The 60862-nt window shown below is 42.1% G+C and overlaps 4 protein-coding genes and 1 pseudogene across 4 annotated transcripts; 4 read left to right on the top strand and 1 right to left on the bottom strand.

Annotated features, from left to right (window-relative positions):
- The first annotated feature begins 16547 nt into the window (after positions 1 to 16547).
- Positions 16548 to 19457, top strand: LOC146577529 (protein NLRC3-like). The gene is made up of 3 exons (XM_085268304.1): positions 16548 to 16755; positions 16897 to 18688; positions 19262 to 19457. The coding sequence occupies exons 1-3, from the start codon at positions 16548 to 16550 to the stop codon at positions 19455 to 19457; spliced, it is 2196 nt and encodes a 731-aa protein (XP_085124430.1).
- A 7459-nt stretch (positions 19458 to 26916) lies between these two features.
- On the top strand, positions 26917 to 28470 carry LOC146577528 (stonustoxin subunit beta-like). Its single transcript, XM_085268395.1, has one exon. The coding sequence runs from the start codon at positions 27859 to 27861 to the stop codon at positions 28468 to 28470; it is 612 nt and encodes a 203-aa protein (XP_085124521.1). The 5' UTR covers positions 26917 to 27858.
- A 6991-nt stretch (positions 28471 to 35461) lies between these two features.
- Positions 35462 to 36864, bottom strand: LOC146577527 (neuroligin-4, X-linked-like). The gene is made up of 2 exons (XM_085268409.1): positions 36596 to 36864; positions 35462 to 36290 (listed from the first exon to the last, which is right to left on the bottom strand). Exons 1-2 carry the CDS (start codon positions 36694 to 36696, stop codon positions 35462 to 35464), a joined length of 930 nt encoding a protein of 309 aa, XP_085124535.1. The 5' UTR covers positions 36697 to 36864.
- A 2517-nt stretch (positions 36865 to 39381) lies between these two features.
- On the top strand, positions 39382 to 40519 carry LOC146577526 (uncharacterized; annotated as a pseudogene).
- Positions 40520 to 52741: 12222 nt separating this feature from the next.
- LOC146577525 (protein NLRC3-like) lies at positions 52742 to 59239 on the top strand. The gene is made up of 4 exons (XM_085268293.1): positions 52742 to 52753; positions 53153 to 53381; positions 53523 to 55314; positions 59044 to 59239. Exons 1-4 carry the CDS (start codon positions 52751 to 52753, stop codon positions 59237 to 59239), a joined length of 2220 nt encoding a protein of 739 aa, XP_085124419.1. The 5' UTR covers positions 52742 to 52750.
- The last annotated feature ends 1623 nt before the right edge of the window (positions 59240 to 60862 follow it).

Raw genomic sequence — 60862 nt, 5'->3', positions numbered from 1 at the left:
TTAGGGCGGCATTAGGAAATAGCCCCCCTCCAAAGAATGAATCAATGAATGATGATAATAATAAAATGATTCAAAAGCAGAGCTCAGAGTGGTAGAATGGTCAAACATGGATCCACGGGTGGTTCAACTGCATTTGGTGACGTGACTAAAGCAAATCTTTCAAATAATCCCACCATCAACGGGATGTTGTCTCCTTTACTACGGTTACTTTACTTGGTCACCGTGTGAATTTCTTTGAAATGAACCAAATTCTTTTATTTGTCGGTTGTTGCATATTTAACCTCTACAGTCAGGAAAGGAGGAGATGAGGCCTCAACAATGTTGGGTTGTAGCTGTGGTTCAGGTTAGAGTGAGTGTCCATGGAATAAATGTAAGTCAGTGAACTGGAAACATGACTGTGTTCAAACTTTGTTTCCTTTTTATAATGAGTCTAATCAAAGGTGGACAGAAGTATCTCCACTGTGACTTTTCTGTGTCACCATCAGAGCTTCTGCACAGTGTTTCTGCGGCAGATAACATTGCAGCATTATGGAGACATTATGGAGACAAAAAGAAAAGCGTCTGGATTTCTTTAAGTTAAACTTAAAGAAATCCAGACGCTTTTCTTGGACTGTTGGTTTCAGTGTTTAGTCTCATTCACACACTCCCTCAGACTCTTCACACACACTGATTTGCTGACATAAACACACTCCTGTGTGCTTCACACACACACTGAGGACCATCTACAGACTGTGAGCTCCGTCTTCTTTGTCTTTGGAGCCGAACTCTGACAAAGTTAGGAATAAAACTTTCTCCAGCGTGTGAACTTTCCTCCTAGACTCAGTCTGAGCAGTCAGACCACATATTTCTAAAGCAGCACATGAAGGTGTGGCTCACACACACACAGGTGAAGGAAACAGCTGCAGTATTTAAAACTGCTTCACTGTCTACAAATATATGAACTGAATGTTTCTTTCAGGCTGTAAAAACCTTATTTATCCTCCATTACAGTCCTGCATTCAGAGCATTACTTCTGTTATATTAGTACATGTATTTTATTCTGATGAACACATGAAACTCTGAGCTGGATTGAATCCATTGAATCAGAGTCCAGGACTCAGACTAAACACACTGAATGTGTCCTGAGCTCGGCCGCTGTTCCACAGTAACTGCTGTCAGAGTCACTGTTACTGAGTTAGCTTAGCTAGCAGAGCAGCTAGCAGTTAGAGTATGAGCTCTGTAAGCAGTCAGCTCGGTCCTGGACATGGTTACTGACATAAAGCTGCTCTCTGCAGCCATGTTTGACCTGCTGCTTTGTAGGACTACAGTAATGGAGGATTTGGAGGCTGAACTGGGCTCTGTGACACTTTTTGTAGTGAACTGATGAAAGCTGTGTCTCAGATGGATGTTAGTCCAACACATCAGACACGACCTCTGCAGCTCTCAGTTGATGTGCACATGAATGATTTGTGTTTCCTCTGCAGGTGAAGGTAGAAAGTGTGTGTGAGCTGATGTGAATTGAGCAGCATGGATCAGTGTGAGGACAGAGAGGAGGGAGTCCCTCCCTCTAAAAGCACTCTGTGTGGGGAACATGAGAGCCAGACCAAAGCTCAGAGGTGAGATGACCATCTCTAACTGTCCATGACTCTTCTCCATGTCACAGCTCAGCACTCACATCACTGCTCCATCATTATTCACACTCATACCTCTGTGTGTGTTGTTTTAAAGCCCAGAGCTGTGGGGCGTACCAGGCTCAGCTGGACATAACCCTGAAACTAATCCAGAACCTGGACCTGAACCCAGCTGTGTTTCCTTAAAGAGCAACAGGTCGAAGGATGCTGGTGTTCACTTTAAAGGCTGTTCTTCTCCTGCTGAGAGGTAATGTGTGTCTAGATGTTGTTCCTGACTCTGTATTTTTGAATAAATCCTCATGTTTAATATCAGCTCAGCTCTTTTTCACACATTTCTATGTTGGTGTGTGAAGCGGTGTGTGTTGGAGTGTTTCCACAAACACAGCAGTCAGAGTGGAAAGAGTGGATGTTGTAGGAGGTGTTTGTGTAGTGAAGAGGCTGAGTGTCTGTAGGACTCCAGCTGCTCCAGCAGGTGTCTCCTTTGTGCTTTGCTTCAAACACAGTGTAGGGAGGAGCTTCCACTCAGGTGTTTCAGGTGTTGCTGGATGGAGGAGGACAAATAGTTTTTCCCTTCAGTGACACTTCAGCAGCTCAATGTTCTGGGAGATGTTTGTCTTTATGAAGGTTTATGGATTCTTGTTCTTACTTTGGTGAAACTGAGCAATACATTTTCCATCTAACATTTAAAGTAAATTTCCAGGTGAATAAAAGATCTGCAGCTGCAGCCTCTGTGATGTTTCACAGCCTGAAAGTAACAAATTCAACCAGAGTTCAAACAAAGGCTTAATATACGTGTGTGTTTGATATAATGCCAACAAGTACAAACAGGTGTTCTTACAGGTCTTAATCACAGAGGTCTGATAAGTCTGGTGACTTTCACACTCAGCAATTTTGCTGCCTTTTATTTTATATTGGCCTTTTTAAAGCCCTTCAAAGTCTCCCACATTCATACAGAGCTTTTAACACCAAACTCCTTTACAGTCCTTCTCCTCTCACACACGATCACACGACTGATTTGTCTGCAGCAGCTGTGTTACTGCTAGTATTTTATTATGTGTGTAATCTCCTCATATTGTTCCTGTGGTTTAGTTTGACTTCCTTCTGCAAACTCAGCTGCTCTGTTGCTGATACACGTCTCCATGAATATGATTGATCAGATGCTGCCATGTTTCATGTGAGCGCTCAGCTGAAACCCTGGGTTGACTTATCGAGTTAATAACAAGCTTCACGTGACTGTGAATGCTAAAGTGAATCAGATAAAGGAAAGAGACCCTGCTAATGTTGGACTCACTTCTTAGTGTAGATCCCAGGAGGAAGTTCAACATAGCCATTCTTTGTGCTAGCTCGACCAAACCTGAGAGCACAGTGCAGGATAATGATCATCATCTGTCTCTGTCAAGGACATTTAAAATCCACAAATAACAAACATAATTATATTTGATCATTAAAAATGATGATTAAACAAAGTGTCAAACATACTTAAGTAGAAGGACTGATGTTTGTGTTAAAATACCCTCTTAAAGCTGAAATAATGATTCAACTTCTTTACTCAAGTAAAGGTAAAAGAGTACAGGCTCTGAAATGTACTCACAGTATTAAAGTAAAAACGCCATCTTTGAAGGAAATTTCTGCCAGTTTTTGTGCAAAGTTACCTGAATTTCTACCTCCAACATTAATATGAGAAAATTATCTGAACTTTTATTCTAATGAATTTAATCAGCTTGAACATTTTGTAGCACAAAAGTAGAAAAAACCCAAAGGGAATCAAAAATAGCTCCGTTTGCTGTTGCCTGCATTGTAGATGGGCGGCTTTGCCTCAACACCTAAACAGGAAAATGAGTTTAGTCAAGTATTAAAGTGGGATTGAAGAGGTGAGGAAACCAGAGATCAGGTGTTGTGGTGCAGCATTAAGATAAGATGGGGCCTGATTATTTAAGACCTTGTATGCAGTGTTGGGTAAGTTACTTTAAAATAGTAACTTAATTACATTACTAGTTACTTCTCTCAAAAGTAACTCAGTTACTTCAAGTTACTCGTTATTTTCAAAGTAACTAGTTACTAGGGAAAGTAACTATGATTTTACTCAGAATTCTCTTGTTAATGTGTTTCTTCCATAACTTTGCCAGTCTTCTAGCTTGCTTACTTGCCACAGTGCACTGTGCCACCTACCAATAGAAAGGAAAAGATAATGTGCACATTTCCACGAGAGAAATCCCACGCCTGGACCGTCATTGACTGCTGCCATGATTCTAGCCTACGTCACAGCGTCATGTGCGCCTTTTACATCCAACACAAAAACTGCAGTCGTGGTGCTTTGATTGTACTCAGAACTTGGAAATTCTGCCTTCTGAATAGGAAGATGTAGGTAACACCAGACTGCAGATGAGCTGCATACAGGGCTGGACTGGGACAGAAAATTGGTCCGGGCATTTTGACTAGAGACCGGCCCACCATTATAGGAAAAACATAAAGCCTTTGAATGAAAACAAACGCTGTTGTGACAGTGATGTACACTGTTTTGATGGTATATATGCATCAATCTATCAATCGTTTGTTGTAAGATTCAGATAATTATTTTTTAAAAGCTAGACATTTTAAATGAGAATAAGAAAGAAAAGTATTTCCTTGTGCCCACCTCTCCCTGTTAATGCCCTACATGCCCCCCTGGCAACACTTTGCTAGATCCGCACCTGCACAGTTACCAGCTGTCAGCTACCTAAAAAAGGATCCTGGTGTTATTTGTCTCTCAGAAACAGTTCATAACTTCCCTTCAACTCATTCATGTCACCTAAAAGGTAAACCTGTTTCTCCATCACCTGTTCAGCTCTGATGATCCAGTAAGGACGTCTCCTGGTTTCATCTTCATGTTTCCCTCTCACCAGATAACCAAACCATATCATGACCAGCAGCTTTACAGCTGTGGCTCCATCAAACATCAGCTGATACTAGAAATTAATATTAAATAAATTCTAACAACAGCTGATCAAGCTTAAAAGTGCTGCTGTTGTTTACCGCGACATCCGCTGGTTTCCTCTTTCTGGCGCAAAGTGAGCGATAAACAAACAAGAGAGCCGATCAGCTGATCATTGATCAGTTTTCATGATTGAAGTAGAAACGGGAGAGGGAGGGGGGAGAATGAGAGAAGAAGAGGCAGCTGTGCAGCAAAGACACAGAATAACTCCAGCTTTGTGTCTTTTTCATTGTAGCTGAATTACGGGACAAACTGATCCTTTTCACCTCAATAAGAAACGCGTAATATTTTCTCTGAATACCAGACGGGACGGTTGGCAACTCTAATAACTTATGAACAAAATAAAGTTCAACATTATTAACTTCATAGCTAGGGATGGGTATTGATAAGATTTTAACGATTCCGATTCCATTTTCGATTCTGTTTAATGATTCAATTCTTTATCGATTCTCTTATCGATTCTTTTTTTTTTTTTTAAAAAAGGAGAACACTAAGGTCGATTAGCTCAGAGCTTTGTTTTATATCTTCTCTTTGAACAAGATAGAAATTTAGGAGTAACATGGCCTTACAAACCCAACAGTGAGATCTTGAGAGATCCAGCCTACGGCTCTTCAATGGGGTGTCACAGGGTCCCCAGGAAAAAAAATTGTAAATGTAAAATAATAAAATAAATATTCTTGTGAGACATATCACATATTGACGGGGTCGGGTTATGTTAAAAAGTATAAATTGTTATACTTTGTTCATTGGTTCAAAGGTACCCCACACTTCTTTTTTTGTTTGCTTGTTTGTTCTGGTGTATTTTTCATTTGAACTGTTACTCTGCCAGAGTACTCATATTTACAAGATGGCATTGAACGCCCCATTGGTGTATCAGGAAAACTATTTTGTACGTATGTTCCTTGAAGGGGATTGAAGTCGTTCTTTTTTCCACCGCAGCGAAGGGCTAGGAGTAGGAGAGGAGCTGCTGTATGTTTTTGTTATCGAATCGATCTGATTGTGAAATAAAGCATATGCAGTGAGAAAGCAACTCCAGGAGTCATCCCTGCCTTAAAGCTGCAACATTCTCCTGTAGCAATAACAAAGTATAACATAAATTGTTCTGTGGCAATTACACAAGAATATCCAGTAATGTCCCTGCCCACAATTAAACACATTCACTTACCAAAAATCGGGGGCATCTGCTGTGGCAAATGGGTGCAAGCCTTTGACCACAAACTTAGACACTGCTCTGTGACATTAGTCTATCCTGGCCTGAAAGGAGACGCTACCGGTAGACTGCAGCGAGAACTACCAGCATCTGAGCCAGACTCTGTCTGTCTCTCTCATCATGGTCACCTACATGTACAGTAATGGCAGGTCTTGTAATAAGGCAGATTGCGCTAACATAATATGCACTGTTAGTTGATTATTTACCTGCCGCATTAACGGGAGAGGACGTGCAAACGTTAGCGCTGCTGCTGGGTTGAGAGTCACGAGTCCGGAGCGGAATTAAAAACGCGTGTCATCGCGTGTTTTGTGAGCAAATGCTTTTGCATATTCGTAGTGTTTCCTCCCTTAAATGAAATATCTACTTTGCAAGTTGCCCTGTTGTCATCGGTTCTCATAAAGTATAATCAAACTTTTGAGCGTTTGAGCCGCTTAGGCGCTGTGTTTCCTGCCAGGTAAATGACGCTCCGCAACGTGGTGACGTCATTCGGGGCGACTGGAATCGATAAGGGAATCGTTTGCAAAAATGGCAAACGATTCCAAGGAATTGAAACAGTGGGAACCAGTTCTCAACAAGAACCGGTTTTCGATACCCATCCCTATTCATAGCACCACCCAGCTGTATAGAAACTCCGTCATGCTAGCTAGCACGCAGTACGGAAAAAGTCAGAATAACGAAAATAAACTCCACCTAAACTTGGTTCATATCTGACCCAGAGAGACTGCAGGTCATAACTTCTTACCTGAAGTTCAGTTCACACTTGGACCGGCGGCAGCCGCCTCGGGTCTCTTTTCCTTCTGCGTCCCCTTTCCTTCATCCACCTGCTGGCCTCCACCACTTGCTAATGTTACTGAATCTGTGGAAGCTCCGCGATAGCCACCACACGAAGTAACGAGTAACGACCCTATCTAAATCTCAGTAACGACTAACGCGTTCCTGATTTTGGCATAATAACTAGTTACCGTGCTCGTTACCACAATAATAACGTAGTTACTGTAACGCGTTACTTAACTCATTCACTGCCAGCCATTGGCAGTGAATGAGTTAAACCCATTGACTCATGCACTGCAATTGACGGCTATAGATGTCAATGGCAGTGAATGAGTTAATAACGCGTTAGTCCCAACACTGCTTGTATGTGAGGAGCAGGATTTTGAATTCTGGATTTAACAGGAAGTCAATGAAGGGAAGCCAAAACAGGAGAAATCTGCTCTCTCTTTCTAGTCCCTGTCAGGACTCTTGCTGCAGCATTTTGGATCAGCTGAAGGCTTTTCAGGGAGTTTTTAGGACATCCTGATAATAATGAATTACAGTCGTCCAGCCTGGAAGTAATAAATGCATGAACTAGTTTTTCAGCGTCACTCTTTTTAGCGTTTTTTAACAACAAGCTTCTATCTATTAGGGCTCTTGTCTCGCCGACTGCTGCCTCAGATCAGAGTCTTTCTCCTGTGTGCTCAGCTGTCTTAGAGCAGTTTGATCCCGTCTCCCTTAATGACTTGACTGCAGTAGTTTGTAACCTAAGATCATCACACTGCCCCTCTGATTGTCTCCCCCCAACTACTCTTTCAAGGATTGTCAGGTTGGAGATCGGCCTATAATTAGCTAAGACAGCTGGGTCTAGGGATGCTTTTTAAGTAAAGGTTTAACTACAGCCAGCTAGCGATGGGTACCGTTTAGATTTGAAAACCTGCTAAATCAGAATCAGTTGCTGATGACGGCTTTTTTCTTTTACATTAATCACGTATAATCTTAACTCAAAGTGAACATAGACTTGATTGAAGTAACTCAGATCAGCCAATTCAAAATGCTAATTCAATCAACTCTGAGTTCATGGCTAGACTCAGTTTGTTGGCCCTGCACCTTAAAACTATTCCCTGTTTGTCCCTCATGTTTTTTGGATATTGTTTTCACATCTTATGTCACGGCTAGCGGGGCGAGCCATGTTGAATTTAATAAAGGACCCAAGATGCCAACACTGCTGTGAAGTGAGTGAGCTTTATTGAAACGGTGAAGTGCAGTGGAGATGGCCTGTGCAGAAGCTAAGATAACCTCTACTGAAAAACTAAAAAACTAACCTGAAACCTTAAACGGAGACACGGGGAGACAACACAGACGAACCAGCAACAAGCAGGAGAAAACAAAGGGCTCATATACACAAAAGAGCCATCAGGGAATGAGAAAAGGGAGACAGCAGGATTCATTGGACATAACCAGACAAGGGGAAGCAAAAGTAGACACACTAACATAGGACATGGCACTGTCAAAATAAAACAGGAAGTGAACAGAGACACAATACTAACACAGTACAGAGGGAACACAGAAACCAAAACCTCAGAACTAGAAAATCTTAATCAGAATGAAATTGTAACAAAAGACAATAACAATCAAAACAAAACTACTGAGTCCACAGACTCGGGACATACATCGGCTCAAACTGTGGTCATAAATATTTTGTACTTGTAAATCTGACTGTGGAGTTGTGAACTGAGTTTTGTAACATTGTGAAACAAAATATCTGGAAAGTTCATGTTTTTGCGTTCATTGATTTGTGTGTGTAAAAATGTAAAAATGTAATTGTTGGCGACTTTCAAGCCTTTGAGTCGCCGAGCAGCTGAATAGGGGAATAATGTTGACGCGCCCGCTGTTTAAAACGTTAGTCAAAGTTCCAAGTTAAAACTCCTTTATTTGTTATCAAATCCTTAAAATCCGTAGAAAAACAGTGATCAAAAACATTCCAAGCTTGAGCGGTCAGCAAAAGTCGACTTCCCCCATCACCCACTCATTCACAAAATTTCCCTCGGGCCGTGAACAGGTGATATAGCAATCACTATTACAGACACCACGTGACCCAAAGCTACGCCTATCGATAACATTCCGGCCCCTAATTATTACATTTTTACAGTAATAATTACACATCGAACACCACAACTCACAACACACACTTCATCATATCACAGACACCCAGTGAGACAACATAACATACTCAAAAAGTCCACCAAAGTTATTTTCTCATGTCTTCTCTTCTGTCTGCACATGGTCAGTCAGTCATAGGCCAGAGGTTACCAGCACTTAGCCTAAATATAGTCAGTCTGTAATGTACATCTCATAACATTAAAGTCAATTCAAAGTTAGTTATGTCACACTGTGTCAAAATGTCATAATCATGGGTCAGAAGTCTCCTGAAGAAGGCATATCTTTGTGATGGGTCTGCACACATGGCTGGTTGGGGTCTTAATCCAGACCTGACGCACAAGCCCCTTTTCATCTGGTGCAGCTCCGGTGACTCTCCCAATGATCCAGGAACCACGAGGTGCAGAATCATCCACTATAAGGACCACATCTCCAGGAACGAAGTTGCGTTTAATCCTTCCCCATTTCTGGCGCTGCTGAAGTTGTGGCAAGTACTCTTTAGTCCATCTTTTCCAAAACAGATCAGACATATACTGAACTTGCCTCCATCGTTTACGTGCGTAGAGATCGTCCCTCCGGAACAGGCTAGGTGGTAAAGACGGGTTTGACTTGAGAAGAAGGAGATGGTTTGGTGTTAAGGCTTCCAAATCATTTGGATCGGTGGATTCCAGCGTAATGGGTCTACTGTTGAGGATTGACTCCACTTCACAAAGAGCAGTTTGGAGCCCTTCCTCGTCCAAATGCTGTGTTTGGAGAGTGGAATTAAGGACCTTTCTGACAGAACGAATCAACTGCTCCCATGCTCCGCCATGATGCGATCCAGTTGGAGGATTAAAGATCCATTTCACTCCCTTCAAAGACACAGCATCAGAAATCTTTTCCTGATTCCACTGTTCCATAGCTCGTCTCAGCTCGCGCTCTGCGCCCACAAAGTTAGTCCCGTTGTCTGAGCGCAGTTCTTGTACCTGACCTCGTCTTGCAATGAAACGTCGTAAGGCGTTAATGAAAGAGTCAGTGTCAAGGGATGAGGCAACCTCAATATGTACTGCTCTAATTGCCAAACAAGTAAAAATAACACCATACCGCTTCACAAGACTTCTCCCGCGCTTCACTTCAAATGGACCAAAATAGTCCACTCCAACAAAGCTAAATGGGGGTTTCTCAGGGGTCACTCTGCTTTCAGGTAACTCAGCCATCTGCTGCTGGCCTGCAGCTCCATGAAATCTTCTGCAGGTCACACACCTCGACATGATGCTTCGAATCAAAGTACCAGCACCGGGAATCCAGTATTTTTGATGCAGCTTTGAGAGTATGTGGTTCCTTCCACCATGACCCACCTCTTTATGAATATGCTGTAAAATGAGATTAGAAATGTGAAGCTCTTTAGCAATTATGACAGGACGCTTGGAATCTTCTGACATGACAGCTCTACTGAGACGTCCGCCAACCCGCAGCACATCATCCTCCAAAACAGGATTCAACTTATATATGTGGCTGCTTCGTTTCACAGACTCTCCACTTTGGAGACGAGAAATTTCTTCGGCATATCTTTTCCTCTGACAGAACTTAATTATTTGCATCTCAGCATCCTCAATCTCTCCCAACGAAAGAAAGCCATGCCGGAAATCAACCTTATGTTGGGCATCTTCAGACTGAATTGCATCAGATGCAGACTGGAAATGTTTCTTCTTGCGATGCAAAAGCAATGTCTTGAACCTCAAAATCCAACCCATCACCCTGATGAGACGAGTCCAGGATGAGGCACGATGGATTAAAAGGGTCAGAGGATGATCATCATCGTGTGCTTGTAAGACCTCGATGGCAGCAGACACCTTAACTTCAGGATCTTCATGTGGAAGTTCTTGCAAGTTTCCTGGGTTCACAGGCCAATTGTTCTCTGGCTGTGTAAGAAATGCAGGACCAGATATCCATTCAGTGTCACGTAAAAAGGTCTCTGCCTTCATACCTCTGGAGGCAAGGTCCGCAGGGTTATGTGTGGTGTTCACATACCTCCATTGGGAGGCACTAGAAGCCTTGAGGATTTCTGACACTCTGTTCGCCACAAAAACACGGAACCTGGAAGTCTCATTGTTTATATATTTCAACACTGCGGTGCTGTCCGTCCAAAAGACAGAGTTTAGGAGAGGTAGTCTCAGCTCCCTCCTCCACATTCTATCCATGCGAACCGCTACCACTGCTGCCGTCAATTCCATGCGAGGGATTGTGACTGGTTTTAAAGGTGCCACTCTGGATTTTCCCATTATAAAGGAACTGTGCGTCTGTGAGCGACCGTTGTGCAGCAACAGGTAGGTAACAGCCCCATAGCCCTTCTCACTCGCATCTGCAAAACGATGCAACTGAGCGGTGGTCGTCTGTCCAAAGTCAGAAGGCTTTAAACATCGTCTGATGCTGATGTTGTTCAACAGATGCAATTCTTCTACCCAGCTTTTCCACTCTTGAGCAACTGCTGATGGTATAGCATCATCCCATCCTATCCCCCTCTGGCACAGATCTTGAAGGATTCTCTTGGCTGTGAAGATAACAGGAGCAAGGAACCCCAGAGGGTCATAGAAGGAGCTTACTGTGGATAGGATTGCTCTCCGAGTCAATGGTCTGTTTGGGATAGATATGCAGAACTTAAATGCATCTGACTGCAGGCACCACTTCACTCCCAATGCCCGCTCAACAGGTAAAAGGTCACAATCCAGGTCTAGCTCCTTAACTTCATTTGCTCTTTCCTCCTCAGGTATAACTGCCAAAACACTGCGGCTATTGCTGATCCACTTTGTTAAGTGGAAACCACCTTTGGCGCAAATGTCTCTGAGGTCTGAGTAAAGATTGATGGCTTCTTCTTCAGAGCATATTGAAGCAAGGCAGTCATCGACATAAAAACTATACAGAATGGTGTCGATCACCTGCTGGCTGAAGTATGCTTTGTTATCCTCTGCGCATTTCCGCAGGGCGTAGTTAGCACAGCTCGGAGAGGACGTTGCCCCAAACAAATGAACACCCATCCTGTACTCCTGCATGCGCTGATTGATGTCACCACCGGGCCACCAAAGAAACCTCAAAAGGTCAGCATCTTCCTCTGGCACATGCACCTGATGAAACATAGCCTCGATGTCAGACATCAAAACAATGGGCTCTTTTCTGAACCTCGTCAGTACGCCAACCAAACTGTTTGTTAAGTCAGGACCACTCAGGAGCTGCGCATTAAGAGAGACACCCTGGAATGATGCTGCACAGTCAAAGACGACGCGCATCTTCCTCTTGGTAGGATGGTAAACCCCATGGTGAGGGATATACCAAAGCTTCCCATCACTGCGCTCTAATTCTGTGACTGGGACTCTCTTTGCATATCCTCTAGATATAAGATCTGTCATGAAGGCAGTATAGTCTTTATGAAAGTCTTTATCTCTGATGAACCTTTTCTTCAAACCTAAGGCTCGTTGCTCAACAATTGCACGGTTGTCAGGCATTCTTATGTCTCGGTCTTTCAGTGGCAGGGCAATGCTGTAGTGCCCATCCCCCAAAGTCACCGTCTTGCTGGCCAATTCCAGGAACTTCAAGTCTTCCTTTGACAGCCCCATCTGTTCATCATCGCTGCTCTCGGGAAAGTCCATCTTGAACTGCTGTTTCCATAGCTTGTCCAGTGTGACAGCAGAAACTCTGTTGACAGTAACTGTTGCCAAACATCCTGGCCTTCCACAGCATTCTCGATTAAGTGGCCCATTCACAGTCCAGCCGAGCACAGTCCTAATGGCAAAAGGACCATCGCCAACACTCCGGATGACCTCCAAAGGTTCTAGAGCTCTGGGCATATTCATGCCAATCAAAAGCTCAACATTGGCCTTAATTTCTGGCAAATGAACATGCTTCAAATGTGGCCAGTCATCCAGGTCCTGTTGATTTGGGATGTTACCAATATCTACAGGCATTTTATGCTGAGTGAAGAGGTTAGGCATATCACAGTACATGTCACTGTCCAATCCAGCAACTTCAAGTTCAGGTACAATGAAACTGTCCACCACTTTCTCCTGTCCCATGGTGCGCAGGAGAATCTTTGTCCTCCTCCCAGCAATATTCAGCTTGTCCATAAGACCCACTGTACAAAAGGATGCTGAACTCCCTTGGTCCAGAAAGGCATACGTTTCCACTATTCTTTGACCTCTCTTTGATTTTACTTTAACTGGCACAATGGCAAGCTTACAGTCCTGTTCACCGGCCCCAGTAAGACCACTAGTCTGGATCGTAACAGGAATGTTATCTGCCTCATTATTAGGTTTGACTTCATTCTTCTCTTTGTGGTGAATATGGAGTATACTTGCATGTCGGAGGCCACAGATTTTACATGAAAGGCGTTTTCTGCATTCTTTGCTTATGTGCCCAGTACACAAACAGCCAAAACAAATGCGGTTCTTTTTAAGAAAAGAAATCTTCTCATCATGAGGTTTCTTATCAAGCAGAGCGCATGACTCCAGTGTGTGTCCGCCTTTGCAGAAAAAACAAGCCTTCACAGTGCTGTGACGATCTTGAGCCTCTATCTGATTCTGTCTCTCGACGTCAGAGACTGTTGTGGCGAAGCTACTTCCTTTAGCTTTTAGATGTGGAGAACATTTCCCTCCATTGCTGCCCTTGGCTGCTAGATGTGTTGCTGGAACGTCACATAGATTTCCAAAGATGGGATCTGTTGCGATTTTAACTTGACGCTCAAGGAAGGAAAGAATGTCAATGAATGCGGCTCTGCGATGTTGCCTCTCCTGAATGTCACATGCTACTGTTCGCCATTTGTCTTTTAACTTATATGGCAGTCTTCTAATCACAGCAAGCATATTGGCAGGTGTATTTAATTCAGAGAGATCATCAATCTCTTCCATTGCATTGCAGCATCCACGTAAGAACAAACAATATGCCTGAAGAGCTTTTCCATCTTCCGATCTAATCAGTGGCCATGAGTGAACTTTGTTCAAATAGGCAGATGCAATCACATGTCCATTCCCAAAGTGCTCATACAGCAGAGTCTTTGCCTTTACATATCCAGCACTTCCAGACATATGTTGGCAGCTTTTAACAAGTTCATTGGGCTGCCCCTTGGTGTACTGTGCAAGATAATGCAGGCAGTCACCAGCATCGCCAGTCTTTGCTTCTATGACCTGTTCAAACGAGCGCATAAAGGCCTGAAAATGTAAAGGGTCACCATCAAAGGTTTGAATCTCCCTTTTGGGCAGTGAAGAAAGACTTTGCTGATGGACCAAAATACAAGTTAATTCATTTTGTTTTTCCATAATGGACAACAGATTTTCATTGGCTACTGGAAGAGCAGCTTGTGGCTTAGGCAAAGGTGGAATTGATCCAAAAGCGTCAGAAGGCCCCATAAAAGCTGGTGCAGGCCTTTCCCTTTTCATATTCTGTTGCACTGTTTTTACTTGAAGCTCTGCATTCCCAGTGATTGCATTTCCTTCTGTAAGCATCTGAGGAACAAAAGTCTCTGCATCAGCATTAAGAATTTCAAGGCTGTTTCCCTTTGTTTTAAAATATGATTCCATTCCATTAGATTTCCGTGAAGCGACGCTCCGCTTAGTGGATCCAGTTCTCAGCACGTTCACCTTTGCAACAGTTGCAGCTATATCTGCTTCAAGCTGAAGTTGTTCTTTCTTTCTCCTCAATTGTTCCTCTTGTTCTTCAAGAGAGTGTTTTTCTTTCAGCATATGTTGACGTGCAAGCAAGGCGGCCATTTCAGCTTCTGCCCTGAGACGTGCAGATGAAGTAGATGATACTCTTGAGCTTGACCTACTGCCTTGATTTGACACACTGTCGGATGGCAACACGTCATCATTAACATCATTCTGAGGATTAAGAGATAATTGAGGTTCTTTTCCAGTGTGCTCTCGCACCTCCATTTCTCCTCTCAGGGAAGTTTCCTGTGACTGCGCTTTGTCAGATGATGGCCTCCCCGAATGTTTATCAGTTTCAGAAAGCCATATCTTAACATCCTCCATAAACCCTTTATTGTATTTAGAGATGCTTGAGAACCATGTATTTTGTTTAGCTTTCTCATCAAATGAGATTAGAGAAAGTAAAGATTCATGCAATGCACTGGCATCCTTAAACAGGTGTGTTAACTCATCAAACTGTTTTTTGACTTGTGAATGATTTTTATCATCTTTCATTAGCTCTTTAAGAGACATAATAACACTTTTCATTTTGTTTACATGCCTTTTCCGATCTGTTTGGATGGTTTCAATTTTGTTTGCAAGAGCTTTCTCAGTGAGAGAAATTAATCTTTTATCCTGTTCAGTTTTTCCAACAACAGATGCAGCCTTTGATCCACTCATTTTAAGCATTCAACATAAGCAGCATGTCAAAATCCAAAACAAAGGCAACAGCAATTCCTTCAAACTCAGGTGAACGCCTGCAGAGCCACAGCACACACACACACCAAACCGAATAGCAAACGTAGCGGTGGGCGTGTCACAAAAACATCTTCGTATGGTCAGAATCCAAACTGCGTTCAAACAAACAATACGCAGCACAAAAACACAGTTTACATACCACCGTCGTCTTCTCCTTATCTGTCGGTCTAGCCGCTTTTACGGGTGTAGTGGCGGCGGTGTGTGGGCTCGCATCGGCGTTTATTCAGCGCTGATTGCGGGACGGTCCATTGCCGTCGCACTTTTTGCTGACAAATGTTGGCGACTTTCAAGCCTTTGAGTCGCCGAGCAGCTGAATAGGGGAATAATGTTGACGCGCCCGCTGTTTAAAACGTTAGTCAAAGTTCCAAGTTAAAACTCCTTTATTTGTTATCAAATCCTTAAAATCCGTAGAAAAACAGTGATCAAAAACATTCCAAGCTTGAGCGGTCAGCAAAAGTCGACTTCCCCCATCACCCACTCATTCACAAAATTTCCCTCGGGCCGTGAACAGGTGATATAGCAATCACTATTACAGACACCACGTGACCCAAAGCTACGCCTATCCATAACAGTAATAAATGTAAGAAACATTAGAACTACTTTTGCTGACACAAAGTTTGGCGAGCACTGCAAGTTGGCACTTTAAACCAGTCGCTGATATAAAGAGAGCACCTTGTTCCAGGGCATCTGAGCATGGAGGGAAAGCTTTATGCAGGAGATGGTAAGAGCTGTTGGGACTAAAGAAACTGAGCAGAAAACTACAGACATCTGGAAACTGAGTTGTTAATTCTCAGTGGGATCAGCAGGACTAGCAAAGCTTCACCATGACAGTCATTTGATTGACTGAACCCATCCAAACATCACTTCATGGACCTTTAGCTTGTGTCTGTGTGTGGACAGACATAACATGAGCTAATTATACATTACTCCTCCACAGAGTGGACCAGCAGAGAGCAGAGGTTTCCACTGGTCAGTCTGCACAGCAGCATCAAACACACCTGGACTCTGTGGTTATGGTTTGTAGTACTACGTTTACATTTGTTCTTTTCAGTCACCTCTATGCTGCACTTTGTGGACCAGAGGATTGTCATTGTGTCCAACATAAATCAGAGTTTGGGCTCCATGATTTCAGTCAGATTGGGGTGACTGTAGCTCAGGAGGGGAGCAGGTCAGCTACTAGTTAGGTTTGTGAATCAAACCCTGGCTGGCAAATGTACTGGGTAACGTACTAAACCCAAGCTGCCCTCTGATGCATCCATCAGAGTGTGAAAGAAAGTATTTAAGCATAGAACAATGTGCTTGGTTGAATGAGGCATGTTGTATAAATGCTTTGTGTGCACAGAGTATCAAAGAGAGCTATATAAGAACCAGTCCATTTACCACTGGGTAATTCATATAGTCTTCTTTTCCAGCGGCTGGAGGACAACATCACCATGTTTGTGAAGAACGAGCTGAAGAAGATCCAGAAGCTTCTGAGTCCAGATCACCCAGAAACTTTAAAGAGCCAGATGGAGGATGAGGAGATGTTTGAAGGAGAGGATGAAGATGAAAGAAAGAGCTGCAGAGAAGCATTTCTGAAGATCACACTCCACTTCTTGAGGAGACTTAAGCAGCATGAGATGGCTGACCATCTGCAGAGCAGTAAGAGAATTTCTCTAAAGACTGAATATTGATCTTTCCTAATAGCTCAAGAAATGGACCAATAGACATTCATCCTTTCAGGGTACTGAAAGGCTATGATATTTATTATATAATATTTGTTTCTGAATTTCTTACCTTCAGAAATATTTGCTCCACTCTGTAAACGAGAACTTAAAGCCCAACTGAAGAAGAAGTTCCAGTGTGTGTTTGAGGGCATCGCTAAAGCAGGAAGCCCAACCCTCCTGAATCAGATCTACACAGAGCTCTACATCACAGAGGGAGGGACTGCAGAGGTCAATGAGGAACATGAGGTCAGACAGATTGAAACAGCATCCAGGAAACCAGACAGACCAGAAACAACAATCAGACAAGAAGACATCTTTAAAGCCTCACCAGGAAGAGACGAACCAATCAGAACAGTGCTGACAAAGGGAGTGGCTGGCATTGGGAAAACAGTCTTAACACAGAAATACAGCCTGGACTGGGCTGAAGACAAAGCCAACCAGGACATCCAGTTCATATTTCCATTCACTTTCAGAGAGCTGAATGTGCTCAAAGAGGAAAAGTTCAGCTTGGTGGAGCTTGTTCATCACTTCTTTAATCAAACTAACGAATCAGGAATCTGCAGGCTTGAAGACTTCCAGGTTGTGTTCATACTTGATGGTCTGGATGAGTGTCGACTTAATTTGGACTTCAACAAAACTAAACTCCTGACTGAAACAAGAAAGTCCACCTCATTGGATGAGCTGCTGACAAACCTCATCAGAGGGAACCTGCTCCCTTCTGCTCGCCTTTGGATAACAACACGACCTGCAGCAGCCAATCAGATCCCTCCTCAGTGTGTCGACATGGTGACAGAGGTCAGAGGATTCACTGACCCACAGAAGGAGGAGTACTTCAGGAAGAGATTCAGAGATGAGGAGCAGGCCAGCAGGATCATCTCCCACATCAAGAAAGCTCGAAGCCTCCACATCATGTGTCACATCCCAGTCTTCTGCTGGATCACTGCTACAGTTCTGGAGGATGTGCTGGAAACCAGAGAGGGAGGAGAGCTGCCCAACACCCTGACTGAGATGTACATCCACTTCCTGGTGGTTCAGGCCAAAGTCAAGAGTATCAAATATGATGGAGGAGCTGAGACAGATCCACACTGGAGTCCAGAGAGCAGGAAGATGATTGAGTCACTGGGAAAACTGGCTTTTGATCAGCTGCAGAAAGGAAACCTGATCTTCTATGAACCAGACCTGACAGAGTGTGGCATCGATATCAGAGCAGCCTCAGTGTACTCAGGAGTGTTCACACAGATCTTTAAAGAGGAGAAACAACTGTACCAGAACAAGGTGTTCTGCTTTGTTCATCTCAGTGTTCAGGAGTTTCTGGCTGCTCTTCATGTCCACCTGACCTTCATCAACTCTGGACTCAATCTGCTGGAAGAGCAAGAAACAACTTGGAAGGTGTTTCAAACAAGAAAATCTTCAAAGAAATACTTCTACCAGTGTGCTGTGGACAAGGCCTTACAGAGCCCCAATGGACACCTGGACTTGTTCCTTCGTTTTCTCTTGGGTCTGAAGACTAATCAAACTCGTTTGCAAGGCCTCATGACACAGACAGGAAGTAGCTCAAAGACCAATCAAGAAGCAGTTCAGTACATCAAGGAGAAGCTCAGTGAGAATCTGTCTGCAGAGAAAAGCATCAATCTGTTTCACTGTCTGAATGAACTGAATGATCGTTCTCTAGTGGAGGAGATCCAACAGTCCCTGAGATCAGGACGTCTCTCCACAGATAAACTGTCTCCTGCTCAGTGGTCAGCTCTGGTCTTCATCTTACTGTCATCAGAAAAAGATCTGGATGTGTTTGACCTGCAGAAATACTTTGCTTCAGAGGAGGCTCTCGTGAGGCTGCTGCCAGTGGTCAAAGCCTCTAAAAAAGCTCTGTAAGTTATAAAGTTTTTATTATTTAATTTGGTTGGTATGTTATGGAAAAACACACTGCCATCAACTTCTGTTTTGTTTTTGTCAAAATCACTGTAATATAATCACTGTACCTTTATATACACGTGACTTGTATTAATGCTGCTGCCCTCTTGTGGCTAAAGTGTAATTATGTTATTGTTATTAGGGAGGATTTGAGAGTAACATGCCAAGTGAGTCAGCACCTTCACTTTAGCTTAAAAAAATCCAAATTCTTACGTCATCAGTTATAGTTGCATGTATTCATTATCATAATTTAACCTTTAATATTGATGTCTTAAATTTATTTTTGAGTAAACTAGCAATAATTTTATGGTTTATTAAATAAATATATCACTAATGAATCATTTATTTTAGTAATTAATTAAAAACATATATTGATAATTAATTATCGGTTGGCTTCAGCTGTTTGGAGTTTCCATTTTCTAAACTTCTACATTCTGAACCTTCTTCAGCTCTGAACAGATGATGAAACACTGAATGATTTCAAGCTCACACTTTGTCTAATAAACTTACATCTTTCATTCTTTATACAGATTGAGGGACTGTGGTTTGTCAGAGATCAGCTGTGATTATCTGGCAGCAGCACTGAAGTCCAACCCCTCCCATCTGAGACAGCTGGACCTGAGCTACAACAACAAGCTGCAGGATTCAGGAGTGAAGCATCTGTGTGGTTTCCTGGAGAGTCCAGGATGTGGACTTGAAACTCTGGGGTCAGTCAGCATGTTTTAGTTGTGCTGAGATGAATATGATGTGAAAGTTGTGCTGACACTAAACTGCAGACATCAGGCTGATATTATACTGATCCACACTGAGGATCTTCATGGTAAAGTCTGTTTTCTTCTTCTCTGGTTTAGTCCATTGACTGCAGCAGAACAATGTTCACATTTCAAACCTTCAAAGAAGAAGAAAAATCCTCCACTGGATAATTCACTGTGAAACTCTCCAACTCTTCATTCCACCTTTGATTGATTGATTGAATCTTTATTTTGAACATGTTGAAAAAGTATATAAAAAAAATAGAATTAAAAGAGACAAATGAACAAAGCAAACAAAAGGAAAACGAGCAACCACAACTCCAAATAACGTCCATGTTCAAAAAGGAGCAGGAAGAAGCATAAGCTTATTTAATCCCACCCCTTTTCCACTATCTAGTATCAATAGACTACAGAAATTTGTAGTTTTTTTTTTTTTCTAAACTTCTACATTCTGAACCTTCTTCAGCTCTGAACAGATGATGAAACACTGAATGATTTCAAGCACTTTGTCTAATAAACTTACATCTTTCATTCTTTATGCAGATTGGGGGACTGTGGTTTGTCAAAGATCAGCTGTGATTATCTGGCAGCAGCACTGAAGTCCAACCCCTCCCATCTGAGACAGCTGAACCTGTGGGGAAACAACCTGAAGCATCCAGATGTGAAGCAGCTGTCTGATCTTCAGCAGAGTCCAGACTACAGACTGGAGACTCTGCTGTAAGTAGAGTGATGGAGTGAGTGGGTGGTGCTGTCAGCAGTATTGTACTAAACACAGTCAGTATGAAGCAAAGATCCAGTGTTTCCTGTAAAGCTGCAGCTTCTCAGTGAAGCTGTGAGAGGAGAATGGTGACAGGCTTCAGGATTGGACACAAACACTTCCTATTTCTGACCTTTATGGTCACCATAGTAACGGCTGACACGCTCTGATCAAACACTGTCAACAGCCAATCAGCTCTCTGAACAAAGCAGCACGCAGACCAATGACTGCATTCATTTCCAAGTTTAAAGCAGTGAAGAACACAGTCTGTAGGTGAGGAAGAATTTAGTGAGAGCAGATGTTTGGATGGAATTCCTCCAGTGAACAGCTGGAACCGTCCATCTGGATTGTTGGGCTTGTTGTTGGGGTTCCTACAGAGCTCAGAGTGGACACACCAAGGTTCTTCTAATGAATGAAAGTCCAAACTCAAACTAGGAGGGAAAAACATTTTCATCAACTTCAATAAAAATCCAAAGATTAGAAAAAGTGAAGCAACAATGAGTCCTAGTACAGTCCCAGCACTGAAGTCCCTGCTGCTCTTTATACTGGATGTGCTGCATCACTGACTGACAGCTGATGAAGAGTCTCTGGAAACACTCGTTTATCTCCTCTGCTCTTCCTTCTTCTCTCTGCAGGTGGAGGCCATGATGGTAAACAGGACGGTGTGTGTGCTGAGAGAGGAGGAGCTGTGTCCTGATGATCCAGAGAGGTTGAAGCAGCAGCAGCTTGTGTGTAGAGACGCTCTGACTGGGCCATGTTACTGGGAGGTGGAGAGGAGAGCTTCATCCAGCAGTGACTGACAGAGGAATGAGAAGAAGTGCAGATGACTGTCAGTGCTGCAGAGTGAACTGCTCTGAGAACAGCTCCACTGTCAGACACAATGTAGAGTCCAGCATCATCCCTGTGTGTCCCTCTGGATCTGACAGAGGATCATCAGTGTATCTGGACTGCTCTGCTGCTGCTCTGTCCTTCTACAGTCTCTGCACAGTCTCTGTCTGACTCTGGCTTCAGACCCTCCTGGATCAAACTCACCTGGAAAGACTTTCAAACATCACTCAATAGATTTGAATACAGAATATATTTGATATATACTGTAGATGTACTGTAGAGTTGCAGTTTGTCACTTGTAAATACAGTCTGTGAGCAGCTGTGAGCTGAAAGATCTTTCTAGAAACACGAAATGTTTTCACTCTTCTGTTGCTTTTTCATATATTTCCACAACATTAATATTGATCCCACCTGTCTCACCTGTTTCATGCTTTTATACATAATAACAGGACACGTGTGATCTGAGCGCTGCTGTGGTTGCTGTGCTGCACGTCTTCATTTAGATAACAGAGACATCTAGTGGTTCAGAGGGAGAACTGCAGGAGGTGGAGCTGTGTTTTAGCATGGAAAACTTTTTATCTTTTAGGCGCAGATACAAATATGACAAGTATCAGTGTGAGATACAAAAGGTCACATCAGTCAGCAGAGGGAACAGTGATCACACAGCAATGTAAGAATAGAAACATAACAGTGAATCTGGACATGTATACAGATGGAAGCAAACAAACAGGATGTAACACTACATTAAAGCCACAAATGGGAAGAAAACAAAGCCAAAGGAAAATATATTTGATCTCAGGAATCCAAATCAGATGCTTTAGAGCAGGGGTCGGCAACCCTGGGCACGCGTGTCACAGCTGCCACGTGAAGGGTTAACTGATGGCACGACCATAGCTGGACTGGCCATCGGGCATACTGATGGTGATTTTTCATTTTTATGGGCCGATGATGTTTTTTTATTTTTTCTAACGGTATAAACGATGGAAGGTGGCGGATTGTCCGGATGCTGGTCGATATGTAAAAATAAGTCAGTTGTTTGGTGGTGGCTATGGCGGAGCTTCCACAGAGGCAGCAGGTGGATGAGGGAAAGGGGAGGCAGGAGGAGCAGAGACCCGAGGCGGCCGCCGGTCCGAGTGTCAGGTGAACTGAACTTCAGGTAAGAAGTTATGACCTGCAGTCTGTCTGGGTCAGATATAAACCAAGTTTAGGTGGAGTTTATTTTCCTTGTGCTGACTTTTTACAGTCAGTTACAATAACTCATACTGTGTACTAGCTAGCATGACGGAGTTTCTATACAGCTGGGTGGTGCTATGATGTTACTGATAGTGAACTTTACAGTGGCTTGCAAAAGTATTCGGCCCCCTTGAACTTTCCCACATTTTGTCACATTACAGCACAAACATGAATCAGTTTTATTGGAATTCCACGTGAAAGACCAACACAAAGTGGAACGGAAATCATACATGATTCCAAACATTTTTTACAAATAAATAACTGCAAAGTGGGGTGTGCGTAATTATTCTGTCATGGAAAAACACACTGCCATCAACTGTTTTGTTTTTGTCAAAATCACTGTAATATAATCACTGTACCTTTATATACACGTGACTTATATTAATGCTGCTGCCCTCTTGTGGCTAAAGTGTAATTATGTTCTTGTTATTAGGGAAAACATTTGAGAGTAACATGAAAAATGAGTCAGCACTTTGGCTTCAGCTTAAGAAATCCTCATTTTTATGTCATCAGTTATAGTTGCATGTATTCATTATCATAATTTAACCTTTAATATTGATGTCTTACATTTATTTTGAGTAAATTAGCAATTTTATGGTATTTATATGGTTGTATTAAATTAATACATCACTAATGAATTAATTATTTCAGTAATTAATTTAAAAATGTACATAATCAATTAAATAAATATATTAATAATAGATTATCCATTAATTTCATTTAAAATGTTTCATTATTTGTTCATGTACAATTCAAATTAGTTAATTACATATTTAATCAATTATTGGTTTGTTTTCTATTTTAATTATTTTACTGACACATTTAATGAATTATTTAATGATGTATTTATTTAATTCACGTTGCTACTCCTGGCCCTGCATCGCTGTTCATAAATACATTTTATTTGTCAGCTTCACCCATCAAAGTCAGGGGGCGGGGTTAATGCTGATCAAGTCAAAACCATTGCTTTGGTCTGGTGGGCGTTCTTTTAGTGGGCTTTTCTGTCACGGCCTGCGTGGCAGACTATGATGAGGGGAAGGACGACCCAAATGCTGGACTCTTTGATGAGGTCAGTGCGTTTATTTACAGTGATACAAAATAATCCAAACAACAATAAATCCCCAGTGCGTTCCCGACTCTGACATGTCCTCTTGCCAGTGTTAGTGTTCTTTGTCTCCACTCCTCAGTGTCTGAGCACCCCGTGCTCGCTGCCCTCTCGTCTCCACACTCCTCCTGGGGAATAACAAAGAGGCAGCCGTCAGCAACGCCACAATGCGGCAGACTAACCTTAACTAACTCGCCAAGAGACTAACGTGAAGTTACGCAATGATCCAGCATCGGAGACAGCTCCACCACACTCCTAAGTAGCTCCTCTGACGAGGCTTGATCAGCTGCAGGTGTGAGTAATTCTCCTCCGCAGGTGTGGCCAGGCTCCTGGCTGACACACACACACACACACACCTAGATACACAAACATGGAAACAGGAGACAGCAGCACCAAAAACACACATGTCCATAACTTCTTACAGGCCCTGGGTCACCCAGACCCCGGTCCCATGACAATTCCTCAAAACTAAGTAGGCCTACACACCAGGGTTTGGACATGTGTGGACCCAAACTATACTTAAACTTTACCCTTTTGTGTGTCACCAAATACACTTTAATATCTTCTAGACAAGAATGTAGTGGCACAATCTTTAACCTCCTAAGACCCAAACTCCTCCGTGGCATTCATTTTTAATTTCTCTTTGATATTTGGGCTGATTGGGACCTGATGAATGTAAAAACAAAGAATTACCACATTTTTTGTTTCTGAGAGAAATGAGAGCCACATATGAGGATATTGGTCTAAAATTTTGATAGCACAGTGGCAGTGTAACATCCTCGTAAGTGGATATCAGGCCCTTGTAGAGCAAAATGTCGTATTTTGGTCTAAACAACCCAAATTGTGATGTCCACATATGTGGACGCCAGGTCCTAGGAGGTTAAATATCTGCTCACTTTGTCAAAATGAACCTAATCATCTCTGATGAGTTCAGTGATGTCTGCCAGCTCACCTTGCAAGTGGTCGAGCTTATACCGCCGACAACGCGGCCACAACTTGTAAACCCCTGCTGACTATCAGCTCTGGAGTTATTTATTTATGTTAGTTTCAACTGTTCCTGCAGAAAGTAAGCACGTGTTACTGATAAAAAGTCCAATAGAAGCAAAGTCTAAACTTTGAAAACAGAAACCTGTCTGATTAAGATCTGATCTTTGGGGGGTTTCAATAAGCAGTGTGACCCGTGTATATGCATCAGGGGTGGTTTTGATTATCGATTTATCGATTAAAATCGATTCTGGCTTGGATAACGTGATATCGATTCATTAAAATCCTGAATCGATTTTTAATATAAATTTATTTTGGCCAAAACGCCAGAATCTCAGGTTAAACCTCCCAAAGTTTCAACAACCACCAAACAGCTAAAACAGTAAATGAGAGCAGGAACACGGATTCTGCACAAAGACGTAAACACAAAGCGCGGAGCCGCCGACGCATCAGAATCAGTGAGATGTGACTTTCTCACCTGACTGCACGGACACGAGCTGAAAGCCGACAGCTCGCTGATTCTGATGTTTCGGCGGCTCCGCGCTTTGTGTTTACGCCCTTTTTGAGCTGATTCTGCAGGTTTGATGTCTCTCCAAACAATATTGAGTAAACCAGCAGCAAAAGAAGCTCCAAACTACGCTTCACATAAACATCGTCATGAATTCCCTCTGATTGTTTTGCTGCCACCAGGATAAAATCACACTTCATGCACAGCTCTCTCTCTCTCTCTCTCTCTCTCTCTCTCTGTACTTCTAGAACAGTTTCCTGTTTTCTGCATTATTCGCTTGCTTGTTATGCACAAGTCTACCGTTCTTACAGCCTGTCGGCCGCTGTTTTTTTTTCTTTTACTTACTTCTGAAAACAAAGCCTCGTTTCTGCCGTTCAACACTGAACAAATTTAAACTTTTTAAAATGATGCAAAATTGCAAAATGCTCAGCTGTGTCTGCAATCAAACCTCTGTAACTTTGCTCTGCTTCACGTCAGCAGCATCAGGTAATGTTCATATGTTCATTAATGGTTTTCTTTTGTTTTTGATGTACTGCAGAATATTTGTATAAAATCCCAGGCCAGGAAAACCTTCATGTTTTTCTGTTTGATCCTCAGCTACTTTGACACAAAGGCATCTGCTGTGATGCTCACACCTTTGATAAAGTCTGGCAAGTGTCAGATTTCTTTTTATAGATATAAAAATATAGAAATGTACTGATGCATGTAGTAACTGTTAGCTTTAACTGTACAAGGCTTGTTAGACATAATGAAACACATCGTGCAGATTTCTGGATGTTAGACTATAATTTTTATAATGATTATTAATCTTGAGTCTAAAAAGTCAGTCAAGTATATCCAGGATATCTTTCTGTTAACTGGATTCACTGACCCTAACACTGGGACCAGGATAAGCGGTCGCATGAAGCTGGTTACCAGCTGACAATCTTATGATTTAATTAATTTAATTAAGTTATTTAATTTTTCTAATTTTTCCTCTACATTTCCCCTGAAATGAAGGGATTGTGTTGAACATGCTTTAGTTCCTCACATTCTTCTGCATCTCTTTGTTCAACCCCCTGAATTAAAGCTGAAAGTCTGCACTTCAAACACATCTGAGTTGTTGCATTTAAAATTGATTTTAGTGTATGTACAGAACCAAAATCAGAAACTAAGTTCTCTCTGTCCAGATATTTATGGACCTAACTGTATAATCTATACAGCACGTAAAAAATGCTGTAAATAAAGAAGTCTGTGAAAATGTGGCGCTTAAGGTCAATTTAAACTGAAGTGATATAATCTTCTCCCCACAGTTTGAGTTTGTATTGTCTCAGCTGCAGACAGACTATGATATTAATATTATTAGTTATTAATATTATTAGTTATAAAGGACACCTTCCTGCCTTTAGTCTTATTCATGATGATTATTAGTCGTCTTCTAATGTCCACAAGTCTGTATGATGTGTTTCATAGGTTCTAACAAGCCTTTTAAACTTAAGTTACTGCATTGCTGAAACACCAACATCTGCTTATTGAACAAAACAAAAACAACCAAAAGACCACACATCTGATTTTATTTTTATTTTAATAGACTTCCAAAGATTATACCAGATAACTGGCCTCAGAATATAATTGAATAAACATGTTTAAAAACAATAACCTAATCCTGTCTTGACAGGCTGAGCTCTTCAGTATCCACCAACAGCATCGTCATGCTGAGTCAGACGTTTCTGCTCCTGCTGGAAATACTCTTCCTCTTTCCACATTGTACCAAATGTTTTTAAATGTTAGTTTCAATTTAAAATGAAAGATTAAAAAAGTGTAACACATATAAACATCAGATAATTAAGACAAGCGAATGGTTCAGTTCCACATGTGCTCCGCTGACACATTAAACTTCAGTAAAATGATGCAGTTATGAAACAACTTTAATCTAAAACAAACTGATTTGCTCAGGAGCAAAAACAGTGAAGTCAGTGACTGTAAGTGAGCTGTGCTGGTGACTGGATATCAGATTTCCAGTCATTAGAGCAGATAAGTGGCAGAACTATATTACTGATTTAATTTAAATGCAAATAGCCCAAATCCTGATTAAAGCATCAGGTTCACTTATAAAGTATTCTGTAGTTATCTTAGTGTCCATCGCCCTTCCCAACATGGGAATAAAGCAGCTGTGAGAGAATTAAACATGAATGAATCAATGGTACGGAAGTGGAGGAAGCAAGAAGAATGAGCTGAGTAAAGTTTGACTCATGCGACATTTTTGTTTCGCTTAATGCGCCTTATAATCCAGTGAGCCTCATGGTCTGTAAAATATGGTGCATTTGCAAATTATGTGCACAATATTGGAACTAAACTATTTTATATTGACAAACAGCGGCCCGCATTAAACTGTGACTGTCACCAGGTAATGTGGGCGTGTTTGCTGAATAAGCAGCAGGTGTTAAACAGCTGACAGGTGAACAGGATGCATGCAGGTAAACTCGAGGGCCCTTCGAGCTGATCGGTGGTGTCGTGAGGAGAATTTCAGCTCATTATTCATGTTACAGAAACACAGAGGTACGAGACCAGGCAGAAGACTTTCTGATTATTTGTTTTTAGTTAAAATAATTCCATTGTTGTCTAGTGATGGTGTGGTAAAGCTCTGTGAATGTGTCCAATTTTTCCGGCTTTGTTGCTTCACCCAAAGGCAGATCACACAAAGTTTAACTGCTTATTATGAAGAACTGACATCTGCTGGTCATTTAATGTTCAGCAGCACTGCTGTGAGAATACCTGTAGGACACATACCAGTGGATATGTGAGCACATGCACAGCTGCAGGGCTAGAAGGGCCCAAATGAATTAAATAAATAGATTCTTAAATAATTAATTAAATGTGTTATTAATTGATTAATTACATTTATTTAAAAATCATTAAATTTTTAATTAATTTATTGTAAATGTTGGAAATGAAATTATTTGGCATTAAATCAATGATGTATGTATTTAATAAGTATTTTGAACTTAGATTCCTGTCAACTCACAATCGACACAAACACAGTGAACACAAAGCTCCAACTGTCTGACAACAACAGGAAGGTGACACATGTGGAGGAGCTTCAGTCACATCCTGATCATCCAGACAGATTTGATGTTTGTGAACAGCTGCTGTGTAGAGATGGTCTGACTGGTCGCTGTTACTGGGAGGTCGAGTGGACGAGGAGGGCTCGGATATCAGTGAGTTACAGAGGAATCAAAAGGAAAGGAAGGAGTGATGAGTGTGTGTTTGGTGGAAATGATCAGTCCTGGAGTCTTTGCTGCTCTGATCATTATTCCTCTGTGTGGCACAATAACAAAGAAACACCCATCTCCTCCTCCTCCTCCTCCTCCTCTGTCTCTAACAGAGTAGCAGTGTGTGTGGACTGTCCTGCTGGCACTCTGTCCTTCTACAGAGTCTCCTCTGACTCTCTGATCCACCTCCACACCTTCCACACCACATTCACTGAACCTCTTTATCCTGGATTTGGGTTCTGGGATCCATCGACTGGTTTCATGAAGGGTATTTCAGACTTTTTTGGCACACTTAGGTATGAATTGACTCTTTGTAGTTAGTCTTACCTGTTAGAGAAACAGTTCAGTCTGTTCATGTCTGTGTCTTTCACTCAGAAACACATGATGAGATTCATGGATTCAGTCAGTTGATGTTTTAAACTAAATGATTCACAAATTATTATTCAGCACAAGTTTGGTGAGCAGCAGGGCTCATCCTGCTTTTTGTTTTTGTGCATTATAATGATGAAATAACTTTGTCATGTCTGTGGTGGCCTTTGGAGAATTAAACCATCCTGTAGAAACTAGATATAAATGTCATATTTTCCAACATTGATATTTTTCTGTGTTTCAGACGACAATGAAAAGATAAAGAACAGTCTGTAAATCACAAGTTATCAATTCAAATGATTATTAAAGCCACAAGAGAAGCTTCCTGTTATTTGTACCACTCACCTGGTCATGTGATCCAGCTGTGCAGCCAATCATAACTGCCATCACTTTCTACTTTGATATTTCCATGGTGAATGGACTGATTCTTGTTTAACACGTTCATACTCTGATGGATGCATCGGAGAGGGTTAGTGTCTTGCTCAAGGACACTTTGTGTGCCAGCTGGAGCAGTCAGGGATTGAACCACCAACCTTCTGATCATTAGATGCCTTGCTCTGTCTCCTGAGCTACAGCCATCATCAAAGCTCTTTCTTAAATCCTCTCTGAGAGGAGCTCAAACACGAGGAAGAGACGAAAGTGAGGGAAGAGAGTGGACTCATTAGTAAAATGAAAAACAGCCAGCGTTGATGTTTAAGACAAGTGAGGTAACAGAAACACTATATATAGCAGCGGTCACCATGGCAACATCAATGTCGGTTGCTACGTATTGTACTGATCCTGATCTGTGAGCCTCATATCAGGATATGCTGTTGTTTGTATTTGTTTGCATTGTTACCATTTTTGTGTCTTTTTTAACAAACTACTTTTATCTTGCCATCGTTTGTCAGAGAGTCAAACTACATTTGGTTCATCTTTCTACAATAAAAACATTTCTTCATCTTAATTATTGTATGTGCAGAGTTGTAGTTACTCACAGTGACCACTGGAGGCGTGTGATCCTGATAGTTTCCCTGGAACCGTCCAGTTCATCCACATTAATGAAGCTGTTGGTGATTAACGCTCATCTGTACAACTTTAACAACAATATCAAACATTTAATCGCTCTGCAAACAGCTTGTCTGATGTATAAACTGTGTCTTAAAGGATCAAAGTAAATGTCACATTGAAAGCAGATTTCACTGTAATGTCCTCTGTTTGAAATATTCCAAATATAATCTGGCTTGGTAATGATTTACTCATATATTGTCCACGCAGACTAAAGCAGTAGGAGATGAGATGAAAACAATTAGAAGAATCTTTACTCTTTAATGTCACAAATTCCTCTTTGTATGTAACATAACAACATACATGATACAGCTGCAGCAACTGAGGCGAGGAGAGAGGCAGCAACAAGAAAACTGGAAGAAGGAGACCAACAACACCACCTGTGGAAATCTTTCCCCAATCAAGCGTCATCATATCAGCATTTCATCAAAAGCACACATGCTCCGACCTGACAATGCAGAGCTGTGGCAAAATCATTGAAATCATTTATGAAACAAATGAGTGCATCAAAAATAAGAGTGGAGCTGCAATGAAAGAGAAGTGAACTTTCTTCAGTCAACACAAAGTTTTCCCTGACAGGTGACATTTAATTAAAGTGACTTTATCACCACACACACATTCAGAGGCAGTCTACAGGAGCAGAGCTGCAGCTATTCAGCAAATGTCTCCCTGCAATCCTCACTGCAACACCTACATGTGAAAATGAAACCACCTCTACTGTTCACACATGAAAAGTCGTGTGAAGAACCAGTTTTCCTCAGATCTCTGTTTTAGTAACTCTGAAGTCTGAACTTTGGATTTTTGCATCCTGTTTGTACTGATAACTGTCAGTGGATGATTTTGATCCCAAAGAAATCTTTAACACACATGTAGTGATGGGACGTGTTACTGAAACAATGGTTAGGAAACAGAAATCGCCTGAGAATCTGCTCATGTTTAAGATTTCTTCTTTACAAACATTTTCTATGGCTGTTCCCAGTATGACCAGTGATACAAAGCATGGGAAATGGGGATTAGTTCATTCAGACAAATACACTTTTTAAAATGTAAAAATAAAGAAATGAATCAATAAAATAAAAAGTCAAAGAAATAAAAAATAAGGGTCTGAGGCGTCTGTCTCACTGTATCCATGGCAACAATTTACTTCCTGTTCCTTCATATCAGAACCACATCTTTGAAATCAAAACATTTAAGATTCAAATTCAATCACAGATGTGTTCAATTAGATATTAAATGAAGCAGTGCAATGTTTTTATCACTATCCAAGTTTGAACTCTAAGTAGAAGATTTAAAAAAGCAACACACACACACTCACACACACACACACACACACACACACACACACACACACACACACACACACACAGTATGCAGACATGATTTAGCTGATGATAACATAACGACTGCACAGACCCGTGGGATGATTCATGTCCTTTTTCTTTCTCTATGCAATGATGAACTTCTTGCTTCAGGACCTTCTTGATCAATTTGTTTTCTAATCCACAGTTTTCTACCTGATCTGTGTGTTTGAAGTAAAATGTGTTGCTTCAAATGTAAAAGTTAAACAGACAGAAAGCATCAACGTGGACTTCAATCAGTGTTTTGTGTTCATACAGGTCAGCTGTTGCACACAGAGCTCCTGGATTTACACTGTGCCCTGGTTCCTGTGTTTCTGTATGTAGTTTAGTCTAAAGTGGATCCTCCTCATGCACAGACTGAATTATCTGTTCAACAATCAGCATTTCTGATTCATGGATTTCATTTGTTTTTGCTAGTTTTGACTGAGATTTCAACATATCTGTGGTGGCATCTGTTCAGTGTTATGGAAGTTTTACAGCACTAATCTCACTTCACTCTGTAACATAACAGTGAACAATATTACTATTAGAAAGATTATTAGAGAAGCCACAATCAGATGATCCCCTATGAGGTGTCCTTGGTTATAGTGTGAAGTCATCTGAGGGGAGAGAGAAAAAAGAAACACTTCAGTGTTAATGAAAAAGTCATCAGTCTTCTTATGGGAAGAGACCTCCACCAGACCAAGACAGATAACCATCCAACACGTTCTCATCCCAAAACCTAACAGACCGATGCCATGTGACAAACCGATGCCATGTGACAAACCGATGCCATGTGACAAACCGATGCTATGTGACAAACCGATGCCATGTGACAAATCGATGCCATGTGACAAACCGATGCCATGTGACAAACCGATGCCATGTGACAAACCGATGCTATGTGACAAACCGATGCCATGTGACAAACCGATGCCATGTGACAAATCGATACCTTTCGGTCTCCCTCTCTCTCTTGTGCTCCTGCTCCTGCCAAAAGCAAAGCAAAGCATCCACCCTTTTCTTACCGGCGTCGTGAATTGTTTGTCAGCATCTACTCATCCTAACGTTGGTCCAGTCTTTGTCTCAGTGTCAAGTCAGTCAACACTTTAGTCCACATGATCAGTCCAGTCACAGTCCAGTCACACACATCATGCACACACATTCACACTAGATCTTGCTGATAGTGGAGCCTCACGCACAAAGCATCAGAGTCTCCACCCTCATCAATATGAGCTCATTTATTTGTTGTTTCTTTTGTTTTTAGAAAAAGAGTTCTTTATGATCTTGGACTGGATTGACTCGCTGCAATCCTTTAGACAGGAACTCGCAGGTTCCCACAGGTGACCTTTTCCTCAGCCCATTGTAATCTGGAAAAGCTCACCTTATATTTGCTCTCACAACAATGTTTTACAGTGCTGTTAATTCAATCTTGCAGGCCTGCTTAGAACAAAGAAGGAGGAAAAGAGAGCTGATTATTAGCTCATCAGAGCACAAAACATCATCACCAAAGGGGGCGACACCTGACAGTTTTCTCTAAGTGCACTGTTACAGAAATAATGAGCCGCTCCTCGACATGTCCATGTTTAGTAAAACTCCCTCTATTGAAATAAGAAAACAAGCCAAAGCTAACTGACAGAATGAACCCATCACTAAAACAACAACCCCAAAAATCTTCATCACAGAAAAGTTTTGCTTACTAATCCAACAATATGTTGTGGGAATTAGAACTTTCCGGGCCATAAAGCTTTTGCCCGACTCTTGGCTTAACTAATACTGACATAGTCTGAAATCAGACTTAAAGTCACTCCCTCTGTTCATTTAGGATAAATGTATCTATATCTGATTTAGGCTAAGTGCCTTTTGTTTAGATGAACTGCTGGACTTCCAGACCAGCAGGTTTAGGGAAGTCTTTATGGGGTCACACTCTGACCCCCCCCCCCCACCACACACACACACACACACACACACACACACACACACACACACACACACGCACGCACGCACAGGCAACGTACTCTTTGTTTGTATGTAGACGTCATATGTTAATGAACGTCATATGTATATTCATGTAACCTCAATAAAAGAGCAGTGTTACGGGGGAGCGGACGAGAGCAACTGGGGTGAAGCGAAGGAACGGCGTTTGTCCGGTTCTCTCCCGTGCACGGGAAACATGAAGAACTTTGCCTACTCGTGTCTTGCTTTGCTATGTAATTAAATTGTCCTTAACGTTCCAACGAATAGGTTTATGCTACAAACCTATCACTGAGGTTAACTACACAACCCCTCGCCACCTCCTTATACACAGGAGTGAGTACAAAAGGGTTCGTACGGACGCATCAGCCGGCCGTCCTTCTGCTCGACACTGTTAGCTGAAAGATGATCGGATCATCCTCTGTCCTGTATTTAAGGCTGAGAGTCTTTGTCCAGTCTCTTTTCCACAGCTACTGTCCACAGCACTGATCCACCTGCAGCACAGCCCCACTCAGTTGTTTTATGATTTACATTGTGCACGTTTCCCTTCCACTGAGCTTACAAAACCTCTGACAGGAGAAGTCAGGCATGTGTTTCCCCCACCTCCCCTTTTAGGCAGTAATAAAATAGAAAACAAACAATCAAACAGGCTAAAGCTAGAGCACAAGCAAAGACAGCACCGGTGACTAAGTTCTCCCATACTGGACGTACGCTACCACGTGGGCTCAAACAGCAGCACATCAGCTCAGTTTACATACTGTTGACATCTTCATCAGAGGGTCAGCAGGGAGCGCTGCTGAGCTGCAGTGGTCTCCACCAGAGTGACGGAGCAGGAATCACAAACAGCACAAACCCACCGTGTTGTTTCCACCCTGTTCAGGAGATCTGAGCCCCCATCCCTTTTTTTCATGTTGCAGCTCTGCACTGCAGGCCCTGAACGCCTCCCGGTTACCCTCAGTGTGCTTAGAGTTTAATTTACAACCGACGAGCTCACAGATCATCTGCAGGCAGGTGAACGAACCCTTAATGTGAGGATAATAGCAGAGCTGAGCTGAGGTCAGAAATAGTCAGGAACGGTGTCGACACAGTGAAGTCAGCTGTTTGGGAATTTGTCTGATTATCAGTTTGGGGGGGGGGTCGGTGTTAAATAACAAAGGCGGTGTAGGATGGAGAGAGGAGGAGGGAGGGAGCAGTGATGATATGAAGTCAGAATACACATGTGGCAGACATAAGGGGGTCAGACAGGAGCAGCATCAGTCTCTGCTCTGTTTTGTTAATAACGTAGAAAAATAATTTTGTACAATCAAGCTACATCGACGGACGCTTTACCTCACGTACCCTAAAATGAAAAAGTAGTGACAGTAAGACGGAGGCTGCACATGACACCATGACTGAGTTCACAGCTGTTGCTTTGATTCTAACGTTTAAGACTTTTGGCATCGACTCCGTTTTAATAAATGAGTGCTGGGAGGCATCGTTTGACTTCAGGAGCTCCTGCGATGCTCCTGCGATGCTCCTGCGATGCTCCTGCGATGCTCCTGCGATGCTCTTACTCTGCGGGAGAAAACCAAAAACCAAAAGTAGCAAACATGGAGCGATATGACTCGTTTAGATTTTGGGAAACGTGCATCGACAGGTACAGTGTCCTTTTCCCCGCGTCTTTAAAAATAATTCATGCATAGATCCCCCACTGAGAAAACCCTTTTATATACTTTCTCCTTTGTACACATTTTATATAGAACTATATATAATATCATTTCTCTATATCTATATTTTCAGAAAAATTCTTTCCACACAATAAAAAACAACAATTTAACAAATGCTTCAAACAAAACAACAAAAAGAGAGAAGATGGAAGAAAGAAAATCACGACTGAGGCCAGTTTGGCACTTTGTCATGAGAACATGACAGAACTCTGTTAGTTGACGGTAAATAGCGATACTCTATTTTTCTTTGGTTTTTCTTCTCCCTCGATGAGAAATGAAACACAGCAGTACTTACTTGGCACCTAAAAATGCTGGTCGAATGAAAGATATCAGTGTTTTCATAGTTATATGTTTAGTGTACGCCTCCCCCCTCCAAACTGCTCAGCAGATTGGGAATTTTTAGAGAAGAGCAGGAGGGAGGCGTGTCAAATGAGAGGAAGAGAGCAGTAATAAAACACGGATGTAGAAAAGAGAAGCATAATGTGCACATAACACACAGGAGATGGAAAAAGAGATGACGCCAACGTAAAAAAGAGAAAACAGCGAGGAGCGAGAGAGCATTCGTCCCTTTGACAAATGTTGGAGGTCTTGAGCCTGGAAACAGCAGACCGTCTTTGAAAACAGTATCTTTGAAAGATCTGAGTCACCCACCCCAAACTGCTCATCTGCTGCTGGACACTTCAGTTGCACCTCCACATGCCACCAGTGGAGGGAGCTGCCAAGTTTCACAGCACATGACGCAGCAGGTGTAGTTGCTTTTGGAGAAAGAAGAGAATAAGAGGACAGAACGAAGGCCCACGTCTAGAGGCCTCCCTTCCAGAGCGGAAGCAGAGCCAGTGTTCCTGGTCCCTAGGTGGCGCTGTGTCAGGCCTGTCCCTACTATACCCTGGTGGTGGAGTGGGGGTGGGGCAGGGTGTTGTTGTGGCCGGTGGAGGGGAATGTGTTGAAGGCGTGAAGAGGCTGCATGCTGGTGATGGTGCTGGGGATCACGGTGATGGTGTATGGCGTCATCAGCGGCACGTTGTCGGGGGCGCGGCGCAGCGCCAGGGTGTAGTCGGGAGGGCAGGCGGGCCGCAGGATGTCGTGGGGTCGCAGGGGCTCCATGTCGTGGTGAGCGTCGTGCTCCCAGTCCTTCATCTGCAGGGACATGATCTCCTCCTCCTGGCTGTGAGCCAGGTCGTTGGCGGGGCCGCCCCGCTGAGGGGACAGCCGGTGCCGGCGCATCTCGTGCCGCTTGTCACGCTTGTAGTAAAGGGCGGCGAAGGCCAGGATGTTGAGGAAGAAGAGCGACGCTCCAACTGCAACTGTCACGCTCAGTTCGGTGGAGTAGTCGCGGGTGTGTCTGGGAAAGAGGTCCTGGGGCGGGCGCTCTGAGCCCTCGGGCTCAGGATCTGATGGGAAGATAGGGTAAGGATGACGAGTGGTTCGAGGAACGTTGTTTCTGGGCCTCATGGTGCCGGGGTCACGGCCTGCGGGGGAGCGTGTAGTGGTGGGAAAGAGCACGTCGTGCAGGCTGTGAAGATGAGGGACTAATTCCAGCCAAAAGGCCACTTTGTTAGCTCTGTAGTTGTCTCTGACACGAGGTTTCAAACCGATGTGAAGGTACTGCTTGTCCTTCCAGTTGAACTTGGTCCAGATGACCTCCTCGAAGCGGTTGGGCTTGGTATGAATGAACTCGGTGTCCTGAGGGACGGGCAGGTTGGGGTCCCTGGTGGAGCATAAAGGTTAAACGTTTCAGTTCAAAGTTATATTCAGTCTCCATTATAAGTAACATGTGGAATCAATACACTGAATACAGACAGGAGGCCCATTCTCTGTGCAACCTTTAAACTATCTAAGACCAACCGGCTGCTCTGGGATCTGGATGCTTTTGGTGAACCAGTATGTTCAATTCTTCAAAGCCACACGGGAATTAAACTAGCAACCTAGATTCAAGTATTCAACATGACTAGAAGGCTGTCAGTGAACATACAGTAACGTGTACAGTTTACACTACTGTGACATGAGGCCTACCCAGTCTTTGCGAAGTTAGTCCAGTAAGTCATGACCACAGCGCTCAGCATCACATCGTTCTTGGAGAAGTTGCACGGGAGCAGGTCCGTGGCACCGATCATCAGTACGCTGAACACGTAAGGTATCTCGTCTCCGTGCGCGGCGTCGGCCCACTCGGGCCGCGTCTCGGTTTGGCAGTGGTGGTAGAATGTGTAAAAGTAAACTGGGGACTGAAACTCAGCATGGAGTTTGGCAGTGGCCACAGCTGGTGCCACCCACTGGTGGTCCGTAAACAGGAAGTGAGTGAGAAATCTAGAGAGGAAAAAAAACTCTTTCAGATAACAGAAGGAGTGACAGGCAGCAGAGAGGAAGCATGACTGCATTATCCAAACATGTCTGTACTGTGACTGTGGTCCGGCTGTGAGGGGTTCGCAGGCCGATCTGTCAGAAACACCGACACTGAGATTGGGAGCCCACTACCTGGGGGATGATAGCATTACTGCCCACAGAGCCTCAAAGGTTAAGGCGCAGACACGCCGTGATGTGGATGAGTGGCTCTCTTTAGCACGCTTGTCTTGTTTGATGCACTTCACTGGGCTCACATGTTACTGATTCCATTCTTTACTCGCATGTTTTAAACGCTTAAAGCACTTTCACAGGTTTTTATATTCTTTTGAAAATTCATGTGAACTCAAGCTGTCAGAATTGTAATGTAAGCTTTGATAATTGTCCACATTTGTCATTTTGACGATTATCCGTTTATTTTAATGAATACAGCAAACAGAAAAAAACGAACAAATCAACAAACGCGGCTCCTAATGAGACAAAACCTGATGATGCTGCAAAATGCAGTTAAGTGAGAGGAGGCTGTAAAATGGAATAACTGAAAAAGTGGCAGTGTACAGAGGTGGCGTCCTCACCCTCTGGGTAGCCGTAGAGGTTGTCAACAAAGCTGGAGATGGTGTAGTCGAACGCCGCAGCTGAGATGCCGTCGTTGTCCTCACTGTCGTCCACAAACTTCAGCCCCTCTCCCTGGTTCACTCCTATCAGGATGACATAGTTTAGGAGCTCCCCCTGGTGGAGCAAATAAGGAAGAACATGCTGAGTGCTGGGACAGAGCCTGTGTGCATCACAAGTCTACAACAGGAAGTGCAGCTGAAGCACAGCTTTGTGAATTGGCAGCATTTCATTTCCCAGTAAACAAAATAAAGATTAGCTGTTGCCATGAAATTCCTACTATAAAATGTAAATACTGCAATATATGCAGGGTTCATACACATTTTTAGGGTCAAATTCAAGCACTTTTTAAGCACATTCAAGGTCAATTTTCAAGCTTTTCCAGCACATTACCAAAAAAGAAGCATGTTTCACTTTGCATCACCTCAGTAAGACCTTGTAAAAATTTAAACAAATCATCTGAGGTCGATTTAAATGTCTTTTGTTCCCCTTTTGTTAAAAGAGCAGCACACAAAAATACAGAAAAAGGAAACGGTTGCCTTACATGCATATAGTGTACAAACTCAAAAAAACACATTCCTCTTAAAAATTAAGATGTGCAAATGTGAACAAATCAACTTGTTAGAGATCTTCATCTCCACTGTAAATAAACAACAAGCCAGAAAACAAGAAAACTGCACCAAACACCACAAACACCAACAAATTAATGTCTTCTCATCAGACATTGAAGCTTCTTTCCTGTGTGACATAAAAAATAAGAGACAGATGTTTGTTTGTTTTTTTAACTAGTTAAGCACCCACGTTCAGTCATCCACCCATTCACGCACACATTCACACACTGGTGATGTAGCTACAGCCACCCTGGGGCGCCACCAGGCCCTCTGACCACCACCAGTAGGCAACGGGTGAAGTGTCTTGCCGGGTGAAGTGTCTTGCCCAAGGACACAACGACCGAGACTGTCCAAGCCGGGGCTCGATTACAAGGCGAACTCCTAACTCTTGAGCCACGATCGCCCAGTGGGGACATGGGGACATTTCAATTTCCAGCAGGAAGCTCCCCCTTTTTGTTAAACCCTTTAGATCAGGGGTCGGCAACCTGCGGCTCTTTAGTCCTTATAGTGCGGCTCCGCGTGGTTTGTGAAAATAAATTAGCTGAAGTGTATTTTATTTATGTTAGTTCTTTTTTTAACTTGTAGTTCTAAATTGGAAGATTATTGTGATTTTGCAATATACAAATAAAATTATATTTTCTTATTTTTTCATCGCTCAAAATAAGCATCACACTCGCGGAAGCCGGTGTACCCGGTGAAACGCCGTGCATTTATCGAGCCTTTCAACCCCAGATAGGCCAATTATGGCTCTTTGGCTCTTAAAGGTTGCTGACCCCTGCTTTAGATGAACAGAGTTTTTTAATTAAATACATAATCTTTAATAAATGTTCTCTTTTATAAAAAGTAGGATAATTAAAAAAACTTTTATTATACCTCTATTGAGTAGAAAAAAAACTCGTGTTTTCTGTCGTCTGTTATATAATATTAGGGATGTTTGTGACAATTAATTTCTTAATCGGCTGGACTAACCAATAGTCCACAACCAGGAAACACTGAAATTTTAAGTTAAGTTTGAAAACAGTTTAAAAAAAAATACCCCATTCCAAAATGTCTTGTGACAATCTCATTGGCTTAGGGAGTGATGATGTCATAGATCTTAAGAATCTTAAGTCCTTTGATGTTTTTCCTTAAGTAGGGGTGAGAAACAGCAAGTTTTAGTTCGTTTCAGCAGCATCTGTGTTTGCAGCCTACAAAACGTTCACCACAAGCTCTTCAAAGTCATCGTATAGAAACTCCAACATGTTTCCAAGAAAAAAACAACCAATTCAAAAAGATTACGCCGCCTCTCCTTCCTGGCGTGGCCGGCCAATTTCCCCAAATGGCGTGTCATCCTTCCAAAGGGCGTTAGAGGAGAGTAGGAAGGAAAACTACCTTCTCCAGAAAAAAATGCAACAAATTGAAGAAGAGAAACTTCAACTGGAGGACAAATGTAGACGAATGGAAGCCCAAAATAAAGAGCTGGAAGACAGACAACAGTGCCAGCCGGACATAAAAATTATTAATGAGGGCTGGGGAATCAAGTTTGCTCAGAGCCGAGAGCAGATTGTGCACCTCATTAAAGAAAACAGGCAAAAGAGTGCAGAACTAAAAGAAATGACCAACCAGCTCCAAGACAAGAAAACGATGACTGATAAGATACAACGGGATCTCCAATACATGGACCGAAAAAATCGGCTCCTCCAAAGACAGCTCCATGAAGCTGTGGAAGAAAAGAAAGAATTCCTCCAACAGAAGGAAGAGCAGGACAAAAAGCAACGAGACATGCAGCACGAACTGAAGAGCATGCAGGAAAAATACCGCATGCTGAAAGAAAGCCTGGATGAAACACTGCGCCAAAATAAAGACCTTCTTCAACAGAAAGAGCAACAGCAAGAAAGACTGAAAGAAGGAAAACGTATCGTCCAGGACTTTGAGTCTAAAAATCTAAAACTGCAAGAGTTTTGTAATCAGCTGGAGGACAAAGCAACTAAAGTGGAAGAAGAAAAGGACAAACTGGAGAAACGCTGCTCACAGATGCAGAGAAGGATCGATCAGATAGCGAGAAACAACTCCGAGCTCGTTAAGGGGATTTTGGTGGAATTCAATAACTTGAAGCGTGAACACACTCAAATGCAGGCGCAAAAACAACAAGAAGACAAAATACATGAAGACCTGCAGCTCACGCTCCAAGAAATCCAGAAAAGAAACGAGCAGTTAGAAGACAAGCACAAAGAGGTCCAACAGAGAAATGCAGACATGCACAAGGACAAGCTGATACAGGAGGCAACATCCAAACAACTCAAAGACAAGCTTGAAGAACAACAAGCAACATTGGAAGAGGTGGAACAAAGATGTGAGAAACTTGAAGAACAAAACGCAGAAACCATCGATGAGCTGAGAAATCTCATCCTGGAGAAAAAAGCGCTCGTGGAAAAGTGCATGAAAAAAAAGAGAAAATGGTTCCACTTGTTCCGGAGGAGAGACGCTACTGCTTCCTCACCTGATGTAGCCTCGTCTTGCTCCACCTCTGTTAACCCCCCCAACCAGTCCCGGCCGTTGACTGTCCCCTCCTGAGCCTGGTTCTGCCGGAGGTTCCTGCCTGTTTAAAGGCAGTTTTTCCTCCCCACTGTCGCCAACTGCTTGCTCAGAGGGGATTGTTGGGCTTTTCTCTCCTCTGCCTTGTTTCTTCATTTACTTGTTTAACTTTTTTCATTATTACTTCATTTTACCTTGTTTCTTCATTTACTTGCTTGTTTAACTTTTTTCAACTTATCTAAATAATAAACCAATTAAATTTATCCTTTGAGTATTTTTCATCTCATCTTTACAGAATCTTTCCAAAACATTTTCAAACATTCAGATCTGTCTTTTATTTTCTTCTTGAAGCCTCATAAATGGTGAACTAAAAACCCGGAACATGGTTTGAAACATAGTTTCAGCTGAAACTGGCATAACATGCTGTGTGTGTGTGTGTGTGTGTGTGTGTGTGTGTGTGTGTGTGTGTGTGTGTGTGTGTGTGTGTGTGTGTGTGTGTGTGTCAGGGTATCACTAGTTAGGTCATCATGTTTAGACTCATTCACTCCAAAATTATTTAGGCCAAATCTTTAAAACAGTGTCATTTCATACACATTTTCAATTCACTTCAATCGCACAAATGCAGAAATAATTATTTGCAGTATCTTATTTATTATGAGAATGTCATGCCTGATCATTTGTACCTACACCACCAAAAATGGGGGCAAAAGGGAGGAGATCATGTTTAATCGGTTATAAGAAAAGGTCAGAAATATAAGTGCCGACATGAGCAGTGTCCACAGAAACCTCTGACTCTCAGCTCAAAGCTCATATAAACCATTTCTACAACCAGCAAACAAACAAAGACACCGAACAGTTAAAAGAGCAGTGACGTCACCACGAATCTGTGGTCAGGTAATATCCATGTTTTGACTGATGATTTTCTGGAGTTAAATGTGAACCGAAGCATATTTTGGGTGTTATATGCTATTAAATACTTTTTAATTTATTTAAAAGTATTTAATAGCATATAACACCCAAAACATGCTGGGTGTGGAAAGAAAAAAATCAGAATTTCCTCTGTTTGAGTCACAGTAACTTTGACATAGTAACATTTGCAGTAAGTCCTAAATGTTCACCTTTAAAATCCCTCCCTCTGTTCATTTTGCCCACATCATGTTTCAGTGGTTGGCCTCAGGTTCTTCAGCTTCCTGACAGTCTGAAGTCAGCTGACAGAGTTTCACCTGCTAAATACACAGAAAATCTTGTTAAAGCCGCACAGTTTGCCCAACAGTAATATTCCCATTAAGCCCTTTCTAAACACTTTATAACAATGTGTCATCACTAAATTATAAACTTCTTCTCCAAATCTGCACGACTGCACTTAGTCACAGACTTTATTTAATTGTCCTGCGGCTGCTATCATATATTTTACCAAACAGTTCTTCTCACACAGTCACAGATATATTTCTCTCAATGCAAACTTCACTCATGTCTCAGACAGGAAACTTGAGTTTTTCTTTTTTTTCTGTCCCCACTCATTCAACTAATTTGCATATTGAGTCACATCTCGAGAAGTTGCCCTGACAACAGAAATGCATATTCAAAACATTGCTGCATAATTCAATTATTATTCTTTTATTTTTATTTCTACAGTCGTCACTTCTTTTGCTCAATCAGCTGGAAACCACTTCTAATTCACTATTTTAAACCTGCTTTAAGCTTCTAATCCCTGGTTGGTCCTCCCAGTCTCTTTTTCCTTGTCACAAAAGTCGCTCTATTGTCCTGCAACTTCCTGAGTTATTCCTCAGCTTCAGCCTTTAAGTGTGTTAAATCTACACCATTCAGCATTTATGTCATGTATTCACATTCATGAGTGTAAGCATGTCTTCATTGCGTGTATGTTGTGTGTTCATATTAATATTGAGTGTAAGCTGGTCTTCGTTGCCTCGATGTGTTTTTATAATCAGATTTAATTCCTGTATCTTTGCGCTGAACTGTGGATTCAAACTGTCTCACTTCTGATTCTCTCCAAAAACAATTTCACATGTGACAATTTCTACATGTGTGTTTTCTATTTTTCTATTCATTTATGTATTATTAGTTTATTTATTTCTTTATCTCTCTTACTTTTTTTATTTACCTTTCTGTTGTGATGCTCTGGATGTTTCTAAACCCACAAATCCAGCCTCAATGTTCAACCCAACTTTCCTATGCTGTCACTTTAACACGTCCAGCCTTCACCTCTCACCGGTCCTCGTCCCCTCTTCTCTCAACTTCCTGTGTGGCCTCCCAAATCAAACACAGGCCCACATCAGCTGTTTCTTCTTCTCTCTTCATTCTCTCTTCCTCTTTTCAGTCTTTTCTTGGCGCTTAACTCCCAGCATGGCAAATATGAGACTCAGACAGTCCCATCCAGTGGTTTCACACAGTCATGTCACTGGTACACTTTCCAGCTTGTAATTCAGAGCGCATGTTTCCATCAACATACATGCTGCTGGACCCTTCAGTGTTGTAGGTCAGGTGCACTGTCTTTTTGCCTGCAGTTAATTCTTCAAGTCCACGGTGTTGTTCTGTCTTCTGTCTTCATCAGGAGATTAACTGTCCTTTAAGCTTCTTCTCAGGATAAGGCCAGGATGAGAGGTGAAGCTGTGACATTTTAAACCAAAGCCTGTTTTCGTCCCAATTCTGTTAATCTATCATTTTTCTGCTGTATTCTTCCAGGAGGTTGAGCAAGTCCATGCGCACCTGTATTAACACACTAAGACATTTATTTAATATCATTTTCATTACTATTACTTTGCACTTTCATTCTCTAATTCCTCTGTTTTCATTTTGAAACGTCTCTCACAAGCTCACAAGCTATATTCAGACTTCCTGCTTCACTTCCTGCCAGACACACACTGCGATTGGTTTATAAAGGCCTCTCTTATTAAAATACATAAAACAATCTAATCAGAAAATAAGCACTAAGAATATATATTTATCTTGTAACATTGTTTAAGTTAATGAACAATTGTGTTGAAAACTGAGATTACAATATCAATCAAGATCATTATAATGATGGTTTTTGCTGTAATTAATTGTTGTAATTAATGTTGATGTTTACATGATCGAAATAACTTGAACACAAACACAAACAAACAAAGAGGAAGACCGCACCGGAAGGAAACAACTACAAGTCCCAGCATCCTCTGTGTTTAGGGAGCAGCAGTGAAAGTGAAAGCAGGAGGAGGAAGGTGGAGCTGAGGCAGGTGAGTGTTAACATGAATATGTTTCTTCTTATGACATAAAATAATTCCACGCTGTTCGTGTCTGTGGGTGAAATGTGAGGCCGGTCGGCTCCTCTGAGCGCTGGTTTCCTGTAAGTAGAGAGGAAGTGAGTTTAGCTGAGCCTCCGTTTAGTGTGAGAGAGCAGGAGGAGAGTGAGAGCTGTGCTGAGGCAGGGTGAGTGTTAACACCGCTCTGACATTACTGTGTCTCTGTGGCGGGAACAACAGGCTCCGTCAGTGGAGGCAAAAATAATCAGACTTTGGTTTTTCAAAGGAAACAACTTTATGTCGGAAGTTCCCGCACGCTCATTGGATAACGATGTGTCAATCTCGAGCTATTAGCCAATGAGCGTGCGGATTCACAGAAAGACCCGCCTTTATCACGGGACTTTAAAAACTACAATGGCGACAGAAACTCCGTGAGTGGAGTTCAGGGTGACGTTATGAAACTGTGACGTTTGAGCCACTTCCCGTTGATCGTGAAACTGATGGTTTCTGGTGTTTGGGTCTGTTTTTCTGTATTTATGCAGATAAAGTGTAAACTCAGATGAATTATACCATCAAATGTTAAAGGAAAATATCAGGATGAGTGTCTGTGAGCTGAGAAGGACGTGAAGCGAGCAGTTTATCCCAGAGCTGAAGCTGCTCTGTGTGCAGAGATGAGCTCAGATTCCTGCTGTGATTGATCAACAGTCACAGAAATGTAGACTTGTAGTTATTACTGCAGTATGGTCACAGCAGATACTGATAAACATGTATTATGAGGATGGATGATCAAGTTTCTCACTCTCTCCTTTAAATCTCAGTTTGTTTCTTCTTCACAGTTTATCTGTTAATTTATTAATGAATAACACTGAAAGAGTTTCTGTTATATTTCCCCTTGAACATCAGCTTATTAGGGCGGCATTAGGAAATAGCCCCCCTCCAAAGAATGAATAAATGAATGATGATAATAATAAAATGATTCAAAAGCAGAGCTCAGAGTGGTAGAATGGTCAAACATGGATCCACGGGTGGTTCAACTGCATTTGGTGACGTGACTAAAGCAAATCTTTCAAATAATCCCACCATCAACGGGATGTTGTCTCCTTTACTACGGTTACTTTACTTGGTCACCGTGTGAATTTCTTTGAAATGAAACAAATTCTTTTATTTGTCGGTTGTTGCATATTTAACCTCTACAGTCAGGAAAGGAGGAGATGAGGCCTCAACAATGTTGGGTTGTAGCTGTGCTTCAGGTTAGAGTGAGTGTCCATGGAATAAATGTAAGTCAGTGAACTGGAAACATGACTGTGTTCAAACTTTGTTTCCTTTTTATAATGAGTCTAATCAAAGGTGGACAGAAGTATCTCCACTGTGACTTTTCTGTGTCACCATCAGAGCTTCTGCACAGTGTTTCTGGGGCAGATAACATTGCAGCATTATGGAGACATTATGGAGACAAAAAGAAAAGCGTCTGGATTTCTTTAAGTTAAACTTAAAGAAATCCAGACGCTTTTCTTGGACTGTTGGTTTCAGTGTTTAGTCTCATTCACACACTCCCTCAGACTCTTCACACACACTGATTTGCTGACATAAACACACTCCTGTGTGCTTCACACACACACTGAGGACCATCTACAGACTGTGAGCTCCGTCTTCTTTGTCTTTGGAGCCGAACTCTGACAAAATTAGGAACAAAACTTTCTCCAGCGTGTGAACTTTCCTCCTAGACTCAGTCTGAGCAGTCAGACCACATATTTCTAAAGCAGCACATGAAGGTGTGGCTCACACACACACAGGTGAAGGAAACAGCTGCAGTATTAAAAGCTGCTTCACTGTCTACAAATATATGAACTGAATGTTTCTTTCAGGCTGTAAAAACCTTATTTATCCTCCATTACAGTCCTGCATTCAGAGCATCACTTCTGTTATATTAGTACATGTATTTTATTCTGATGAACACATGAAACTCTGAGCTGGATTGAATCCATTGAATCAGAGTCCAGGACTCAGACTAAACACACTGAATGTGTCCTGAGCTCGGCCGCTGTTCCACAGTAACTGCTGTCAGAGTCACTGTTACTGAGTTAGCTTAGCTAGCAGAGCAGCTAGCAGTTAGAGTATGAACTCTGTAAGCAGTCAGCTCGGTCCTGGACATGGTTACTGACATAAAGCTGCTCTCTGCAGCCATGTTTGACCTGCTGCTTTGTAGGACTACAGTATTTGCACTATTTGCCTATTTGCCTATTTGCACTACTCTGCCTGGTTTACACTCAATGTCACTTACCCATTATATTGTATATTATATAGCTTTCTTGTTATATGTAAAATTGTATTTATTTAAATTTTTACTTTTTAATTATTTTACTTGCATTTTTAATCACTTTTATATTTAAATATATTTAAATGTTCATTTGCTATTTATCTAGGGATTGAGAGTAACGCAATTTCTATTCTCTGTATGTCCTGTACATGTGGCAGAATCGACAATAAAGTTGACTTTGACTTTGACAGTAATGGAGGATTTGGAGGCTGAACTGGGCTCTGTGACACTTTTTGTAGTGAACTGATGAAAGCTGCGTCTCAGATGGATGTTAGTCCAACACATCAGACACGACCTCTGCAGCTCTCAGTTGATGTGCACATGAATGATTTGTGTTTCCTCTGCAGGTGAAGGTAGAAAGTGTGTGTGAGCTGATGTGAACTGAGCAGCATGGATCAGTGTGAGGACAGAGAGGAGGGAGTCCCTCCCTCTAAAAGCACTCTGTGTGGGGAACATGAGAGCCAGACCAAAGCTCAGAGGTGAGATGACCATCTCTAACTGTCCATGACTCTTCTCCATGTCACAGCTCAGCACTCACATCACTGCTCCATCATTATTCACACTCATACCTCTGTGTGTGTTGTTTTAAAGCCCAGAGCTGTGGGGCGTACCAGGCTCAGCTGGACATAACCCTGAAACTAATCCAGAACCTGGACCTGAACCCAGCTGTGTTTCCTTAAAGAGCAACATGTCGAAGGGTGTTGGTGTAAACTTTAACAAAAGACTGTTATGTGACAAAGAGTAAGTACATTATTTTTATGAGATTGTTCATCATGTCTTTAATTTAATATTTCCAGTTTTTCCTTCCTGTCTCATGAAGCTGTTACATTTATTGTTTTTCTTTTAGGATCAATAAGAGGCCAGAATCTCCTGGACCTGAACCCAGCTGTGTTTCCTTAAAGAGCAACGAGTCGAAGGATTTTGATATAAACTTTAAAGGCTGTTCTTCTGCTGCTGAGAGGTAATGTGTGTCTAGATGTTGTTCCTGACTCTGTATTTTTGAATAAATCCTCATGTTTAATATCAGCTCAGCTCTTTTTCACACATTTCTATGTTGGTATGTGAAGCGGTGTGTGTTGGAGTGTTTCCACAAACACAGCAGTCAGAGTGGAAAGAGTGGATGTTGTAGGAGGTGTTTGTGTAGTGAAGAGGCTGAGTGTCTGTAGGACTCCAGCTGCTCCAGCAGGTGTCTCCTTTGTGCTTTGCTTCAAACACAGTGTAGGGAGGAGCTTCCACTCAGGTCTTTCAGGTGTTGCTGGATGGAGGAGGACAAATAGTTTTTCCCTTCAGTGACACTTCAGCAGCTCAATGTTCTGGGAGATGTTTGTCTTTATGAAGGTTTATGGATTCTTGTTCTTACTTTGGTTAAACTGAGCAATACATTTTCCATCTAACATTTAAAGTAAATTTCCAGGTGAATAAAAGATGTGCAGCTGCAGCCTCTGTGATGTTTCACAGTCTGAAAGTAACAAATTCAACCAGAGTTCAAACAAAGGCTTAATATACGTGTGTGTTTGATATAATGTCAACAAGTACAAATAGGTGTTCTTACAGGTCTTAATCACAGAGGTCTGATAAGTCTGGTGACTTTCACACTCAGCAATTTTGCTGCCTTTTATTTTATATTGGCCTTTTTAAAGCCCTTCAAAGTCTCCCACATTCATACAGAGCTTTTAACACCAAACTCCTTTACAGTCCTTCTCCTCTCACACACGATTCAATTCAATTCAATTCAATTTTATTTATATAGCGCCAAATCACAACAAAAGTCGCCTCAAGGCGCTTCATAATCACACGACTGATTTGTCTGCAGCAGCTGTGTTACTGCTAGTATTTTATTATGTGTGTAATCTCCTCATATTGTTCCTGTGGTTTAGTTTGACTTCCTTCTGCAAACTCAGCTGCTCTGTTGCTGATACACGTCTCCATGAATATGATTGATCAGATGCTGCCATGTTTCATGTGAGCGCTCAGCTGAAACCCTGGGTTGACTTATCGAGTTAATAACAAGCTTCACGTGACTGTGAATGCTAAAGTGAATCCAGATAAAGGAAAGAGACCCTGCTAATGTTGGACTCACTTCTTAGTGTAGATCCCAGGAGGAAGTTCAACATAGCCATTCTTTGTGCTAGCTCGACCAAACCTGAGACCACAGTGCAGGATAATGATCATCATCTGTCTCTGTCAAGGACATTTAAAATCCACAAATAACAAACATAATTATATTTGATCATTAAAAATGATGATTAAACAAAGTGTCAAACATACTTAAGTAGAAGGACTGATGTTTGTGTTAAAATACCCTCTTAAAGCTGAAATAATGATTCAACTTCTTTACTCAAGTAAAGGTAAAAGAGTCCAGGCTCTGAAATGTACTCACAGTATTAAAGTAAAAACGCCATCTTTGAAGGAAATTTCTGCCAGTTTTTGTGCAAAGTTACCTGAATTTCTACCTCCAACATTAATATGAGAAAATTATCTGAACTTTTATTCTAATGAATTTAATCAGCTTGAACATTTTGTAGCACAAAAGTAGAAAAAACTCAAAGGGAATCAAAAATAGCTCCGTTTGCTGTTGCCTGCATTGTAGATGGGCGGCTTTGCCTCAACACCTAAACAGGAAAATGAGTTTAGTCAAGTATTAAAGTGGGATTGAAGAGGTGAGGAAACCAGAGATCAGGTGTTGTGGTGCAGCATTAAGATAAGATGGGGCCTGATTATTTAAGACCTTGTATGCAGTGTTGGGTAAGTTACTTTAAAATAGTAACTTAATTACATTACTAGTTACTTCTCTCAAAAGTAACTCAGTTACTTCAAGTTACTCGTTATTTTCAAAGTAACTAGTTACTAGGGAAAGTAACTTTGGTTTTACTCAGAATTCTCTTGTTAATGTGTTTCTTCCATAACTTTGCCAGTCTTCTAGCTTGCTTACTTGCCACAGTGCACTGTGCCACCTACCAATAGAAAGGAAAAGATAATGTGCATATTTCCACGAGAGAAATCCCACGCCTGGACCGTCATTGACTGCTGCCATGATTCTAGCCTACGTCACAGCGTCATGTGCGCCTTTTACATCAACACAAAAACTGCAGTCGTGGTGCTTTGATTGTACTCAGAACTTGGAAATTCTGCCTTCTGAATAGGAAGATGTAGGTAACACCAGACTGCAGATGAGCTGCATACAGGGCTGGACTGGGACAGAAAATTGGTCCGGGCATTTTGACTAGAGACCGGCCCACCATTATAGGAAAAACATAAAGCCTTTGAATGAAAACAAACGCTGTTGTGACAGTGATGTACACTGTTTTGATGGTATATATCCATCAATCTATCAATCGTTTGTTGTAAGATTCAGATAATTATTTTTTAAAAGCTAGACATTTTAAATGAGAATAAGAAAGAAAAGTATTTCCTTGTGCCCACCTCTCCCTGTTAATGCCCTACCTGGCCCCCTGGCAACACTTTGCTAGATCCGCACCTGCACAGTTACCAGCTGTCAGCTACCTAAAAAAGGATCCTGGTGTTATTTGTCTCTCAGAAACAGTTCATAACTTCCCTTCAACTCATTCATGTCACCTAAAAGGTAAACCTGTTTCTCCATCACCTGTTCAGCTCTGATGATCCAGTAAGGACGTCTCCTGGTTTCATCTTCATGTTTCCCTCTCACCAGATAACCAAACCATATCATGACCAACAGCTTTACAGCTGTGGCTCCATCAAACATCAGCTGATACTAGAAATTAATACTAAATAAATTCTAACAACAGCTGATCAAGCTTAAAAGTGCTGCTGTTGTTTAGCGCGACATCCGCTGGTTTCCTCTTTCTGGCGCAAAGTGAGCGATAAACAAACAAGAGAGCCAATCAGCTGATCATTGATCAGTTTTCATGATTGAAGTAGAAACGGGAGAGGGAGGGGGGAGAATGAGAGAAGAAGAGGCAGCTGTGCAGCAGAGACACAGAATAAATCCAGCTTTGTGTCTTTTTCATTGTAGCTGAAGTCCGGGACAAACTGTTCCTTTTCACCTCAATAAGAAACGCGTAATATTTTCTCTGAATACCAGACGGGACGGTTGGCAACTCTAATAACTTATGAACAAAATAAAGTTCAACATCATTAACTTCATAGCACCCACCCAGCTGTATAGAAACTCCGTCATGCTAGCTAGCACGCAGTACGGAAAAAGTCAGAATAACGAAAATAAACTCCACCTAAACTTGGTTCATATCTGACCCAGAGAGACTGCAGGTCATAACTTCTTACCTGAAGTTCAGTTCACACTTGGACCGGCGGCAGCCGCCTCGGGTCTCTTTTCCTTCTGCGTCCCCTTTCCTTCATCCACCTGCTGGCCTCCACCACTTGCTAATGTTACTGAATCTGTGGAAGCTCCGCGATAGCCACCACACGAAGTAACGAGTAACGACCCTATCTAAATCTCAGTAACGACTAACGCGTTCCTGATTTTGGCATAATAACTAGTTACCGTGCTTGTTACCACAATAATAACGTAGTTACTGTAACGCGTTACTTAACTCATTCACTGCCAGCCATTGGCAGTGAATGAGTTAAACCCATTGACTCATGCACTGCAATTGACGGCTATAGATGTCAATGGCAGTGAATGAGTTAATAACGCGTTAGTCCCAACACTGCTTGTATGTGAGGAGCAGGATTTTGAATTCTGGATTTAACAGGAAGTCAATGAAGGGAAGCCAAAACAGGAGAAATCTGCTCTCTCTTTCTAGTCCCTGTCAGGACTCTTGCTGCAGCATTTTGGATCAGCTGAAGGCTTTTCAGGGAGTTTTTAGGACATCCTGATAATAATGAATTACAGTCGTCCAGTCTGGAAGTAATAAATGCATGAACTAGTTTTTCAGCGTCACTCTTTTTAGCGTTTTTTAACAACAAGCTTCTATCTATTAGGGCTCTTGTCTCGCCGACTGCTGCCTCAGATCCGAGTCTTTCTCCTGTGTGCTCAGCTGTCTTAGAGCAGTTTGATCCCGTCTCCCTTAATGACTTGACTGCAGTAGTTTGTAACCTAAGATCATCACACTGCCCCTCTGATTGTCTCCCCCCAACTACTCTTTCAAGGATTGTCAGGTTGGAGATTGGCCTATAATTAGCTAAGACAGCTGGGTCTAGGGATGCTTTTTAAGTAAAGGTTTAACTACAGCCAGCTAGCGATGGGTACCGTTTAGATTTGAAAACCTGCTAAATCAGAATCAGTTGCTGATGACGGCTTTTTTCTTTTCCATCAATCACGTATAATCTTAACTCAAAGTGAACATAGACTTGATTGAAGTAACTCAGATCAGCCAATTCAAAATGCTAATTCAATCAACTCTGAGTTTATTTCTAGACTCAGTTTGTTGGCCCTGCACCTTAAAACTATTCCCTGTTTGTCCCTCATGTTTTTTGGATATTGTTTTCACATCTTATGTCACGGCTAGCGGGGCGAGCCATGTTGGATTTAATAAAGGACCCAAGATGCCGACACTGCTGTGAAGTGAGTGAGCTTTATTGAAACAGTGAAGTGCAGTGGAGATGGCCTGTGCAGAAGCTAAGATAACCTCTACTGAAAAAACTACAAAACTAACCTGAAACCTTAAACGGAGACACGGGGAGACAACACAGACGAACCAGCAACAAGCAGGAGAAAACAAAGAGCTCATATACACAAAAGAGCCATCAGGGAATGAGAAAAGGGAGACACAGCAGGATTCATTGGACATAACCAGACAAGGGGAAGCAAAAGTAGACACACTAACATAGGACATGGCACTGTCAAAATAAAACAGGAAGTGAACACAGAGACACAATCCTAACACAGTACAGAGGGAACACAGAAACCAAAACCTCAGAACTAGAAAATCTTAATCAGAATGAAATTGTAACAAAAGACAATAACAATCAAAACAAAACCACTGAGTCCACAGACTCGGGACATACATCGGCTCAAACTGTGGTCATAAATATTTTGTACTTGTAAATCAGACTGTGTAGTTGTGAACTGAGTTTTGTAACATTGTAAAACAAAATATCTGGAAAGTTTATGTTTTTGCGTTCATTGATTTGTGTGTGTAAAAATGTAAAAATGTAATAAATGTAAGAAACATTAGAACTACTTTTGCTGACACAAAGTTTGGCGAGCACTGCAAGTTGTCACTTTAAACCAGTCACTGATATAAAGAGAGCACCTTGTTCCAGGGCATCTGAGCATGGAGGGAAAGCTTTATGCAGGAGATGGTAAGAGCTGTTGGGACTAAAGAAACTGAGCAGAAAACTACAGACATCTGGAAACTGAGTTGTTAATTCTCAGTGGGATCAGCAGGACTAGCAAAGCTTCACCATGACAGTCATCTGATTGACTGAACCCATCCAAACATCACTTCATGGACCTTTAGCTTGTGTCTGTGTGTGGACAGACATAACATGAGCTAATTATACATTACTCCTCCACAGAGTGGACCAGCAGAGAGCAGAGGTTTCCACTGGTCAGTCTGCACAGCAGCATCAAACACACCTGGACTCTGTGGTTATGGTTTGTAGTACTACGTTTACATTTGTTCTTTTCAGTCACCTCTATGCTGCACTTTGTGGACCAGAGGATTGTCAGTGTGTCCAACATAAGTCAGAGTTTGGGCTCCATGATTTCAGTCAGATTGGGGTGACTGTAGCTCAGGAGGGGAGCAGGTCAGCTACTAGTCAGAAGGTTTGTGAATCAAACCCTGGCTGGCAAATGTACTGGGTAACGTACTAAACCCAAGCTGCCCTCTGATGCATCCATCAGAGTGTGAAAGAAAGTATTTAAGCATAGAACAATGTGCTTGGTTGAATGAGGCATGTTGTATAAATGCTTTGTGTGCACAGAGTATCAAAGAGAGCTATATAAGAACCAGTCCATTTACCACTGGGTAATTCATATAGTCTTCTTTTCCAGCGGCTGGAGGACAACATCACCATGTTTGTGAAGAACGAGCTGAAGAAGATCCAGAAGCTTCTGAGTCCAGATCACCCAGAAACTTTAAAGAGCCAGATGGAGGATGAGGAGATGTTTGAAGGTGAGGATGAAGATGAAAGAAAGAGCTGCAGAGAAGCATTTCTAAAGATCACACTCCACTTCTTGAGGAGACTTAAGCAGCATGAGATGGCTGACCATCTGCAGAGCAGTAAGAGAATTTCTCTAAAGACTGAATATTGATCTTTCCTAATAGCTCAAGAAATGGACCAATAGACATTCATCCTTTCAGGGTACTGAAAGGCTATGATATTTATTATATAATATTTGTTTCTGAATTTCTTACCTTCAGAAATATTTGCTCCACTCCGTAAACGAGAACTTAAAGCCCAACTGAAGAAGAAGTTCCAGTGTGTGTTTGAGGGCATCGCTAAAGCAGGAAGCCCAACCCTCCTGAATCAGATCTACACAGAGCTCTACATCACAGAGGGAGGGACTGCAGAGGTCAATGAGGAACATGAGGTCAGACAGATTGAAACAGCATCCAGGAAACCAGACAGACCAGAAACAACAATCAGACAAGAAGACATCTTTAAAGCCTCACCAGGAAGAGACGAACCAATCAGAACAGTGCTGACAAAGGGAGTGGCTGGCATTGGGAAAACAGTCTTAACACAGAAATACAGCCTGGACTGGGCTGAAGACAAAGCCAACCAGGACATCCAGTTCATATTTCCATTCACTTTCAGAGAGCTGAATGTGCTGAAAGAGGAAAAGTTCAGCTTGGTGGAACTTGTTCATCACTTCTTTAATCAAACTAACGAATCAGGAATCTGCAGGCTTGAAGACTTCCAGGTTGTGTTCATACTTGATGGTCTGGATGAGTGTCGACTTAATTTGGACTTCAACAAAACTAAAATCCTGACTGAAACCAGAAAGTCCACCTCATTGGATGAGCTGCTGACAAACCTCATCAGAGGGAACCTGCTCCCTTCTGCTCGCCTTTGGATAACAACACGACCTGCAGCAGCCAATCAGATCCCTCCTCAGTGTGTCGACATGGTGACAGAGGTCAGAGGGTTCACTGACCCACAGAAGGAGGAGTACTTCAGGAAGAGATTCAGAGATGAGGAGCAGGCCAGCAGGATCATCTCCCACATCAAGAAAGCTCGAAGCCTCCACATCATGTGTCACATCCCAGTCTTCTGCTGGATCACTGCTACAGTTCTGGAGGATGTGCTGAAAACCAGAGAGGGAGGACAGCTGCCCAAGACCCTGACTGAGATGTACATCCACTTCCTGGTGGTTCAGGCCAAAGTCAAGAGGATCAAATATGATGGAGGAGCTGAGACAGATCCACACTGGAGTCCAGAGAGCAGGAAGATGATTGAGTCACTGGGAAAACTGGCTTTTGATCAGCTGCAGAAAGGAAACCTGATCTTCTATGAACCAGACCTGACAGAGTGTGGCATCGATATCAGAGCAGCCTCAGTGTACTCAGGAGTGTTCACACAGATCTTTAAAGAGGAGAAACAACTGTACCAGAACAAGGTGTTCTGCTTTGTTCATCTCAGTGTTCAGGAGTTTCTGGCTGCTCTTCATGTCCACCTGACCTTCATCAACTCTGGACTCAATCTGCTGGAAGAGCAAGAAACAACTTGGAAGGTGTTTCAAACAAGAAAATCTTCAGAGAAATACTTCTACCAGTGTGCTGTGGACAAGGCCTTACAGAGCCCCAATGGACACCTGGACTTGTTCCTTCATTTTCTCTTGGGTCTGAAGACTAATCAAACTCGTTTGCAAGGCCTGATGACACAAACAGGAAGTAGCTCAAAGACCAATCAAGAAGCAGTTCAGTACATCAAGAAGAAGCTCAGTGAGAATCTGTCTGCAGAGAAAAGCATCAATCTGTTTCACTGTCTGAATGAACTGAATGATCGTTCTCTAGTGGAGGAGATCCAACAGTCCCTGAGTTCAGGAAGTCTCTCCACAGATAAACTGTCTCCTGCTCAGTGGTCAGCTCTGGTCTTCATCTTACTGTCATCAGAAAAAGATCTGGATGTGTTTGACCTGAAGAAATACTTTGCTTCAGAGGAGGCTCTTCTGAGGCTGCTGCCAGTGGTCAAAGCCTCTAAAAAAGCTCTGTAAGTTATAAAGTTTTTATTATTTAATTTGGTTGGTATGTTATGAAAAACACACTGCCATGAACTTCTGTTTTGTTTTTGTCAAAATCACTGTAATATAATCACTGTACCTTTATATACATGCGACTTAATGCTGCTGCCCTCTTGTGGCTAAAGTGTAATTATGTTCTTGTTATTAGGGAGGATTTGAGAGTAAGGCTACGTTCACACTGCAGGCGAAAGCGCATCAAATCCGATTTTTTTGACCCTATGCGACCCATATCCGATCATGCTATGACAGTGTGAACGGCGTAAATCCGATATTTTCAAATCCGATCTGGGTCACTTTCGTATGTGGTACTGAATCCGATACATATCCGATGTTTTAGAAAGCGACTGCTGTTTGAATGGTCAAGTCGCATTAAATCCGTCTTTTACGTCACCAACACAAGACAGACGCCAATTATCAGCGCCCGATAAGACATCGCGAGCGCTTCCTGGCCATCCCGTGTAGATGTCAGTGAAACTGTTGGGAAGACAGCGTTGGAGAAACGTGAACTTTTTATTTGTACTGTATAATCTGCAGATTCTGACAGAAATCTGCAGCTATCCTTTGAAGCACCGCTCCTCTAAAACAGCAATAAGGATCATTATTAGGTTATCTACATTATTATGTAAATAACAAAATAACTTAAAGCAAAAATTGGGAAACGTAAAGTCCGAAGTCTTTATATTAAGGGCCATCTGTCAAACAATATTGTTTGCTCTGGGTCTAAACAGAGCACGTTGTGTGTGACATCTTCTTTTGCGCATGCGGGCCGCTTTGAGCGTTCACACTAGAGCGCGTTTGCTGTCGCATTTTATTTGTAGTGTGAACGAGCAGATAAAAAAATCGGATTTGATCAAAAAATCGGAATTGAGCATTAAGACCTGCAGAGTGAACGTAGCCTAACATGCCAAGTGAGTCCGCTTTAGCTTAAAAAATCGCTTTAGCTTAAAAAATCCAAATTCTTACGTCATCAGTTATAGTTGCATGTATTCATTATCATAATTTAACCTTTAATATTGATGTCTTAAATTTATTTTGATTAAACTAGCAATAATTTTATGGTTGTATTAAATAAATACATCACTAATGAATTATTTATTTCAGTGATTAATTAAAAATGTATATAATTAATTAAAAAAATATATTGATAATTAATTATCAGTTAATTTCATTTAAAATAATTCATTATGTATTTATGTACAATTCAAATTAGTTAATTACATATTTTGTTGGTTTGTTTTCTATTTTAATTATTTTACTGACACATTTAATGAAATATTTAATGATGTATTTATTTAATTCACGTTGCTACTCCTGGCCCTGCATCGCTGTTCATAAATACATTTTATTTGTCAGCTTCACCCATCAAAGTCAGGGGGCGGGGTTAATGCTGACCAAGTCAAAACCATTGCTTTGGTCTGGTGGGCGTTCTTTTAGTGGGCTTTTCTCAATACTAAGTAGGCCTACACACCAGGGTTTGGACATGTGTGGACCCAAACTATACTTTTACCCTTTTTTGTGTGTCACCAAATACACTTTAATATTTTCTAGACAAGAATGTAGTGACACAATCTTTAACCTCTTTTGGCTCCAAACAGAAGTGACAGACTTGAGCAGGGTTCATTTAAAGGCTGACAGAAGTGGAGTGGTGACGGGGAGATGTTTGACAGGACAGTGTTTCAGCCTCCACAGGTTCATGTTGTGCTCCATCAGTCAGTGAAGATGAAGTCAGTGCTGATGAGGCTGTAGAGTGTGTGAGGGATGTGAATGAGGATGATGAAGATCTGATGGTAGCAGATAAAAACAGGCTGCAGAGACTTTGAGCCATACAGGGCACACAGTGTGTGTACAGAACAGCTGAAATCATTATGGAGGCCTCACTGGAATATGGAAGCATCACAGTACAGCTTCAGTGAAGCATTAAAGTCTCTGATATGAGATGAGAAATGAAGCAGCCAGAGCTTTTTCATGAGTGGAAATCCACTGTGACTGTGAGCTGCTGCTACAGCCTCCAGATTAGCCAGCAGCTCATCCTGCTCAACATGGACCTGTGGTCAGAGTGTGTGCTGGATAATCCGGCCCAGGATGAGGCCAAACTGACATGGGATGAAATGTCTGTCACATAATTGAGCTTAGTGTAGTTTCATTTCTGCACAATTTAAAAACAACCAAAACTTTGTTCTGTCTTTTCTATGTTATACTGTAGACTTTCTTTGATACTGTGTCCAAAAGGAGCAGCTTTTACTTTGAAGGGGAGGCGTCTCTGTTTCCTCTTCAGGTTGGATGATGGAAGCAAATTAGTAGCTGTGTCCCAAAACGTCGGCTGCATCCTCCAGAGGCTGCATTTGAAGGCCGATTACATCACAGCCAGGCGATGAAGGCTGTCCGTATTTGTCGACTCCTTCAAATGTGCCCGACAAATGCGTCCTTCATTTCCCCGAATTTGAAGGATTCGTCGGGTGTGTCCTTCGTGGCCCACCATATCCCAGAATTCATAGCGCGGCCCAGCCAAATTTCAGCTGCCAACAATGGCGGCTGCTACTAAGTTTTCGAATTACTCTTATTAATCTTTCTGGGTCACAAAATAAACTTTTAACATATTTTCAGGCGAGAAAGTAGCTGTGTAAACTTCAAATATCTGCTTGGTTTATCAAGACATCGCATATTTGCAAAAGTGTACCGACGTTTTCGGAGACGTCTGTTCCCCACCCGCTCGCTAGCAAGCCGGGGGGTTCAATGGTCACTCCAGCCGGCGAGAGCAGCGGACGCCCGGCTTCATCGTTTTCAGACCCCGCTCTTTCGCTACTCAGGTTAAACATGATATATAAGTCACTCGGATAACTTAAAAATGTAATTGTTTGCCTTTTTTCTGTGTTTTATTTGTTCCGGAGTAAATCGGTTTGGCTGAGATCAAAGTTCCTCCGGGATTTTCACACAGCTGAATAAACGTTAAACAGGAAACTGATTAAACAGAAGTGTGAGACGGTCGAGAGTTTACGCCAGTGTCCTGTTATAATTTAGATAGCAAGGAGCAGACGGCCGAGTTTATTAAACTCCACCAACACAGCGGTGACGCAAATCTGAAGGCTAGACCGTCCCATTTCACAGCCTCGCACTTCCAGCCTTTTCGGTCTTTGAAGGACCCGGCCCACGTAGACCACGAATACCGGGTCCTCCGAAGGATGCAGCCGACGTTTTGGGACACAGCTAGTGTGTGATGTTCTTTCAGTGTTGCACTTTGTAGACGGTCCCTGAGCACTGGTCTCACAGCCAGCTGCACATAGAGACCAGTGTTGTTAGTCCAGGTCAGAAGATGACTTGTTGGAATGAAAATGAGCTTGTAGTTTGTCTGCCTTAATAATGTGACTGGAAAAAGGTGTTGGACTTCAAATATGTCCATTTCTTTCACACTTCACCTTTAAAAGTGAAGCCTTGTGGTTCCTGGAAGGAAAAACACGACTTTTTCAAGTCTTTGTCCTGTTTTTATGAGAAATGTACGACTTTAATGTGAAACATTCAGAGGTTTTTCTCTTGTTGTGTTTGTTTGAAGTTGCTTCCTGTTGGCTTCAGCTGTTTGGAGTTTCCATTTTCTAAACTTCTACATTCTGAACCTTCTTCAGCTCTGAACAGATGATGAAACACTGAATGATTTCAAGCTCACACTTTGTCTAATAAACTTACATCTTTCATTCTTTATACAGATTGAGGGACTGTGGTTTGTCAGAGATCAGCTGTGATTATCTGGCAGCAGCACTGAAGTCCAACCCCTCCCATCTGAGACAGCTGGACCTGAGCTACAACAACAAGCTGCAGGATTCAGGAGTGAAGCATCTGTGTGGTTTCCTGGAGAGTCCAGGATGTGGACTTGAAACTCTGAGGTCAGTCAGCATGTTTTAGTTGTGCTGAGATGAATATGATGTGAAAGTTGTGCTGACACTAAACTGCAGACATCAGGCTGATATTATACTGATCCACACTGAGGATCTTCATGGTAAAGTCTGTTTTCTTCTTCTCTGGTTTAGTCCATTGACTGCAGCAGAACAATGTTCACATTTCAAACAGTGAGACTCAACGTATGGCCCGCGGCCCACACGCGGCCTGCCCACCTTCCCTGATTCAGAGAGAGGGGACCCTGATTAACTGTGTAGTGTTCTTCCTCACAGTTCTAAGTATCAGACACAACAATGAATAATCCACAGCTGACTGTCTTTAGCAGGTCAAAGGTCACGGCACACAGCAGACAGTGGGAAATATTATAACTCTGATCATTTATCAGCACATATCCATATGTATAAAAACAAAGCTGACACTGTGAGACTTGATCAGAGGTGTGATCATCACAGCAGAGGCCTTTGTGTCAAAGTCACTGAGGATCAAACAGAAACACATGAAGCAGATTTTCCTGTTCTGGCTTTTTATAGCAGATAACCTTCAAAATATTCTGCAGTCCATCAAAAACTGAAGCAAACCATGAATCAACATGTGAACATGAGCTGATGCTGCTGAAGTGAAGCAAAGTTACAGAGGTTTGATTACAGACACAGCTGAGAGTTTGTAATCTGTCATCATTTTAAAAGGTTTACATTTCTTCAGTATATCCACATTTGCAGCTGGTACCTCAACCTCCACTTGTCCAACACAACTGCTGTCCACTGCCTCCATGACATTGTGATTTTGCTGTTGGTCTTCTGTCAGATCTTCATCAATCACTTCTGCACGGGGCACACCTTCAGACTCTGCAGCTGCATAACAAAAGCCTGTAAGATAAAATTAGACATAAGGTAAATGTACACCAATATTCCAATGACAGGTGTGTGATTCATCTGGAAGTTATGTGCGGATTAGTGTACAGTGATAGCAATTTAGTATGTTTTTAGGGGGGGGGGGGTTGTTTACCTCCGATGGGTGCTCTTTTTCGCTTCCATTGCGTACGCCTTGAGTGCCGGTCCGAGTCTGATACAGGTATGTCGTCATGCCCCATGTGCAGTGTTGGTGCCCAGTCTGGATTTGTTACATCCATTTCATATGCTGGTTTGCCTGCAATAATGCCAAATCATAAGCTACTCAGTCGACATGATGTGGTTCTGCAGCATCACACATTAGCATGTTTTATCTCATTATCTATGACCGCAGCACATTGAAAATAACACTAAAAGCCTTTCAAGAGTGATATGAATTAATTTAGAACTCACCGGAAAGAAAATGCCGTGAGCAAACCAACAAAAAGCTGGGGATTGCAGAGAACTCGATATCCGCTCGTCTCACCGCTGCAATCCAAGCCTGACGTCTTTGTTTAGTAATATCGGATACATGGGATCCCTCACGTTGCCTCCAGGATGGAAAACGATGAAAAGAGAGCCCGTTATCCAGCTTCTTGCCTTCACGATCGTGTGATCTAACGTTGCAACCGACAACACAACACGTACGATCCATAGCTGAAATGGTATCCTTTGGCTGGCCTACTGTCATGGCGGAAGGGGGCATGGCCCATCTCCCGTGACATCACGCTCCAAAGCCCTA

The sequence above is a fragment of the Mchenga conophoros genome, linkage group LG3 (assembly GCF_057382185.1).
Source record: "Mchenga conophoros isolate Kocher_MC1m ecotype Shallow Benthic linkage group LG3, M_conophoros_male_GT1.1, whole genome shotgun sequence".
Lineage (NCBI taxonomy): Eukaryota > Metazoa > Chordata > Actinopteri > Cichliformes > Cichlidae > Mchenga > Mchenga conophoros.
The sequence above is the reverse complement of the archived record's forward strand: the minus strand, read 5'-3'. Positions and strand labels throughout refer to the sequence as shown.

What these genes read in the sequence shown, in the direction of transcription:
- LOC146577529 (XM_085268304.1), top strand. Translation starts at nt 16,548, where the DNA reads ATGTTTGTGAAGAACGAGCTGAAGAAGATCCAGAAGCTTCTGAGTCCA. An exon ending in GGCTGACCATCTGCAGAGCA is followed by an intron (nt 16,756 to 16,896) that starts GTAAGAGAATTT and finishes TCTTACCTTCAG; the next exon opens with AAATATTTGCTCCACTCTGT. An exon ending in AAAGCCTCTAAAAAAGCTCT is followed by an intron (nt 18,689 to 19,261) that starts GTAAGTTATAAA and finishes TTCTTTATACAG; the next exon opens with ATTGAGGGACTGTGGTTTGT.
- LOC146577528 (XM_085268395.1), top strand. Translation starts at nt 27,859, where the DNA reads ATGTATTTAATAAGTATTTTGAACTTAGATTCCTGTCAACTCACAATC.
- LOC146577527 (XM_085268409.1), bottom strand. Translation starts at nt 36,696, where the DNA reads ATGATCGGTGCCACGGACCTGCTCCCGTGCAACTTCTCCAAGAACGAT. An exon ending in ACTAACTTCGCAAAGACTGG is followed by an intron (nt 36,291 to 36,595) that starts GTAGGCCTCATG and finishes ATGCTCCACCAG; the next exon opens with GGACCCCAACCTGCCCGTCC.
- LOC146577525 (XM_085268293.1), top strand. An exon ending in GGCTGACCATCTGCAGAGCA is followed by an intron (nt 53,382 to 53,522) that starts GTAAGAGAATTT and finishes TCTTACCTTCAG; the next exon opens with AAATATTTGCTCCACTCCGT. An exon ending in AAAGCCTCTAAAAAAGCTCT is followed by an intron (nt 55,315 to 59,043) that starts GTAAGTTATAAA and finishes TTCTTTATACAG; the next exon opens with ATTGAGGGACTGTGGTTTGT.